The sequence below is a fragment of the Hyaena hyaena genome, unplaced genomic scaffold (genome assembly GCF_003009895.1).
Source record: "Hyaena hyaena isolate Hyena2069 unplaced genomic scaffold, ASM300989v1 scaffold_67, whole genome shotgun sequence".
Lineage (NCBI taxonomy): Eukaryota > Metazoa > Chordata > Mammalia > Carnivora > Hyaenidae > Hyaena > Hyaena hyaena.
Genome location: NW_024080699.1, coordinates 148,577 through 209,524, shown reverse-complemented (window position 1 = coordinate 209,524; position 60,948 = coordinate 148,577). Strand labels below are relative to the sequence as shown.

At 44.2% G+C, this 60,948-nt stretch overlaps 1 long non-coding RNA gene across 1 annotated transcript; it reads left to right on the top strand.

The window, feature by feature from the left end:
• Positions 1-13,418: 13,418 nt before the first annotated feature.
• Positions 13,419-52,567, top strand: LOC120232090. The gene is made up of 3 exons (XR_005528493.1): positions 13,419-13,465; positions 42,581-42,747; positions 52,381-52,567. It is a non-coding gene; the product is annotated as an uncharacterized LOC120232090 (long non-coding RNA).
• The last annotated feature ends 8,381 nt before the right edge of the window (positions 52,568-60,948 follow it).

Here is a 60,948-nt window from a genome sequence, read left to right as displayed (position 1 = left end):
GTGCCCAGAAGCGATATGCAAACCAACCCACATGCCAGCCTCCAGCCTCTCCCGTCCCAGACTCACAGGCAGGGGACCCAGTGATGATGTAAAACCCTTGTGTGGAGGTGTTTTACCTATTTTTCTCTCTGTAGGATTTCATGGTGCTTTAAAAAAAAAAAAGGCATTTTACAGAAAACAATGCGGGGTGGGGGTGGGGGAGGAGGGAATTTCGTAATGTTCTTAGGAAAAGTACAAAAGCAAATTTGCTTGTAACATTTCAATAAGCTGTGCTGCTACTGTCTTTATTTGATGATGATGTAATTTTTTTCCAATGATGCAGAAAATTGCAACAAAGACCTTCTGGAAGATCCAATCCAATGTCTCTCCTGTTTTCTTTTCTTTTGTGGGGCCACGCACGGTTCACAGTGGCTGGGTTGGGAGCTACACTCAGGTCTTCTGGGGAGCGGCTTCTTGCCTGGCTGAGTACCCATTTGCATGCATGCATCAGGCCTGTGGAATCTGCTGTCTCACAGGTGAAGGGGCCCACAGTTTGTTTGGCACAGATGATAAGCTCCTCAGGGCAGTAATTAGGTCTTTCATTTCTGTTTCCAGTGTTCAGCACTGTGCCTGATACAACAGAGACACTCAAATTATTGGTGAAATGACTTTAATACCTTTGTTGATAGCACATTTGCATCCTTCATGGCAGATTTAATGTTTTCCTAACTTGGAAGTCATTTGGAGCCAAGACTTGTGAAATAAGCAATGTATACCACTTCTAAAGTCACCTCTTGATCAAAAGCCAGTTTCCCTACAAAGGAATGAGTTTGATCTGTATTTTACAAAGAACTCTAAAATTTACAGTGATAGTTGTTGAAAGAACTAGACTCTAAAGGCAACTACTCTGAAGGATAGCTCTCCTTTAGATGTACGCTGATGGAATATTTGTTTTAAAAACAGTCTTATTACTAAAGGTACAGTTTGAATGTCTATGAATTTAGGAAATAAGGGATTACGCTTTGTGGGGATGTCAAACATATGGCAAATGTATCACCACTCCTGACTCCTGTACGGGAGGCAGCTCTCTTTATCACAGAGTTACTTCCCTATTAACCCAGATACATTCTTACTTTACACTATACATTTCCACTTTATACATTCCCATTTTAAGACTATAGCCAAGGTTAGTAGTTTTCAAAATATGATCTAGCGAACCTCGTAGGTCCTCAAGATTCTTTCATGGGATCATGAGGTAGGAACTGTTTCCAGAACGATATTAGGACATTACTCTCCATTTTAATTCATTCCTTCATGAGGGCACGGCATTTAGAACTGAATAGCATTAGTCACTCAGAGGACAGAGGCAAGGTCATACGATGCCTTTTATTGACTATTAAAGAGTTTTCCAAAATTCTTGTAAATGGACGTATGTTTCTTAGAGAACCCCAACGTACCTAGATATAATTGGAAAGGTCTTCCTGCTGTGCCTCATAGGAATGGATCTTAGAAATATCCATAAAGCAATATTTCTCATGTTTCTCTGGTTCTGCCCAGTTGCTTTGTGGGGATCCAGCCCCTTAAATTCCTCTTCAGTTAGCCCTAAGAACTCCAGAGGCATCTCATGGTTGCTCAATTTCTTGGCCACCATGCTGTAGGAATCATTTTTCTAGAAGCCTCTCTGCTCCTCTGGGACTGGAATTGATGGCCTTCCAATGATCCTGTGGTGCAACGGTCACTTCATTGTTGCAATTGTCCATCATCTCTGTATCCAGAGCCCATGGAAGGACATCTCTTTTGCTCATTGTTTTCATGGGCCTGGCATAGTGCACAGAATGTGGTTGGATTCATTCAAAAAAAGACATTTTTTTTGATCGGATAGCAAATCCAAAGCCATGGGTGTTGAGTAAAGGGCCTCTGTGGAGAGTACAGAGGAAGAGAGCCCAAATCTGGAGTGAACTTAAGAGGCGGCTGGATGGATTCAGTGTGTGAAGGGGAGCCAAGTGCACAGGGTAGCCATCCAGACAAATGGGAAGTATCTTTGAAGATTTCTGGATACAGAACACTGACTCCAATGACAAGTTTTACCTGGTCATGTCTATGACCTTACATCAATCACGGGAACCAGAGTGGTGTAAACAACCTTAACACAAAACTGCTGAAGTTTTAAAATGCTAAGGTATACCTGGCTGTATGAACTTGAGGTGGTGCACAGGTCAGCATCCATCCTGCCTTTGTGGGAAATATTTCAAATTTGTAATGACTTGTTCTTAGAAATAAGTTTAAAAATATGTTAGAAGAATCAAAAACTAAATATATATATATATATATATATATATATACACACACACACACAAAATGTCACACAATCTATTTGAGTCGTGTTTATGAAATGAATTTTAAAGGTCATTAATTATTACTTGGAATCATTTAAGGTAAACAAGGATGTTTTCCTCACTTGGAACATGACAACATTAGAATATTTTCCAAGATAGTAAGCTGTGCTATCTATAAACTGCCTACAACAATGGATCTTTTGAGTGATTTGCAAATACCTGAGGCAAAGAACAACTTTAAGACGTTGTAAGATATAAACTTGTTTTGAAATAAAGAGCCTTGGAGAGCTCCACCATTCTGGAATCAACAGTGTTAGTTGCAAATGTAAAAAATAGAAATACACGTAATGCTAACATAATTTTTGGGTGTACATTTTAATATTTTGTGTAGAACATTAACCTAAGCCTTAAAGGAACATTGGTCTGATTCCATAGAAAGAAGGGAAGTATAGGCTGTTCTATTATTTCCAAAAATGAATATAAACCTGAAACAATTTCTCCACTGAATATTGTGGAGGGGGATAAAAAGGAAGAAATAAGTAATGGTGATCGTATGTGGTTAAGACTGCACCATCCATCCATCCATCCATCCAACCATTTAACCAACATTTATGAAGCCCTACTCTGGATGAGGTCCTGGGCCAGTGGCAAGGGATGGCAAAGTCCTTGCCCACAAGAATCTCACATTGTACAGTGAGGCAGCCCTGGGCAATGTGCTTTGGGGTGCTAAAATCCAGCCATCTGGTTGGAGGAAGAATAATAAAAGGGCGGTATGTGATTGTGTTCAAAAGCACAAGGGCTTCTCATAAGGGAGCTAAGAATTCAGAAAGCGTGAGGATCAGTGTGCACCCTGGCAATCAAAGCAGCCTTTCTGTAAGAGGCAGCATCTTAAACGTGTAGTAAGACCAACCGGTTAGGGAGCAGGAGTGTGTGAGTGGCTCCAAAGTATACTTCTGGGTAATAATATTTAAGATTGACCCGTCTGGCTGAGGATACCACAGATAAATCTTCGCTTGGGATTACTTTGTTGTAAGACATTTTCTGTTAAAGGGGGGTGGGGGGAGGGTGCTTTAAAATGACTCAAAGCAATCACAACTTGAAGCCAAACTTAAAAGATGAACCAAAGATAAGCTCTATCAGTCACTGACTACAACAGGAATTGTAACTCCTTCTGATAGCCACATGCGACTCAATCCCATGCAGTATATGAGCTGCTCTTCCTTCTCTGTGTTTTCCCTCCCTATTGTCTCTTATCAAGTAGATCCTAGGTTCTGGGTTCATTTCCTCAAGGGAGGAATATAATGGCCAGAATATTCCTGCCCCCTTGGTTCAAAAGCTAGGCCCACAGGAGGATTTCAGGCAACAGGAAGCAGAGGGAGATGGAGCACACGGATGGGAAAGCATCTTCCCTGAGTAAGAGGAGATTACCTTAGGTTGGGGACAGACTTTGGGGTCACCCCAGAGGGGGCCTGTGTGCAGCCCCTTGGAGAGAAAGGACAGACAGCATGATGAACCTCAGCAGAAGAGCCCTCAGGCAGGGGCCAGGGGCCCCAGGATCCCAGCCCAAACCAGCAGCCACAGTAGGACTTCCCACATTCCCAGTAGGGTGGGTCTTGAAGCGGAAATAGGTTGATTTACAGAAAATAAAGAGCTTCATTGTTTCTTGCATACCTGAACTTTTTTTCTGTCCTAAATGATTCTTCTTGGTTTGAACCTACATCATCTTATTTCTTAGGTAGGAACGGACCCTTTTTCTCCCTGATTTGTGGACGATCTCTGTTCTAGAAACACTTTGTGTCTGTGAATGGTCCTGGACTGAACAATCTCTTTTTGAGGAAGGGGTGGGGAGGTAGTTTCTTGTAACTAGAGACCAGGAATGCCTTCAGCTGAGCTCCTACTTTGTATTTTCTTCCAGCCTCAGCAGTAGGGGAGGGGGGGGAAGCAGAATCTACCTCCTCCCTCAGGCAAAGAGGAAGGGGGTTGGGGGCAGATGTGTGGGACTCTTGTAGGGAGAGAGATCTAATGAGCTGCAGAACTGGACTCCAGACCCACCCAGGGCTGCCTACCCTCTGGGCGCCCAGAAACACATTCTATGCCCGCTCTTGGGCTCTCTCCCTTCACTAGCTCAGCACTGTAGGATCTGGGGTCCAGGATCAATTTCCGGCCAATGTGAGGAAGGACTTATCCCAGAAAATAGGCATATGTGTGTGTCTCTCTCTTGCCCTACCCAGTCCTCTTAGGAGCTCCTAGAAGAAAGAAGAGTTGACTCCTAGAAGCTGAATTCATATTAGGAATGGGGCTGGATGGTTATCCTTTAGTACAAAAATGTTTTTTCTCTCTTGATTTGTTCTTTTCCCTTCCCTCAGTCGGCCCTCTGTGCATCCCCACCCTCCACCCCAATTCAAGCAAGGAAAGGATATGACTGGGAAGGAAGCAAAAATAGCCTAGCATTTCCCTGGCCTTTAATTTTCTTGCAAGTCTGAATCCTTGAGGGATGGCGACAGAACAATGGTAAAAGGTAGAGAATTCAGGCAAAAGTGTCTTTCAGAAGCTAAAAAGCAAAATAATCTCTCCAGAGAAGATGCCTGCTGAGTTTCTGGTGGTAGGTAGGGCCACAGGCTCTGCTTCCCTGCTTGGGGTTATCATCCCCCGAGAGCAATATTTCATGTGTTCTGGTGTGGGGTACGGGCTGAGGAGCCAAAGCCATTGAGCAATGAGTATAGGAGATAAGGGGAGGGTCCCCGCATAGATTACCCCACCTTGTCTGACGCACAGAGGCCCGTCCAGAAGCTAAAGGGAGCCTCAGATTTGGGGAGGGCTGGCCCCGAGCAGGTTAGAGGTTTCAGAAAGATGATCTAGCAGCCAACTAAAACAAGAAGACGGAGGCCGAGGTCATAGAAAGGACTGGAAGGGACCTGAATTGAAGGGAGTAAGGAGAGCCTTCTGGGAGGAAGTAGGTGCCTTGCATGGAGATGCAGGCAGGCTCCAGGAGACTGTTGTCTCCCCGGGGAGACCTCCCTGAGGTTGCCCCTGTGCTGTGCTCCACAAGAGGAAGAAAAGGTTGATGGGACAGAGGAAGAGGTTTCCCGAGACGGGGCTCTTCCCCAGGGCTCAACCAAGTGCTCAAGACAGCACAGTGTATCCACCGACGACTAAAAACGAGTGTGGCGGGTCACTTGATGCACTTTGGGGGGGAGGGGAATCTTTGGGACTCCAGGCCACACCCTGAAAGGGCCGGGTGTCAACTAGGTGCATCTCAAGGCAGCGTGAGAGTGGAGGGGACTGTTATGGCCAGATCGCGATCTCCCCAAAATCCCAAGACCACCAAGGAGTCTGCAAAAGCAACGTATGCAAAAGCAAAAGGCTTTATTACGGGCTTAAGCTCGGACTCCCAGACTTCACCAGCGTATGGATCTGTGCTGAGAGCTTCGAACAAGGGCAGAGTAGGGTTTTTATGGGGTTTGAGATGGGGGAGTTACAGAAGTTGTGACATGGGAACAGTGATCCAATCATAATAATTCAACATCATTGACAGCGGGTTTGACCATACACATTGTCTAGAGTATTCGTTACTTTTGGCGGGATCCAATTACAACATTTAGAGTACCTTTAAATTCAACCAATCACAGAGCGAGCCTAGGGTCTTGTTCGGCGACTAACAGGTTAACTTTAACATTAGGTAACAGGGTCCTATCTATAGTTTCTTTTTCTTTTTTTTTTCTATAGTTTCTATCTCCAGGCCTCTCCCTTAGTAATGTGGAGAGTGGTCGCTGGACTTTCCTGATTGGGTGTTGCAAGGGTGGTTTCTCCTGCCTTGGGCAATGTGTAACTGCCTGATAGTTTCGGGGAAGCTGAAACTTAGGCCTTCTAGTTTAGAGGGGAAACTTAAAGCCTGTCATGGAGTCAGTTTGGTTTAGACGTTTAGGCTTGTGGCCTTACAGGGACCAACGACAGTAAACTATTTGCCAAGCCCGGGCCATAGGCCAGGTTCTGCACCTCTGCACAAACAGCTCCCATCCTGCAAGAGGAGGCGACCATCTAGAAACGCTGAAAGCTGGTCTTCTGTCTCATATTCCTTCCTGGGGGGAAGTTTATTTTAGAGAGTCAGCACATAAAGGGAACAGGAAAGTGTACAATGTGAACCCCTGTTAAACAAAAACAGTGTTCGGTGCTTAACAGTGGGGAGAGTCTCCCCCATTTCTGCATCTTTAAGCTAAGGCTTCTGGGCCTTTTTGACAAGACCCAGAGGTCCCAAGGGCCGTTAGAACAAAGTAAGAGCTGGCCTTTTACAAAAGGAGATTTAAAAAAAAAGGTTAGAATTTTTTGGGTTAGAATACATCAGGGCTACCATATATGAAGCCCTTAACTATGTGCTCGGCACATGCACATATAATTAATGATTTTATTATTAAATAATTATGTACTCAATATTTAATATTAAGTATTTCTGCTCCTCTTACCCTATGCTGTTATCTGTACAGAAGAACATAATTGACTCAGTGGGAAAAGTCTACAACTCAGTGTTTGGCAAGCTGTTTTCTTCAGAGAGTATGTTCCCCTCTTTCAAATTTATCTCCCTCCTATTTATCTTTTAACTCTAAAAGAAACTGAAGAGCCTTTCAACAGTAAGTGGCTTGTCAGACCCATTGAGGAGAAAGTTAAGCTTGACAGTGGCCCTTGTTTACCATAACAAAGGTGCAAATTCTGTTTGCTAGGGTGGATACCTGGGTGCCCTGGTGCCAGACAGCTTCCGGGATGTGCTCAAGGTCACATCCACAGCCAGCGGGTCAAAGGGCTGTGTGATAGAACATAAACGTGTGCTCAGCTCCAGATCCCACCTTCTTCTCATTGGTGCTTCCCTGCCATGAAGCTTCTAATCCAAACATGAGAACCACACCATAGTAGAGGGGACAGGGGCCCCAGCAGATGCCACTGCTTTGTCATCACTGGCACCAGGTGGGCTCCGGTAACTCATCTGTTCTCTAGAGTCACTCAGATGAGTTTCTTGAGACCACAATACCAACTACCAGAGATAGGAGACTCATAGCCCCCATCTGTTCAAAGATAAGCAACCATCTGCCTTGGAGGCCGCCTCCAAAGCTCCCCTGACCTTGTAGTCTCAGCTCAAGGTCTGTTTTCGACCAAACTCAAGCAATAACGATGTCTTGGAATGACAGTACCTGAATATCAACAGGACTCCCCAGCCCCCAGCCCCATCCAACTCCGGTGAGAAGGTAAGTCAGAGCTCTGGTTACAGGCTGTCCGTGGTATCAGTAGGAAAAGTCAATAAGTTCTTTGCTTATCAGAAAACATGTTAGGCTGTCCAGGTTAGAGACAAGTGTGTAATGGAAAAGACAAGGTAGTGTCTTCACCTTCCTCTTTTTCTGTCTCCCTCTCTTGTTCCCGGAGTCCCATTCTGTTTGAAGCAGCCAAGGACAGTGGTCTGTTGGAGGGACATGGATTAATCATTGAAGGGACATTTGGAATAGTTCCCCTAGGCCACCCCTGCCCTCCTCATCCTGGATGGCATTTCTTCACTAGATGTGGCCCCTGGAGGGAGGAAATGGAGGTGACTGGCCATGCCTCCATCTCTCCCTCCATTCTCCTGACTTGCATAGTCAGTTAAAGGTGCATGATCAGCCTCCAGTGTGCCAGGTAACTGGCCTTCAGCAAGAATTTCCTCATGCTATTTGGGAGGGTTTGGCTTTAGGCTTTTGTATCTCCCCATGTCCCATGTTTCACATGGACCCTTTGAAGTCATGTATGATTCTGTTCAAAAATACATGGGGCACCTGGGTGGCTGTCGGTTAAGCCTTCGACTTCGGCTCAGGTCATGATTTCACGGTTCATGGGTTCGAGCCCCGTGTCGGGCTCTGTGCTGACAGCTCAGAGCCTGGAGCCTGTCTTCAGATTCTGTGTCTCCCTCTCTCTCTCTGACCCTCCCCTGTTCACACTGTCTCTCTCTCTCTCTCAGAAATAATTAAAAATATTTTTAAAAACTATGTCTTGGCATTTAGACATCATTTCACATAGGAAGAGCCCACTTCCTCTGGCTTTAGGAGGCCAAGAAAGTTGGTATTGGGGAACGTTCTGGAGTGGGGGATATTATTAATTTTGTGTGTTTTGGAGTTCAATTTCTGTGCTCTGCAAAAGTATACAGTTCTGTTTCTTGGTTTAAAAGCTCCATCCCATTAGCTTCCTGGAGGCTGGGAGGGTGGGTGGTGGTGGTGGTATAATGCAGAGAAATGGGCAAGATAGGGGTCAGGACTCCAGACTCAAGTTGAGCCTGCGCCCTTCTTCAGGCAGGGCTGTGACAAGCAGGGATGCGGCATCCAGTTGCCCTGCGGGACACAGAGCCTGCACCCTCGCGCCCCCCGGGGCTGCATTGCATGCTCAGAGGCCCTGTATCCTGGGTCCATGTGGGCCAGCAAAACCCTCCCGGCTAGTCATAGATAGTTATGAAAAAAAGTGGCTCGCCACTTCTTGTCCTCTGCCTTCTCTGCTGCTGAGCAGCAGGCTTCCATCTCTGCTTCACTCACCCGCCAGGAGGCTCTGCGCCAAGGCAGGCATTGCCAGGGTGGTTACTGCTGCCAGTCCCACCTATTAGGATGTCTTCCTGCATCCGGATTATCATTCACCTTTACTCCCAGACTCTTAGGAGTCATCTTGGTCCAGTTGTTTTGAATGCAACACAACTCCTGGCGGGTGGGGGTGGGGGGGTCCTCCATCACACGGGGCGGGGGGGGTGAGTGCGGTGTAACAGAGGGTGAGAATTGCAGCAAGAGCCACAGGCAGTATTTCTCAGGCTCTGCCTGCAGCGGACCTTCCCTGAGTTCCTCTCAGATCATCCTGAGAGCGACTCTCTCATGCAGTGCTCCTCATTTCCCTCTTCAGCTGCTGGGCTGTGCCAGTGCTCTGGGCTGCTGCCAACAATCAGACTGGCAGACAGGCCATGGAAGATGCCAGAAGGTCCTGGGCTACTGATGCTTCACTGATCCAAGGGAAGGTCCTGGGTGGGTTTGTGCCAAAGGCACTGAAAATATCGCCATCAAGCCTGCTGCTGTCCACACTGCCTCAAGTAACTAGGGGAGAGTCATATACGCCGTGTGTGTATATCAGCAGGGGCTGGGGGGTGGATATGTTCATTCTTTTACGTTATGGTCATTCTCTGGAACTCCGATTTTCACTTCCTTTTCAGAGGCTGGACCTTGCAAGATCCTGGGGGAGGAAGATGCCCATGCTTCTCTGGGATTGGAGAAGGGGTGTGTAGAACCAGTGTCTTCCCAGTGCGCCTACTGGGAAGGAAGGGGAGGGGATGAAACAGTGGGTCTTAAGCACAGCCCTAGACAGAGATTCCTGCAGTTTCTCCAAGCCACACTCAAAGATGGAGAGCAGCCAGTGGAGGGGTAGAGAATGTGGAAGTCACTGATTCCAATCTTCCTCACAGGGCCCAGGTCCTCTCCATAGTAATCCTGAGAGACGGGCCTCCGGCTCTCACCCGCACATCTGCAGCTTGAGTGGGGAGGGTTCCAGAATGCAACCCAATATTCCTGTTGTGGCACCCACACTTGGACGTCAGGCTCGCCTTGGGTTACTTGAAACGGACATCGCTGTCTACCGACAAACTCTGAGTTCCTAGGAATAGATCGCAGGGACGGCCCCCTGCCTCTCACCGTCCCCAGCTAACTCGGGCCATCTCTGGGAGTTGATACTTTCTTTTTGGAGTGCTATTGCCAGGCTTCCAGCACACAGGAGCTGGCATGCCATTAAAGTGACAAAGGGGAATAAGAAACAGACAAGGGTCTTAGGAGAAAAAGGCACAAAATAGGCACCTACTAAGAGGCCGGAGAGAGGGATTAACAAACAAGAGTGGCTTCAAACTTTGTTGTCCATCTTCTTTTCCATCTGGGTTTCAAGTGTGGAGAGAAGATGATCATTACTTGTCCCTTCCACCCAACATTTATTGAATGCCTACTGTGTGCGGGGCATGGTGCTCAAAAGTGGGGATCCAATGATGGACCTGCTCAGGGGACCACACTATCATGTCAAGGGTGAAATCCATGAAGCCGATAAGTGTCATAGAATGTTATCAGTGCAATGACAGAGGTGTGCCCCAGGAAGGGGGTTCCAGCTGCCACGTAGCGGGGGTTGGGGGGATGAACAGGTAGCGGTCCTAGCAGGCTTCAGGAACAAGCCTGAGTAGCAGTTGGCCTGGAGAGGGGCCCAAGTGAGGGCTCCAAATAGAGCAAAACTGTTAGTAAAAGCACACAGATGCACAGGTGGGGATGAGCCATGTGGGTGCTGTTGTAACGGAGAGACCAGGGCACGTGGGTAGCTCAGTCCATTAAGCATTGACTTTGTCTCAGGTCATGATCTCACAGTTCCTGGGCTTGAGTCCTACGTCAGGCTCTATCCTGACAGTTCAGAGCCTGGAGCCTGCTTTGGATTCCGTGTCTCCCTCTCTGCCTGTCTCTGCTTGTGCTCTAGCTCTCTCTCAAAAATAAACATTTTAATTTTTTTTTTTAAAGAATGGAGAGACCAAGATGGCAACGTGGAAGAGCGAGGCTCGTGATGGCCTCAAATACCATGTCAAGGACCTTGGACTTTATCCTCCAGGCTGTTGGGGGAGTACTGAGGGTCCGTGAGGAAGGGGTATGCCTCAGAGGAGGTTTTAATCACAACTTTGTCAGGGAACGTGAACCCACGTGAGGGAATAGTGCAATGGATTTATAAAATGCATCCAACCCTTTCAGGTAGAAAAAGCAAGAGTTCACACAGCTGACCATCTGGTTAAAGGGGCTTCTTCACTTTGGTAGGGAATAGAAGCAGCGAGATCCAAACCAAGTTATTTGGAACTTTGATTCAGTGTCCTCTTCTTTCTCAGAAACGAATTCAACAACATTTTCTGTTTTTTTGTTTTGTTTTGTTTTATTTTTGTTTTTTTTTTTTTAAGATGTGGACTTGAGACAGGGGCTGCTGTCCCTTTCAATTCTTATTTCATCTGTATCTGCATAAATTCCCTTCCTCCCTCTCTCCCTCCCTCCCTTCCTCTACTTCTTCCCTCCCTCCCCTCCTCCCTCCCTCCTGATGAGGTTTTTTGGGGTGATAGTGGGGTTCATGGAGTCCAGAGCCTACGGCCAAGAAAGAATTCTTGAAGACGTCTTTGGTGCAAAAAGGTGGTTTTATTAAAGCATGGGGACAGGACCCATGGGCAGGAAGAGCTGCCCCCCCTTCCCCCCCCAACCCGATATCATGAGGAGAGACTGGGGGAGGGGGAGGTAAAGTCCAGGGGAAGTTTCCAGTGAGATTTTCATATACGCTAAAGAAGACTTTCAGGATACTGGAGGCTTAGCTATTGTCAGACTAAGGTTGTTTTCCCCCTCTAGCAAAACACTAACATTCAGACAGTAGGAAGTGCCTGGAGAAAGGTTTTACTCTGCCCGCCTCTAGTAATTGTCAATGGGCTGCAGTTTATAAGGAAATTTAGTTCTATCTGCCATTTCCTTCTGCCTTTGTTTCCCACACCACTGTGTAGAGGTGATGGACACTTAGTTCCTGTAGGGCTATGATCACTATCCGTTAATCATTTGTTTTTCCCCTTTCCTTTGTTCTTGGGCAGCCTGGAGTGCCCGAGGAATACCACACAGGTCCCACCTGGTTGGGTTGGGGGGAGGGATTGTTTGCAGCCTGTCAGCTTGCCTTATGCTCCCTCATCACTTTCCTTCCTCCCTTCCTTCACTTTCTCCCTTCCTCCCTCCCTCTCTCCCTTCACTTCTACTTTGCCTGCCCACTTTTTCTTCCTGCCTCCCTCTCTCCATTCTTCTCTGTTGCCCTCCCCATTTCCCCCCTTCCCTCCCTCTCCCCCCCCCACCTCCCTCCCTTCCTCATTGCCCATTAATAAATACGGGCAAAAACGCATTGGTGATTCTTCCTACTACTGCCTGTGTGCCGTCTAGTAAAGGTGCAGAGAAGTTTCCTGAAATCATTCATCCTTAGATGAGGCCAGCTAGGCCAAAATCCTTTGTCGATAAAAACAGAAGAGAATAAAGAATGGAAATACGGCTCAAGCTGGGAATTAGCCCTCCTCTTCACAGAATTAGGTTATGGAGGGCTCCAGTATGGGGGAAATGTGGGTCAGAGTTTTGTTGTACAGGCCATCAAACAAATAGGTCATCAAGAGGCAGACTCTCCATCTTGGCTCTTCTCTGAGACAACATTGGTTTGGTTAGCAATACAGGGACACCCCCACTGCATGCTGGAACAATGTGGCTGCTTCTTGAGGTCCAACTTCCCTTCTACTTCTCTCTATCTTCCTACTTGCAATTTTACCCTTCTCTGTTTTGCCAGGACCAAGAAGGGGGGGGTGGTGGAGGGAGTCATAGTGATTTGCCAGCCACAACAGATCTTAAAAAGCAGAGTCCCATAATGTCAGAGCTAGAAAGGGCCTTAGAGATGAGCTTCACATCCATTCAGGACATTTTTAGGGAACCCATGTGCCAGGCTTTGTGCTAACTTTTGGCCCTGACACTCATGGGAATAAAGAATAGGGGACACGCCGTTTTCTGGATTTCTCTTTTGGTCTTGGCCCCTAGGGACATTTGCAACCTCTTCTCTGTTGAACTGAGCCCACTGAATTTTTCATAAATTCCACCAAATTTTCTGGGTCTTTCAGTTATCTCCTTGAGAAAGTTCTTCTGCTCTTTTAAACGTGTTTCATTTGTGTCTATATGTAGGTTTTCCAATTGCCTTATTCTCTTTCCCTCCCTCCACCTCTCCATCCCTCCCTTCCTTCATCCCTTCCCTCCCTCCCTCTTTCCTTCCTTCCCCTACTATTCACTGACTGCCCACTATGTGCCAGGGGCACTGAGATAAATTCAGTGGCTTATAATCAAGTGGGAGATGAATAAAAAAAGAGGAGTGACTATGGAAAAAGAGTCATGTGTTCACTGGAATGTGAAAGCAAAGCCTGAAGCCCTGCCCCCCAAGGCTCCTCCCTCCAGATTTGAGAATTGCAGTGGCACCTCGACTTCATGAAAGTTCCATTCAGTTAAACTGTCCTTTAGCCTGTCAAAGCCTCTCAACACTCAACCCTTCAGACACACAGCACTGGCTGCTCTCCGTGTGTGTCTGAAGACCCATTAAATCTTGAGGTTAAGATCTAATTTCTCCAATGTTCATCAAACCCCCACCCCTACATGTGGTTTTTATGGGGTTTGCTCCACTCTTCAGTATGAATTTCACTTTGACGTGGGGTCATAAGTTTTCCAGGGCAGGAAGGAGCCTTTTCTGTGATACAAGCTTGAGGAGAAAGCTACTTTCTCTTGGCACAAATGTGGATTTCCCAGCCAATTTGTGGCTGAACAGGGCCTGGAGGGATACAGAGATAAATCTTGAGGTCTAGTTACATACATCTATTAGGCAAAAAGAAAAACAGTAGAACATCAACCTAGTGTTCTTTAGGTAAATTTTTATCTACTCCTGTACTACAGAGGTATTTATTGAACAGCTAATTGAAGCTAAATTTAGAAGTCAGAAGTTGTTGGACTAACATTGTACTTTTGATGTGATTGGTCAGAATCATTTTCCCTTCTCATTCTAGTATTTAAAGAGGGTACCTCAATTCTTAGGTTTCAACATCCCCGAAAGAAGGTCACCTTGCAAGAGAAGTGGTTTTCAATGGTCATTCCCTCAGAGACCATGCCCTCAGCCCACCCTCAATTCATGCACTTATCGCATATACCCACAAGGTGTCTCTGACCTGTCCAATGTAGTTCTTGCTGGTTTTCATACTCCATTTCCAAAGCTAAGCAAAACAGAAAGAGATCACTGTCTTGGCTGATAGGAAATAATAGTAGTAAGCTTAGAGAAAAAGCCAAGGAAATAAATTTATGATTTCTTACTTCATCGTCCTCTACTTCTCCCATAAGAACTCAATCAAATTATAGAAATGGTTAAAATTTTCAAAAGTCAACAGTGAAGGTGAAAGGGAGTGACTAAGACTAAGCCTTAGGAAAATATATCCAAAAGCCCAGAAAGTGTCTGTTTTCAGTGCTGAATGCCCAGAGTGCCAAGACCTAAAGCAAGAATGGAGTGTATAAAATGGCCTTATCACTGTAAGTGAGGGGGAGAGAAGGTGAGGGAAGAGGAAAGACAGTCAAAAGTCACAAAACAGGGGCACAAAGAATCTCCATTTCTTGTTTAGATTTCCCTCAAAATTTAATAAAATAAAAGGTCACAAATGAGATTTAACATGTACATTAACCCCCCCCCCCCCCCCAAATAGCAGTGAGAAGGGAAACACTATGAATCCAGGTGACTACTGGGTTTTATGGAGAAAAAGAAGACTGGGTGATGGGAAGGCACTGGGCAATATTCTACCAAGCTTTTGGGTCAGATTGTGTGACATTTTTTTCTACTCATATTCATAATCAGAAGTTCGTCAGACCTCTCATTTTCCCTTCTCTCTACCTTGCCATTTCTCTTTTCTCCTTGCTTTTACTTCTCTCATGACTTAGGGACAATGACTTTGGAGTGAGCTGGCATGGGCTTGAATCTTGACTTTGGCACTTTCTAGCTTTGTGACCTTGGGCAAATTAACCTTGTTTGGCATGTATTTCCTCTTCTGTAAAACAGGCATGATAATCCCTGTCTCACAAGATTATTGTGGGCTTAAATCGAACCATTATATGCAAGTCCTTCATCCTTGTTGGCATCTATAGGCACTCAATAAATACAGGCTTTCTTCCTCAGAAGAACAGCTTATTTCCAAAGCTAAGCCTTGTCCTTGTGCCCTCAGTAATCCCGCTCTTTCTTGATTTTCCCATTCTTTCCTCCTCTGTCTTGCATCTTGAACCTTTCTAACTTCTTGAGACTTAGTGGTTCCCTTGTGGCGACTTGGAAGTTGTGGGAAAGGATCAGTCAGGCAATAAAGTACCTGTGCATTAGGAAACTTGGACCCAGAGATGGTTAGAAAAAGACTTGGTTGCTCTGGGTCCATTTGTCCATCCATGAGATAAGGCCATGGGAATTGGTAAGGACCTTCTACCCAAGCATGAGGAGCAAGAAGACTAGAACCTTAAGTCATAGCAAAGGAAGAAGCAAAGCCAGCAGGAGTTAGTAAGCAGGGATAGTGGGAGAGACACAGAAACCAGAGCGAGGGCTAGAACAGGGTGAGGGAATTTTGAGAAAGAAGTAGTAAGGCATTCACGTGAGGTAAGGTCTGGAAAGTGTCCACTGAGCCTGGGCTTGTCATTTAGTAGGTGACCTGTAACCTTTGCCAGAACATTTTCAATGGTTAGAGGAGTGAGAGGCTTGGTTGCAGTGAGCTAAAAGAGGCAGTTAAAGGGGTAAGCAGAGGTGGTTTCTTTGACAAATTTGGTGGAGAAGATGAAGCAGTTGCATGAAAAGATGGAAGATCAGTGAAAACTTTGCTTTTTCCACAAGTGTGGCAGCACTGGGGCACATTCTAAAGCTGTACAAAGGGTACCTGTTGAAAGAGTTTGAGAATACCAGGAGAGAGGAAGCTCTGGGGAGAGACAGGGTCTTGGGTCATAAAGAGGGGTGAGAGGCTGGATGTGGATCGCTTTGGTGGTGGGATAGCCTCAAACATGAGGATAGATTACATTCCCTAGAGGAAATGGAGGGAGGGTGGATACAAATTTGGATCCATTCATCGGCACAGGGAATCTTGCCTGACCCTTTTGAGGGCTTTATTTTCCTTTGTGAAGTAGGAGGCCAGAATGTGTGCTGAGGGCAGGAAGTTGGGGATGTGATGGGGATTTGGTAAGGGTGATGAAGGTTTGGAATAGCTGTGGCGGAAGATGAAAAGGTTGCATGAGACCCTGGATCCCAGGAGAAGCTGCAGACCCTGCATGGTGACTTTCTGAGTCAGTGCTCAACAGCACCGGGGTAGAAAGCATAAAGGGGAAGAATGTTTGGAGTGATCCAAGGTTGGCAATAGGGCAGGTGGGGCTGGAAGAGACAGACCTAGGACATTGGGGCTCTCAGGAAGGGTTGGGAAGGATTCACTATGAATCTCAGTATGAGTCTTTCCAGAATAGATAGAGAAGCCACCAAGGGGGGGTTGGCTGGGAGGGAAGAAGAGGAGTACAGGATCAATGAGACTGAAGAGCTGGTATAGGCCACGGAAGAATTAAGAGTTGGATGGATAGTGGGAGATGGTGGCCAAGACTTAGGATTTAACATTTCAAAGATGGTGCTATTTTAGGGGTGGGCAAAGTCCACACAGAGGGCCTGGCCGTTGGAGGGTTAGAGTTCAGGCTTTTCCAGTGTACCTTTATTGAGCTTGCTTATTGTTCAAGCCAGTACCATAATCACACTTGTCTGCATCTTAATGGAGAAATCCACTTGCCCAAGAAATCTTTGGTAGTGGGCGGGGGGGGGGGGAGTAAGAGGTCCAAAACATTTTCCTTTTCCTCTTGCACTTAGGGATTTTGAGTATGAGTCCCTTTGTCTTGCTCTCTTGTCTTCATTGAGTAACTTTTTAAACAGGTCACCCTGTTACAGACCTTTCATTTGTGAGGATATTTTCCTTTATCTTAATTCTTAGGTTCTTGTCCAGCTGGGCAGGTCTAAGTTTTTGCTTCTGGCTATGGTTGTCTGGAACAATACAAAGAATATCCTTCAAGTGCAAGCACAATCTTTCATATAGGTGCCAGAAGTTGGCTTCTTACCTGTCATACAGTTGTGTGGTTTGACCCCCATTCTGTCGCTGGGACTGTGATTTGTTGCTGGATTCTCAGGTTCTGTACTTTTTCCAGAGAATCTACTGTTTCCTGTAAGCAGTCACTGCAGAGGAAGTATGTGTTTTTGCTAAAATTTCCCCTTTTGGTCATTTGCTCTTTCCCCGAAGCTTGCAAATTGAGAAGACAGAGGAATTGTAAATGAGTTGTTCTGATTTTGGGCCAAGCAGAATCCAAATCCAGACACCATGGAACTTCTGTGATTCTTCTGTAAATAACTTTCCCTTTCTGGCATGGTAGAATGTTCCCTCAACTGGAAGTTGGACAAATCATGTTGGCCTCAGAGTCCTCTGTGGTCTGAGAGTGTGGGTGTATGATCCCTTGTAACCTTGATGGGCTATGGTGCAAGGGTATCTGAGCACACCTGTATCCTCTTTTCCATTTTATTTAAGTGGATATTACATAGGAATGGGCCTCCTTGATAGAGTCAAGAGCAGGTGCAAATGCTTCATTAGAAAGAAAGTAAATGTATCCTTCCCAGGCATCCTTAATTCATATATGTCCTGTAATTATATAAGTCTGGAAATTAGGAACAAAGGAGTCTTGTTACTGTGACCTATTGAGTGAATCTGCCCTGTGGTTTATAGTTGGATTTCTAGTGTTGAATGCAGAGAGAGCCTAGTTACTGGTTTCCTAATGCCTTCAGCAGGCATTAACTACAGGGGCGCTGACAATATGATTTTTCTCCTCCCGAAAACCCTTCCTCCTTTCTCCAACATTTTGGATTCCAAGAGATGTTTGAAAAAAATCAATGGCTCTGTTTTAGTTTTGTTCTAGTTCTGTTTCTGGAGTTGTTTTGGTGCCTGGTTTTCTTTTGGGTTCAATATGGTAAGAATATGGGACTCCAAACTTTTTTTTTTTAGACCTTTAAGCTTCTGTAAGGACAGAGAATTCCTGTCTCTCTTGTGCTTTCCTCCCTTTTCCTTTTCCTTCCACATTTTGCTGAATATTCAGGGCATGAAAGTACTGGAATTCCTTTGTAATATGCCCTGGTCAGGGGTGAGCTCTTTACCACCACATTAAATTTTGCTTACGTTGGACCACCATCAGGCAAAATTGATTTTAGTGAGTTTTTTCAACCAATAGGAGCCAGAAGATACCAAGGCCAGAAAGGTCAAGGTTCTTGCTGTCCAAACTATAGACCATGGCCCAGTCACATCGTGAACATTGTGTAGGAGCCCTTTAGAAATCTCAAATCCTAAGCCCCGGCCCAGACCCAAGAATATGCATTTTACGAATATACCCACATGATTCATAGACATGTTAAAGTCCAGACTGAGATGGCATGTTAGAAACCCATTGGCTCAGATAGCATTTTTTCCTTCACCCTATCTGATTCATGACTGCCAGAGTTAGACTGCCTCAAAGGCTGGTTGGTTTTTGGTTTTTGGTTTTGTTTTTTAGTTCAGAGAGGGAGAGAAATGGGGACCATTGGAAACCTGTTGAAGGACAACAGAAAGCCCTCTCAGAGGTAATGGAATTATAGGAATTTGTCCCAATCTGCTTCATGTCCCAGTCTGCCATCTTGCTGCCAATCCCTTGTGAAGTGCTTGGATGGCATTCCATTCTGAGAAAAGAAAATCATGTAGGTAGAAAATGTATATGACACATCTAGTTTCCATCCTAAGATTTATAGATGCCAAACACAGCCTAATAATGGTAATTACCAATGGGTTTTCAGGGTATGAAGAAGAAACCTGTTTTGATAACTCCTATTAATTACATATTAGCACATTCATTTTGGACAGCAGTATAGAGAAGCTATTAAGAGAAATAACAGTGTGTTTTGTGGCATTCTGGCTGTAGGCAGGACATTATCTGTCTGTGGTCTCCTCCTGAGGGCTTGGGTAAGTGATGACCTGGGATGGAACTAGAACAGTCTTTCAGCAAGAAGCCCTCCTCTTCTGTACCACACTGTAATGTGGTGAGATGCATTTATTGTGACTGCTTATGATTCAGAAGGTGAGGACACAGTGATCCATCTCTTTAATGAAACCCGTATCACTTTGGAGGCCATAAACTCAGATAGTCCTTGTCAGTGACTTAAGTGTTTGGGGGTATGTGAAAGCATGCAAACACCTTGGATTGAATATTTTGAATTATCATTTGTCATCCTTTTGAAACATCCATGTTCATTTCATGGGTATCTATCACTCCAATCTCTATTCCAGGTTGATGAGCTGAATTACTTGCAGATATAACTGGATTCGTTGTCTCTCAGAGAGATGTTCTCCCAAATGCCCACCCTGGCAGCAGTGGAGGACTGATAACGGGTTTAAATCAATGAGGAACTTCTTTTATCACTCTCTATTGTCAAATTGCTTACAAAGAGAAGGGCAAAAGACTCAGGAATTTCCACAAATCAAAACTATAATCCTCAGGTCTTAGCTTATCCCACATACTTACACAGTTTCAAAAAATAACAGTTCTTTATTAATTGAAAAACACATGCTCAATATTAAGTTTGAGTAGTATTAGTGGGAAGAAAAGCAACAAAACACCTGCAGTCATGTCTGTGCAAAAATAACTTAATATATTTTGGTTTATATTTAGCTTCTCCCTCTCCCGGATTTATCTCCAAATATATATAATGGATATAGTATATATATTTAAATTTTTTGTTTGTTTATTTCTGAGACAGCATAAGTGGGGGGGGGGAGGGGAAGAGAGAGAGGGACACACAGAATCTGAAGGAGGCTCTGAGATGTCAGCACAGAGCCTGATGTGGGGCTCAAACCCAGGAACTGTGAAATTATGACCTGAGCCAAAGTTGGATGCTTAACCGACTGAGCTGCTCAAGTGCCCCTATACTGTTTTAATAAAAATGTTACCGTGGTAACATACTTTGCCTGCCTTTGCATTTAGCAATGCATTACATTTTCTCACATTAACAAATAACCTTTACTCTATGATGTTTAATGGCTGTACCCTATGCAGTGTAGGTTCTCCAAGAAATGGGGATAACAATAGGTATGGGTCTAATTAAAATGAGGAACAAGAAGAGAAAAGAAAAAAATAGCCTTAGTCCCAGGAGTATTGAATTTCACTAAATTCATTTCTACTGGGAAATCACATGACTGAATGGCAATTTGGTTCTTGTTTTTGTATCCTGTTATGACTACACATGTAAAGTTGTATACACTTGACTCCATCTATCATTTTTAGAAATGATTTGGGACTCCAGACGTGTCTTGTTCCCAAGATTCTCAGATGTCTCAACCCCCATCTGTTCTCCATCTGTTTCTTGAAGTACCTGATGGACGCATATGCAAAGCCTAAATTATGTAAGTTGATACGGAGTAGGGAGACAAACTAGCCAAGGGAAAAAGAATGAGTTCTTCCCTATCTTGGTGAGTAAAAATGAGCCTCATTTTTTTTGTTGCCTGCATTTATTTTGGGCAATGCTCTATGTAGCTGATCCTGAAAGTTTGGGACTTTATGACTATCAGGATATGCCAGATAACCTTCCAGAAGCACAGTTGATATCATGAGTCTCCCCAGCTGAACACGTGAATGTAGCTGCTTATTTCTCATTGGAGGAACTTCAAAGTACGTGGCCCTGAACGTCATGACCCCACCCCTGTCCACTCTTATTTCATGGTGCTTTCCTACAATAACCTTGCAATCTATGGGTCTGTTCACGCAGGCGGACTAGCTCCTCTGGGTCTGCAGAAATTCTTGGCAGCTTCCTCCTCCTTTTTTCTTCCCCCTGTAAATTCCACCCATTCTTACTCAAGATTCAGTCCTGCGTGCAGCCATGCAGGCTTCCAGACTTCCCAGCTCATGAAACTTACTGCCACAAGTGGGTGTCCCTTGGCTGGTATTCCTCACAGGCTTGATTATGTGTTTATCTGTGCATACTTGGTTATATGTCTATGTGTATGGACACATCTCCAAAAAAAGCAATAACCTTTTTCCATGTACAAACTGGATTTCCCATAAGTTGACAAAAAACAAAAAAAGCTTTAGGATATATATTTCTTTTGCTTTTCAAAGAAGTCAACTTAAAAGCCTTACAAATCACATTGACATCATAAAGATGGGAATGGATTCTACCTTTTGAATCAGCCATGCCTGGCCACAAAATGAATTAGGATCTCTGTGTTTTCTTAAGTCCTCAGAAAGACTTATACCCTTTGCTTCAACTCTAGTCTCCAATCACAGTGAAAATGCAATAATAGGATGCATGTGGGCAGGTGGAGACGGCATAAAACACAAAACATGACAATAATGTGAGCTGATGAAGAAAGAAACCAGATTCAGAAACATGGGGCTGAAAGCAAAAGTCTCCCCCTCTCCTATCTCTTCCCCCCTTTCATATATGCTCAACACTACTTTGTAGCTACTTAAGCCATACATAATTTTACATGCCTCTTAAATTTTTGTTGGTGCCTATGGAAACAATTTGTGTAGGGGCAAATTTGCCCATGAGTATTTCATAACCCAATGTAAATCTGTAAGGCCCTAATAAATAGGGCCATGCTATTTATTTCCTAGTGTTCCCAGTAGTGCTGGTACTGAGTCCTTAGGCAAAGTAGCTGTCCACTGTAATGGACTAAAGAGTCTGGAGCAATAAAATATGAAAGTCTCTCTTTCTATGAAGCTGACAGTGGTATAACTGTATATGCCTACATGTTCTGCCAGATGACAAACTTACAAAGGATCACACATTTCCATAAAGAATTTCTGCCTTCTTTGGGGAGGCTGGGCATGGGGGCAATTCATTGGCAAATGCTTGCTAGCAGAGGCTCCATTAAAAGAGCAGGAACATAGGGCAACCCCCTCCCCCCCCACCTCTGGCAACCTTGTCAAGTTGAGTCTTGTGGTCATGCTTGCTATGGGTAGGATGGAGAATAGCCCTTGACAAAATGAATGGATTGTCCTATATGGATGGATGGCTAGGGCCTCCACACTCCAAGGGAGTGAGGGAGGAAGGATTTAATGTTGAGAGCACAGACAATCACTATAGATGGAGGAAGAGAAGAATCCAGAGGCCCAGTCAAGAAAACTGGAGGCCCTTTGGGTTTAGGGAGAAGGAAATTCTTTTCTGTCTTCCACATCTTGACAACCTCAAGCTCTCCCCTTCTTGTGAGCACCGGTATTCAGTGGGTGCAAGAAATTGGTATCTGCATTTAAGATGCTCCCTACCTCCTGTATCCAGGCCTCTGCTGGTGGTCTTCACCTTTAGCATAGCACTTGGGGTCCTCTCCTTACTGCTTCCTCCTCATCCCTTTTCTTAGTGGACAGTACTTTTCAATAACTTTTTGAGTTTGAATCTCTCTAGCTCTACTTTCCCCCATGCAAATGCAGACAGATAATAAACGATGGGAATAGAAGAGAGCTTCCTCTTTCTCTGGTGCACTCTTCTGATCTTAGAGATGTGCAGAGACTCCCCAATGTTATATCTGATAGCGACACTTCGGGTGGATCAGGCCAGACCTCCTTCCCTGCTGCTTGAACCCATTGGAGCAAGAGCTGTTCCATTGGGGTTTTCTGGACTCAGCATTGGACCAAAGTACAGGCAGATGGTTAACCAGCTAACTCTGACAACATGGGCATCATCTGAATTGTTCAGACGTCAGTTGACTCAAATTCTTTGGAACACTCTCCACTCAAAGCGTTAGATGGGGCGCATCCACCCTTCTACTCCCTCCAGAGACTCTTCCTGGTTAAGAGCAATCAGAAAAAATGCCTCTCCCTTATTTTCTGAAGGTCACGGGATTGGTGTTACAGAGCAAAGCAACTACAGACATGTGTTCTCCACTTTCCTAAAGTGTGAACCTCACGGCAAGTACCGGGGTTTCTGATCTTCACACGGCTGCTAAAGCAGCAAGCGGTGCTTCTGGCTGCTCCTTTCCCCTGTGGGTCTCCATCATCTTTGGGGTCAGCTCTTTGCTCCCAGGCATAGTTGCCAGCCTACCCTGTGGCCTTGGCCCTGCCCAGAGCTCCAGCCTCCCAGCTTCCTGCCACCCCCTGGGTTTCCCGGGCTGAAGCCTTAGGAAAGAAATCTCTTATACTTTCCAAATGCATGCTGCTGTTTTTCATCTGGTGGCACTTCACAGTTGTTTCCCTTTGGTCCAACTTTTTGAGCACCCAACTTTTTGCCTCTAGAAAATTCCTTTTTCATTTTAAAGATGAACATAGATGTTTTCTCTGCTGCAAGCCTTTCCTAACTCTGTTTTCTGCTACTTGATGTATACAGTTTTATTGTTATCATTATGTTTACGTATTTGTCTCCTCTAAGAGCCTAGGAACTTGACAAGGACGGGGACTTGTTTCCTTTTCATACCCACCTGGGCTCAAGAAAAAGCCAGGGCTCAATTAATACTTGCAGAATTGAGTTGGCTCTCTGCACAGAGTGTTTCCTTTCTGATACTAATTTGTGACATGTTCGCCTAAGACAACCCAATCCAGGATTCCTCCGTTGTGCGATTGGTTGATTACACAATTTCACTCTCCAGTTTTCACGACCTCTTAAATTTCCCCAAGGTTGCAAAAAGGTCTAAAGCTTACTCTCACTCTGCCCATGAGAAGGCCTACTGCCTGATGATTAAGGAAAGGATTTGGTATTTTGGTTGACCCATTCTCCTTCCAGGAGACAGTATGGATCCTGCTCGGCTGAGACAAAGCCTCATGGTAGCTTGAAGCCAGGGAACTCAGTCAACATTAGAGCTCACGAGGCCCCAAGTGGTATAGACCATGTTGCTATGGAAAGGGCTGACACCCACATCTTCCATTTGCTTGAAGATAGCAAGGAGGCCTGGGGTCATCTGCTTACATTGGTATCCAAGGATGGAGTTGAATGTGACATTTTGGACACAAAAAGAGAAAAAGCAAAGCTGATTAGGCTGATTCCTACTCACTCTCTCCCCCAAATTAAGAAATGATCCTCATGTCAAAGGATAAATGGAAGCAGTCTAGACAGCTGAAAGGAAGGAGAAAGGTGGAGGACAGTCACCTTCACTGAGGACCCATTCTCAGCTTGACACTCAGCGCTGCTCCTTGACACACATTATATGATTTAACTCTTACAAGAACTTTGCCAGGTAGAAAAATTATTTCCATTTTACAGATGCAGAAACTGACGGTCAGAGAAAATCAATAGGCTTGTCCTAGGTAGACACGGCTAGAAAGTGGCAAAGTCCCAGTCTTCCGGGCACCGGAAAGTACGTGTATGTTGCACATTCTCATGTTGATTCTACGTTCTGGCTAAGGAAGTAGAAATCGTGTGCTGCACTGTGGGGTTGGGAGATGCAAATGGACATTCTGGAGACAAAATCAGATTTTATGAACAGCAAAGCTGGGCTTTCAGTCTTTTCTGACACATCATTTTTTCTGCCCTGAATCCGTGAGGTCTACTCTGCCTAAATGGATCAGAATATTTAGAAATGACAACAATGGGAACTAATTCAGAATATAGCAGTGGTAGGCTAGTAAAAAAACAGGGTATCAAGACTTTAGAAGTAAAAGTAGTATATATTTCCTGTGAAAAAGTAATAAAAGTTGCCTTGAATTGGTGACTTTCAGCCTCAGTCGGTCCTATGAGGTCACTAGGTGGCCTGACCGCCAAATATTTCAGATGGAGCTTTAGAAAGACTGAAACAGATGATGGTTTCTGTAACGCTTCCCCACAAACTCTGAAAGTTGTCAGACATTTTATGCTTGCATTTCTTTTGTGTTTTCACCATTTACTAAGTCTAGGGGAAGATACAATGTTCGTGTCAATATCTTTATGATCGAATTCCACAGAACAGGCAAGTTGGGGAGAGGGGGCCCTCAGGGCTTTCTGTCCGGTTCTGATTGGTTATGGGGCGGTTGTGGAGTGACTGAGGAAGAGGGAAGAGGGAATATTCACCCATGTGACTGGAGAGTCCAGCACAAGATCCTGGTGGATGCTACCCAGAGAAGCAGGATGTGAGGGAAGGAGGGAGGTCAAGTGCCTGTGCCCGCCAGGGAAGCAAACTTGGGTTTGGAGAAATGGAGCAACCACAGCAGGCCTCTGGCTAAGCTTGAGCATAATTGGCTGCCCTGAGGCAGACGAGGTGATGTGGTGAGAGAAGGTCCCAAGACGGGTGGGGACAGAGCAGACTCTGAGGCTGCTTGTTTGTAACTCAGGCCCTGGGCCACCTTGCTTCCTAGGCCGGGGACTCTCTCCTTCCGTGATCACACAGCCGCCATCCCAGGATCTAGTGCCTTCCCAAGCCCACCAAAGGGTTTTCTGTAAGCCTGGAGTTCCTCTAGTTCTTTTCTCCATTTTCCTAACCCAGCCAAATTCCTTCTTTCACTTTCTTTAGTCTCTTTTAACTGTTCTTCTTTACCCCTTTCACCCCAGAATGAAACAGTGCTACTTTTCTGTGTGCCTGACAGCTTGGGGTTAGTGGGAGAGATTTTAGCACTGCATGGACTAGGATGCGACACGATTCATTAGCCATCCCTGGCTGTAGGGACATTTTTATAGGCCACCTCTCTCCCTAGGTACCCACTCATCGCTGCTAACTAAACTTACTACCTCCTCCTTTCTTCTAAGATCCCAGGCCCTTCAACTGTGGCGTCTGCAGACAGCTCCAAGATTCTGGTTTCTTTATTGAACAAAGTAATTTAGCTTTGTTTGGCTTAATCCTCACCCATCCAGAGCAGCTCAGTCACTGACCTCATGTCTCACATCCCAAGGGCCCATCAAACTGTTATCTCATAGAAAAACCATCTATGGGGAGATGGATCATGCTACTTCCCCAGAAGGCAGAAGCAATAGAAACTTCTGGTTGTTTTTTTAGATAGAAATTGTTTTCTTGCCCTGGTGTTGAGAGTGGGTGTGACAGAGAGAAGAAGAGGTGTATAGGGGCTGGAGGAATGTGCACCCAGCTCCTGGCTCTGCCTGTGTCCAAGGAGCCTGCAAATCTCGTGTTGGTTTTTCTGTTGGATTTACTGCCTTTGCCCCAGGAGAGGCCAGTGGCTTGGTGGTGAGTATGCTACTTATTGAACAGGTGACTTGGGAAATTTCATGGAATTGATGACTCAAGACTGCAGTTCAACATGACCTTGGGCGAGTCCGTGACAAATAGGAAAATGGACTTTCAAACAGGACAGTCTTTCCCTTTATAATTATGACCCTTTCTACAAGAGGTTTCCTTCCTCCTTTGGGCCTCAGATTGCATGACCTTGACACTGCCTCTTGTGTCACTCACTACACGCCATGGCTAGGAGCTGAAATGTCTTCGGACATAGTGTGTGCGCACCTTGCGGGGAGGGCCTCAGCACTGGTCACTCTCCCTATATAAAGGAGACTAAAGTGAAGGGCCATGGAGTTTGGCTTTGTTTTTCTTTTTCGTGGCTTGTCTACCTTCTCACCTAGGGCCAGACTTCCTCTGCAATAGCATTGCTCTTCATACTATTTCATAACCTACCAGTCAAAACTCAAGTCCTCCTACCTTTCTCTCCATTCCCCCCAGGGTAACTGGCTGCTTAATTTGCCACCCAAATAGGATTCAGTTTAGTTTAGTAAGATGTCCAGTTCTTGGAGACAATGGTAACTCCCACCTGAAAACTACCCTTTATTGACCAGGAAGGGTCAACATTAAGAGCAACCCCAATTGTCCTTTTGTGATGCAGGATTGACAAACAGGGTCTTGGGGTGGGGACAGAATTTTTGTCCGTCTAACTCTTCCAACAGAACAAATGGCTGAAAATCAAATCTAAGGCTAAGTTAAGAGATTCCGCTCCTCGGTCTGTCTTTGTGGCAAATATCTCACATGTATGCTATTTGTTCATTGTCATTTCATTGACCTGAGAAACAAGGAACTATCTGGTGAACTATCAAGGGCTTTACACAGAGAGTGCAGATATAGCTGTAAAAGGGCCCAAGGTAGGGGCTCCTGGGTGGCTCAGTCAGTTAAGCATCTGACTTCAGCTCAGGTCATGAACTCATGATCTCACAGTCTGTGAGTTCGAGCCTCATGTCGGGCTCTGTGCTGACAGCTCAGAGCCTGGAGCCTGTTTGGGATTCTGTGTCTCCTCTTCTCTCGGCCCCTCCCCCACTCATTCTCTGTCTCTCCCTCTCTAAAAAACAAACATTCAAAAAATTTAAAAAAAAAAGGCCCAAGTTCGAGGATATCTCTACTGGGAACTATCAGTGGGTACCATTTTTTCCTTGACCCTCAAATGAGGACACAGGGACTCCTGTATGTGAAAGATGATCCTGGAGATGCAGATTGGATGAGAAAGTATTGACATATTGTTTGGTTGTACAATAGGACTGAATATTTGAAATCAGGACTGTTTTGGCAAGTCTAACATTTGGGGCTCTCATCCCCAGGCTCTGGTGCCCTTCTAAATCTCCTCCTAGTGAAATGGGTTCTTCTGATCTCGGTTCCCTGATTATTTATCTGTTACTCTCATGAAGCTCTGGGACAAACTACACACAATACTCCAAAGCCTGTCTACACTGATAGTTAAATGGAAGTTCTCTATATGTTGTTGGTGTTCAATGACTAAGAATTTTAAAAGGTTTTTGGCACTTGCTATTTGGATAAATTATAAAATACCCCTCCTTGCTCTTCCTCTCTTCTCTTCCATACCCTGTGAATTTTGTTGTTTGTGAAAGAAGAGTCGTTACTATTGGAATATTATTTAAGGAGACACATGCCAATGCCATTCCAAAATTGGTACCTGTTTATACCATCACTTAAAAGGGTGCTGTGTTACATGTCAGAATTAGTTAGTGCCACCAGACAACTGGCTTTCTGTGAGACATGATCAAAGCAGGGAGTGATCAGAAGGGCTGGGGTTGTGCTGGACATCTTAATCACCAACATCACCAATAGGGTGGGGTAGATTCTGGGGCACTTAGCCCAGAAACAGATCCCCGTAACTGAGCTTCAGCTAGGTGGGTAGAGCTTTCCTGGGAAGCCCAGCAACCTCTCATCATGAAGGTGAGGCTAGGTCATGAAAATTCAGGGTCCAGACAGGCTGGCTATTATTACCGATAAGAAAGCTCCTTCATTTTTCTCATTCATCCATCCAAAGGTCTTCCAATTGACATGTATTTTGTTCCTTTTCTGTGCTAAGCACTAGATTTGCACTAAGACTATATAAAAACGGTTAACATTTTATCCTGACCTACAAGGAGATCTACTGGACATGACACTCAAGTTGAAGCAAAATGACAATGGAATACAAAAACACCATCCTAGAGACAAACTACATGGAGGCTGTGTAACCTTGGGGCACCTTGCTGAGGTGGGGAGAATAAAGCCATTCATCCAAAGGAGAAGGTTTCTGCTCTAGATCTTGATTTGGCCCAACAGAGTGCTGGGGATCCACTTTCCAGCAGAGGGCACCTACTTCTGGGCTGTGCTGCCCTGACTTGGTTGTGGCTAGGTCCCTGGCTTCTGTTGGTTGGGGGATTGGAAAATCAGAGCAGCCAATCTAGAGGATTAGACTGGAGAATCAGAACGAGACCTCAGAACACAGGGTACAAGGCAGAAACCCAGTTTTATGATATGGGGCACACGGAGATCTGGGTTTGGGAAGCCCTGGATTCAAGAACCGTGATTGCCCTGTTATTGGAATCACAAGATACAGTGAACTGCCCTGAGGGGATGTGTGGGAACTCATGGATTAGTTCTGGGGTTTAGAGGTCAAGGTGATCCCAGGTATTGGGCTCTATGCTTACCATCATGGATGGGCACCAAATCCCTGTCAGTCTACAGGCAAGAAATCTAAAGCTAAGCCTTGTGAGATGGGTGGTGGAGTCAGAAGGGGCAAGAGAGGAGGACTGAAACAACTCAACCATTTCTTTCCTTAGGACAGCCTTGGTTTGGAGCTAGACTCGGTGAGGTACTGGCCTTGGATAGACCCAGCTGTGTCAGGGAAAATGGACTACTGGGGTGGGAGTCCTGATGAACTGAGAGATTATTTATGCTAATGTTCTGGGAAATGGTGAGCTTTTCTGGCTGAGAGTTAGGCCATCTATGAACAGCCAGTCATTCACAAACGCATGCTTAATGTTGTTACAGATTGATAACAAAGTTGAGCAGTGACAAAAGGAAGCCTTGTCAGGGTTTACCCAATCAAACTTGGACAAGGGGGCAAACCCTCTCTCCATCTGACACCAAGATGTTCCTGACTCTTGCTGCACATCTCTGTTCAGGATTCTTCCTGGAGACAATGGACATCAGGAGGCGATCTTTGGATCCAAAATTGTGTACTTTCTTTACCTAGATTCCCACAGACCCACCTCATCCAGGGAGTCCTTTTCTACCTGTACCTTATGCATGTGACAGTCTGGCAGTGGCCTGAGGCCTGGATCCAGAGCCTTGACTTAAGAGAAGTAAGCCTTTGAATCCCAGTTTCCAGTTCTGAATGCTCTTTGATTTGCCTCTCTATATGCCTGCCCCTCTCAGGGCCATGTGGTCCTGGACCCAAGCTTCCTCAAATCTGTCTCTGATCCACATTGTGCTCCTGATTGTAGCTTCATCAATGGTATGTCTCAAAGCCAAAGTTAAATCACTTCCAGAGGCAGATGTCAATATTCAGAGCATAATACTGTATACCTGGCCTACATGAGTAACTTCTGGGGATAAGAGTTTTAAGAATAATAACTGTCTTTTGGGTGAGATTTGAAACTCAGAGCCAGAGCATTTCTTTTAAAACTGTGGGTATGTTTTGTAAGCATAGCAGTATGAAGAGCTTGTTGGGAGCAGTGTCAGGTTCATAAAGTCCAAAAAAATTTGGTCCATTGATTCAAACAAAACTCTGATCTGAAATCTCATTTCTCTTCATATTCTGAGACTCCAGAGACGGTTGGCTCCATTTTTGTTTCTTCCCGGTGTGGTCCTTTCCTTACTGGCCTCAGGTGATGCACTTGGGTGTTTTTTTTTTTGTTTTTTGTTTTTTTTTTTTTTTTTTTTTGGGAGAGAGAGAGACAGCGTGAGCAGGGGAGGGTCAGAGAGAGAGGGAGACACAGACTCTGAAACAGGCTGCAGGCTCTGAGCTGGCAGTCAGCACAGAGCCCGACACAGGGCTCGAACCCACGAACCGTGAGATCATGACCTAAGCGAAAGTTGGACGCTTAACCGACTAAGCCACCCAGGCGCCCCGCACTTGGGTGTTTTTAAAGAAATCAAAGCCATGTCCAATCCTCCTGTTAATGTGATTGTTCTTTCACTCTCATTTTTTAATTGACCCAAAAGCTTTCCTTTCAGACCATTATTGGTCTCACATGGCAGAGATGCCCACAAGATGCTAAATTAAATGAGAAAGGCCCTTGACCTCTGATAAGGGCCATTTTTACCTTGTAGCTGTCAGTATAAATTTCTCTCCATTGGCAGACCTTGGTCTTTCAGGTTATTTGACTACTTTGACTAAACATGTATATGTATATATATTTCAGTCCAAAGCTTTCAAAAGTGGTAAAAATATTATGGTGAAAACAGGATTATAGCTGCAGTTTTGCCACTAATATTAATGTGCGGATTTAACACATATTTTGCTATGCCAATTCAATAGTAAAAGAATACTCAAGAAATTGATGATTTTTTTTTTTGAGGGAAGAGAAATTAGTGTTTTTTAAATAAGCAGAGTCCAGACCAGTTCAGCAGATGTGGGCTGCTGATGAGTTAGTATAGTCCATGTGCTCTCTCGTTGGATACTCTGGGATGCCAAGTGCTACTGGGTTGATCCCTGTTTTATGCTGGCAGCCCCAGGGAATGTGAGGAATAGATAGTACATCTATATTTAAGTTACATTTAGGGTATATTTAGCCTGTAACAGAGACACTTGAAGAAGAGCTTTCCCTGGAGATTAATTGCCAGCTGGTGTTGATGATACTTTGGGCTCCCAAACACCCCCGGGTGGGCTTTTATTTCCAGGAAATGGCTGGTGTCTTAATCATGACTTCTTACTTTGCCTGCTAAAATAGAATTTATATTTGGGAATCTTTATTTAATGTGGTTTCTCTTTCGGATGCAGTCGGTCTGTCTTATTTGGAGAAGAATAAAACAGCTGGCACGGTCTCATTAGGGTGGTAAAGGACCCTTTGTGAGGTCCCCTGAATGTAGAAGAAGCCCTAGTTCAGAGTAATGGGGTCCCTTAGACCTGCCCAGCCGTTCATGAAAAGGCTTGTCCTTTGAAAAGGAAGTTGTTTCAGAAAAGTACACTTGTTGAAATTTTTAGGTATGGAGACGTTTATTTGTCGGGAGATGTTATCTAATTATCAAAATATGACAACCCTAAAACCCAGAAAACAAAGAATACAGGCATGACTCTTCTGGTTTCCCTATAGATAAGGCTATTACCGCTATAAACGAGGTGATGGGTCTAGGTAGCTCTAACTACAGACAGTTGCGGGGCTCTTGAAGAACACCAAGGCTAACCACAGAAGAAAAGCCATGAGCTCTCCAAATAGTTTTTTTGAGTTTTTTTGTCCTTACTTCAGGGTCTATAGTGAGCATGTGCCACCAGCACCTCTGTGCTGATTGTTTACCGTTGGAATCCGTTCTGATTGGTTGGTGCCCGTACCATATACCAGTTGTTAAATATTTTGAACACCAGCTCTACTTAGGAATTAATTGGGAAAGGAATAGCATTTTAAAGGACATGGATGGGTCAGAGGTGACACTCTCAGATGGGAACGGTCCCAGTTCTGACAGAACTCGATGAGGATGAAGATAGGATGGTGAGGGGGAATTGACTGGACACCCAAATTTGGTACCATAAGTTGAGTCTTTACAAGCCTTTCTTAAAAGTTCCGTGTGTGTAAAATATATTGGCATATGGAACACAGGGAACAAGAGTGGCCTGGAAAGAGAGACCGGGTCAAGGTCCCAGAGCTCATGGGGACAGCAAGGCCAGGGGAGTCCTTGAGTGAGCTGAAGAACAGATCTAGGGTCTGAATGGCTTGCATCGAGTGGTCACTAGTCAGACGAGCGTAGAGCTGGCCTCCCTGGCTCTGGGTGATGGCGGGCACAGCCTGAGTGTCCTGCTATGTCAATTGCTTCTCTTCCTCCTTTCTGGCACCAATACCAGGAAGCTGGCCCAGGATGGAATGTGTCTCATGTAAGGGCGTGCCCCGATTGAGGCCCCGCTACCCTCCAGGCTCCTGCTCACCACATCCTTCTCATGACCCCCAGTACTTGTCTGAGAGTTCAGAATAGTCCCCAGGTTGTAATTCATATGTGCCCTTGTTTTGACCATGCTGGGAACTTGGAGAGGTCAGACTTGCCTTACATTGTCACTAATGGTATGCCACCATTGCTGTACTTTCAATAGTTTTGATGTGTGGAAAAATTCAAGCACTGCATATTTGTGTTTTTCCTATCAGATTCGCTATGGTACCCATGGGGATTGTACCAGATTTTCTTGAAACAATCTGTGTTAGGCTTTAGGATGCTCTATGTGGCTTTTTCCTGGAGCAGATTAACCATCTACTTCTCTTTTGGGGAGGGATATTTAGTTAGATTTTATTCCTGGATGCCATACCAACACAAGGGGTAGCGAATGCTTTCCTCTCAATAAATCACAAGGGTGTTAAATGAAAGTAGATGCTATTCGTTAAGTTCTATTTTATCTCTTTTGGTACGCCTTAGGTTGACTACTTCTGATTATTTTCTTTGGGGTTAGAGGAAAATTTCACATTTAATGAGCTAGCACATGCTGCTGGTTAAGGATTTTCATTTTTTTGCACGTATGTTGCCAGTTTTCATTAATATGATGCTTCAGTGCTTTTTGAAAGTAAAGGCTTGAAGACTCATCCTGTTGTCTGAAAGCCCCTTGAAAATTTGGTTGGTGTTCCTTTGGGAAAAAGATAGTCAACCTCCTGTAGAGGGGTTAAAGTACATAGGGCTGGCGCTAGACACAGGACTCTGACCAGAGGGTCAGTGCTAAGGACTCCTTGGCATTAGCCAAAGAGAAGTCCACTAGAGATGGTAGAGGGTGGTGGTAACTGTTTGAAGCAGACACCTCACCTTGTCATCTTGTAACTTTTTTTTTAATCCTGGTAAAGGAATACCTCTTTCACCAAAAGGCAGAATCTTTGTGAATGGGCTCTGAAAAGAGACTTTTTTTTTTCTCTGCACTGGAATTTCAGCTAAAGCCTTAAAGCTGAGGGCAATGGGTGAAATAAATAACTCCACATTTATTCAGAACTTACCAAAGAGAAACCAGAGATGTTTTTGGACACATGCACCTATCATCCAAATTCTTTCTTTTAAATTGGAAGGTTGGTATTTTTTGGGTGAACTATTTTGAAGGGAATTTGCAGGAGTAAAGCTATGGGTCTTTTCCTCAGGGAAGGGACTACAGGAGAGGAGAAAGTGTTGTTCTCATTCATTAGCCAAATGAAGAGGGCCCAGTAAAACCATCAGAACTTCTCACAAACTTCGGTGCTGTCTGCTAGAAGGGGTGGCCATGTCACATTCCCTGGCTGAATGACAGCTGGGGTTCAAAGCACACTAGCTTTCCATAGAAGCACCGAGTTCTCTAGAAAGGCTGATAGGTGTCCCCTGAAGAGGTCTAAAGATGAGAAGTTGGTTGGGGAAACTCACAGCACTGGGGCGAGAAAGGCAAGTTCAGGGGCTGAGCAGACTGTACTTGCAGTTTTGAGGGACAAGAATGGATCCCCAAGGCTTCGGGTAAATGTGTAAAAGGATCAAGGCTCAAGTAGTCTTGAAAGGATGCTGTCTAAGAAGGCTATCTGTGAGGGTAAGGGGACTCAGAGGCATACCACCAGGGCAGGACCTGATGGGGCAGAGGTCATGGGGGCTCAGGGGAAGAATTGTTTGGGTTAGGGGATGGTGTCACAGCTGGTCCTCCAGGTAGTCTCCAACATGTCCATATGCTACCCATAAAATAGAGCCAGTATTTGTATGATAGAGACACTTCAAGTGCCAAGAGAGCATTGAAAACACCAATTAAGTAAAAATTCCTTTGATCTTTTGCCTTTCTTCCCTCTTGTACTTGGAGAACCCAGAAGTGGCATTGGGCGGAGTGAGGTGGAATAGGAGGTACTACAAAGAGAGAGAGCCAGACAATTGACTCCCTCACAAGATGCTGATTCCCAAACCTCAATCAAGCCCAAGCTTTTTTAATTGGATGCAAGGTTAAAGTTTTGATTTAGAATGGTCTGGATTGCATTTATTAATTCCTGAAGATAGGGCTGGTTTTCTTCTTCTTTTTTTTTTTTTAACAAATAGTTTATTGTCAAGTTGGTTTCCATGAAACACCCAGTGCTCATCCCCACAAGTGCCCTCCTCCATACCCATCTCCCCCCTCCCCCCACACACCCATCAGTCCTCAGTTTGTTCTCAGCATTCAAGAGTCTCTCATGGTTTGCCTCTCTCCCTTTCCCCCACTATTTCCCCCCTTCTTCTCCCCCATGGTCCTCTGTTAAGTTCCTCCTAATCCTCCTATACATGCAAACATATGATATTTGTCCTTCTCTGCCTGACTTATTTTGCTAAGCATAACACCCTCAAGGTCCATTCATGGTGTTACACATGGCCAGATTTCATTCTTTCTCATTGCCATGTAGTATTCCATCGTATAGATAAACCACATCTTCTTGATCCATTTGTCTGTTAATGGACACTTAGGCTCTTTCCATGTTTTAGCTATTGTTGAGAGTGCTGCTATGAACATTGGAGTACATGTGCTCCTATGCCTCAGCATTTCTGTATCCCTTGGGTAAATTCCTGGCAGTGCTATTGCTGGGTCATAGGGGAGTTCTATTGTTAGTTTCCTGAGGAACCTCCACACTGTTTTCCAGAGAGGCTGCACAAGTTTACATTCCCACCAACAGTGTAGGAGGGTACCTGTTTCTCCACATCCTCGCCAGNGTTTTCCAGAGAGGCTGCACAAGTTTACATTCCCACCAACAGTGTAGGAGGGTACCTGTTTCTCCACATCCTCGCCAGCATCTAGAGTTCTCTGATTTGCTCATTTTAGCCACTCTGACTGGCGTGAGGTGGTATCTCTGTGTGGTTTTGATTTGTATTTCCCTGATGAGGAGGGATGCTGAGCATCGTTTCATGTGTTGGCCATCTGGATGTCCTCTTTGGAGAAGTGTCTGTTCATATCTTCTGCCCATTTCTTCACTGGGTTGTTTGTTTTTCGGGCGTGTAGTTGGGTGAGTTCCTTATAGATTTTGGATATTAACCCTTTATCTGATATGTCACTTGCAACTATCTTTTCCCGTTCTGTTGGTTGCCTATTGATAGGGCTGTTTTTTAATGGTTGCCATTGACTTGAAAATGATGAATCTGCCCCAAACATTGGCGTGAAAAAACAAAATAATTTCCTGATTATATCATACCCAGTCAAAACGTATACAAGCCTGATTAAAAAACAAAACTCTGCATTTCAGAAAATTGAATGCAGCTTACTTACTTTCCTTAGCTACAATGGCTTTACTCTAAAGATCTACCAAGATCGTGGTCGTTTATCTCCACACTGGGTATTTAAGGGTAAGCAAGAATTCACCCAAGGGGAAAAAAAGCATAATGCTTTCCAAGGAAAGGGTATCATGGGGAAAAGTGATCCCAGACCATCCTGTCCTCTCCAAAGCAAGGAGAAGAATCTTTGGCTCTGCCTGGATTTTTTTCCAAGGTAGTTTTTAGCCCTTCTCCATGGACCTACTTGGTTTCCTTCTTCTCCACTGGGATGAATAATCTAATTCTTGCTGAGCTTGTTTTCTCCATGAGAAGACTCAGTTTGAAGGGTCAAAAAGATCACATTGAACTTCTATGGACAACCAAAAGCCAATGATGCCTTTGGGAACTTTTCTGACCCCTTCCATTTAAACCTCCCAAGAAGAATCCAGAATGCTTTGATTACTTGTATTCATATTAAGAATAAAAAACAAGCAAGGTTTTCTTTCATTTGATCCAGTAGTATTTTCTTTCTTATTTAGAGGTCACTTTAGGAGTCTTAAAATTAAGCACAGACAAGGAAGAAATAGGGACGCTTCAACAGCTTCCTTCATGAATGACAGATCTAAAATCATTTATGCTAATGGTCTTGGATGGGTCTCTTCCTTTCCCACAATTTGTTCTAGTTGGCTGTATCTCAACCTGAAGACCATTTTCTTTGGTGTATGCTGGCAGCTCCATGTTAAACTTAAAGTCTCAAGAGAGTACTTTCCAAAGAATAGTAAGGCATTGCTAAGGTCTCCAAGGACTTATTGGCACTGTTCTTCGACAGTCCTTTCTTACACAGAAGACGAAGCATTGCTCGAGTCATACTTCCTCTTTGCAAAAGCAGATGCAGGAGAAACAGATGAGCAGGGTTTCAGATTTGAGGAATCCTGGGTTGTCTTTCCAGCACAGCCATAGACTTTCCACCAAACCTGAGACTCAAAGCCAAATGTATCGTTAAAGCCAGAGGGCGCTATTACACAGAGGACGTTGGAGCCTTTCTGGAGGCTATGCTTAAGTTGCCTTTTTTTTTTTTTTTTTTTTGAAAGAAGCCAGCTCCTAATACCCAACTTCTATTTTAAAAGTGTTTTTTTTAAATATCAAATCCAACCCCTAAAATCTGGTTTTGTTCATTTCGTATTTTTTTCTTATGGAGCTAGTCAGATTTCTCATTACCAACACAATATTTTAAATTGTTCTTAGGTTGAGTTACTTTTTTGATGGTATGGGGAAAGCATAGGAAATATGTTGCTGGCTCCCCAAAGCAGAAAAAGTTAGCATTTGGAGGAACCATAGCAATGTGTGCCTGGTCAAGATAGTGGATGAAGGTCATTGGGCATCTTGATGAGAAGTCCCTGGTTTTGTAGGAACCATAGGATGAAACTTTCACTTTTTTGTAATTGGAATTTCTTGATTGAGTATTCAGTTGTTTTTTTCTTATTCTGCAGAAAAGTCAACCTTTGTTCTAAGAGACTGGGTTGGCCAACTCATCCCTTGATTTGATTTCAACTGATGATGGAAATTTCTACCATAAATGTTTCTTGTTTGGCCCAAATTAACACACCTCCTTTACTTTTAAAGGTGGGGATTTAGGGCTGTTACTCATGTTTTAAGCAATTGAGAAGGAGGGGGAAGTCAAAACACATGGCCTTTAGTGAGGTCTTTTGAACAGAGATCTCTTAAATGGCCAACAAACCAGGGCAAAGGTCACTGAAGACAGACACCAACCTGGATTCATGATGAGCTCTCCCCACATCTCCTTGCTGGGATCAAAATCTTGCCCTGATCCTGAAGCTTGCTTGGCCAGCTGACAATTTTCTTAGCTATTTTAATTCTTCTGGGAGGGTAGATACTGATTGCATATCCTCAGACACTCCCTGGGGTAGTCCACTTCAAACAGTAGACCCTTGGATTCACTGTACTGCTGGCTTTCAGAATGACAATTGTCATGCTCTCTGGGAGCTTTTTCCCAACAGGGTTTAACACTGGTTGAAGTCCCCCCTGGTTTCATTATGTCCCTCTGGGGGCTGTGTCTCAGCTGCTGGCTGTGGCTTGTCTTCACTTGTTAGAGGTCTCTTGATCCCTACAACCAAATCAGTTCCTTTCATTTTCACAATGCTTGCTTCCTCTCTGTTCCCACTAGTCCATAGCTGAGGTACACAGTATGCCTTGATGTCGCTTCGATCAGAGTAGCAATAAGTAGGGACATATGCAAAGGTATATGTTTGGAGAACTTCAGAAATTTTTCTATTGGGTGGTCCTTACCACCAGGAATCATAAGTTCATACAGAAGCAGAATTTCAGCTCTTTTGATTATGTGCTTCAGAGACTATCTCATACAATTCTGAAATCATCAAATCAGTACAATTAACCACTCCTTTGGCAGGAAACATGAAAATATAATCATGCTTTTAGTAGTCTGGTTACAGTGTCACCTTGTTTTCTATCAGCAAAGGGGAGGCATTCAGTGACATCTCAAAAATAACATCCCTTGGCATAGATTTTTAAGAGCTTACAATTCAGTGCAGTGCAGTTGTGAACAAATATTCATTAAGTTTCTACTCTGAGCAAGGAATTCTGCTAAACACTGTATGGGGCCCAAGGATTAATGAAGCAGGATGATAAGATAGAGTGAAAATAAATGAGAAGACCTCAGAAACTTCATAAGAAATTGAATTGACCTGAGGGGGAAAATATGTATAAGAGAAAGGGCTGTAGAAGAATTCTTGTACAAAAGCACACAGGAATAAGTATTCCTTATGAATCTCCTTCTTTGGTGAGAAGCATTGATGCTGAGAAAGACAAAAAAAGAAAGATCAAAAAAGGAAGGAGGAGCTATTGCCTGTGTGGGAGCATCAGGCCTCAAGGGAAACGGCTTGAGCCCTTGAGGGAAACGGCTCAAGAAGGGAGGGAAGCAGGGAAGCACTTTTTGTTCAAGATGGCGGATTGGACACATGTGTCTAATGTTGCTCCTTCCTGAAACACCTCTAAAAACTTAGAGTACCTTTTAAGGGGCACACATCTATCAAGATGGGGGGCATGCCATCCCTAATACTTGCAGAGGCCCACGAGTACGAATCTGAGTAAAAGGCCATGCCATATGTTTATATATTTAATAGTTATATGTCAAGCTAACAATCTCTTAGAGTTTAGCCTCTTACCTTGACAAATGTACCCTCGTAATGACAACATTGAACATATATATGTATATTTATACCACACAACTGCAGAGTGCAATTTCAAAATTCATTTTACTTTTGTCCAAGCCATGACTGGTTTTGGGAAGAGGCAGTGGGGCGCACACATGAGTGTGGCGGTACGTGTCCAGCTCCATTCTCAGCCGTTGAATAGAGCCCTTTCTTGACCATCCCTCAGGTCTAGGATGCGCACATTGGAGATTCAGCCTACGGGATTGATGGAGAAAGAAACTCTTGCAGGTTCATGGACTAGTAGGAAAGGGAATTTGGGGGCCCTGCATACAAAAAGTATTATCTCAAAGGGAAGTGGTAAAGACCTTGGGTGGCCATACGTCTTGCTTCAAAGAATCTTTGCCTCCTTGGTATGAAAGCAGCTCACCCAGAGTAATGAAATTTCTGAAACTGGAAAATAAAATGGATAGGCAGGAGCTGGCTTATCAGATACCAGTGGGGAAAGGGAAGAATCATCCTGGTCTAACCATAAAAACCTCAAAAAGCTCTGAAATTTGGAGGAGGGTGGCAGTTCAGGGGCTTCTGGAAGTATGTATTTCCTATAAGAGGGTTGAGTGCTGTTTATGAAGTGATGAGATCCCTAGATTCTTTCTCTTTCTCCGTACTTATGGGGCAACAACTCTTCCTTCACCTAGGAAAGATGCTAAGCTTATTATGCATTAAGGGGAAAAAAGGGTCTACGGACCAGGAGCATCCAGGCATACTTGAGGGCAGGGTGCCAAACTGAAAATCTGGAGGTCTAGCTGAAATATGTCTGTGGAAAACAGAGACCCAACTTCTAGTTCCATCTTTTTTTTTTTTTTTTTTTTTTTTTTCTGAGTTCTGTTTAGGACCACTGGCATCCAGGCAGAAAATTGGAAGATCTTCTCTGGAAAATATATTTGGATCTTCATAATCAACATGACCCCCTCATCTGCTCAGAGCCTCTAGTCCACAAGAACAGACAACCAAAAATTAGCAGAAGTTTGAAGTAGACTTGCAATGATAAAAGCAATAAGAAAAAAAGCATTCTGGAAGAAATCAGTTGTGAGTGATAAAAACTTCAACCAAATAATATGCTCAAAGAAAGTTTTTAGAAAGGATCCAGCACCCAGGCATGAAGAACAAACTTCCATAAAATAGTATTCTGAGAGTATAAAAGACTTCTGAAAAGAAAAAATTTAATGTTGAAGAAAAAAAATCCAATAAAGGGCCAGAAGAGAACATTGAAAAAAACCTCTTCAGAAAATGGAACAAAATGGCAAAAATATAAAAAATAGGAAATAAAATAAAATAATAAAATCATCCCAGATGGTTTAATATCTGAATATCAGGCGTTCAGAAAGTACAGTAACAAGGAGAGTATTAGAATATAATCCACTAAATAATGTCAAGAAAAGTTCACCAAATGGAAAGACCTGAGTTGCCAGATTGAAAAGCTCACAGTATCCAAAAATATAAATGATGATAGAGCCATAATGATGCAACCCATGTATAATTTATCTGAAGTCACTGAAGTATTGGAGAAAAATTCTATAAACTTCTAGGGAGAGAAAGAAGGACCCACCCCCCCCCCCAACACACACACACACACACAGAGAGAGAGAGAGAGAGAGAGAAGCAATAATAATAACAAAACCCCCCAAATGAAAAGCACATCCCATGCACAAGAATCACAATGACCAGACCCTTCTTAAAAGGAACAGCTGTACTGGACACTAGAACATATTGGAGTAATAGCTATAAAATTCTGAAGGAAATAAAATTTCGAATAAAAAATGTTGTACCCAGACATGCTATTAATGAATGTGAAGCTAGAATAGATGAATTTTCAGACATGCGAGGTGCTCAAAATTTTACCTCTCTCTATAGCCCTTCTTGAGAGGAAAAAAAGCATCAAGAAATCAGAGGACATGTTGTGTTAGAGGCAATGCTATGGATTCCCTTTTCCCAGCACACAGGAAGACTACATATCCCAGCATGCCTTGCAGTTAGCTCTGTTGGAGCTGTATGACTGAATTCTGCCCAGTGGAATGTGGGAGGAAGTAATGTGGTTACCCGCCCCCCACCCCCCCTTCAAATCAGGTCTGGCCCATCAGGTCTGGATATAAAAATATCAGAATGATCTTCTGTCTTCTCCTTCTCTTCCATGGTCACCCTGAGGCCTTGTGTTCCACATGGCTCTCTAAGAGGCGGAAAGCCAACTGATTTGCATTGGACTGTGACATGAGCAAGAAATAAAGACTTGTTGAATCATTGAGATTTAGGGTTTGTCTTTGTAGCAACCAGTGTTGCATTTTCACTCATAGAAAGTGGGTGTTGATTTAACAGTGGCATTTGCTTAGTGTTCACTGGTGAGTACCAAAGGAACTAATATAAGAAATTAAGAAATGGGGACCCAAGGGGCGCCTAGGTGGCTTAGTCGGTTAAGCGTCCAACTTTCGCTTAGGTCATGATCTCGCGGTTCGTGGGTTCGAACCCCGCGTCAGGCTCTGTGCTGACTGCCAGCTCAGAGCCTGGAGCCTATTTCAGAGTCTGTGTCTCCCTCTCTCTCTGACCCTCCCCTGTTCATGCTGTCTCTGTCTCTCCTAGAAATAAATAAAAATATTAAAAAAAAAAAAAAAGAAATGGGGACCCAAGTTTGACAGTGACAAACATTTGATAAAAGAATTACTTGCTGTGATGTGGGAGCTAGTGGCCCAAGAAGAACAGATTACAAAGAATCAAAGTGCTGGTGGGATCGGCCACTCTGGGATTCATTTGGTAAGGAGTTGCAAGTGATAGGTAGCCTTTGGAAGTAATTGACTGGTGTGTAGGGAGAAATCACAAGGAATAAAAAGGGTACAGAAATTTGGGCCCAGAAAGCTTTACAGTGAAACTTCTCAGATAAAATGACTTGGGCATGATGGTCTCACTGGAACCTGATGGCCTCAGTATGGTTGTCATTGAACTTGGAGAGGAATAGGGAGGGAGAGAGGAGGAGGCAATGAGAAGGACCTCTATTTGGCGGCACCACTATGTTTAGAAAAGACTTTTGGGTACACTTGTTGCCTATCAATCTGATTGAAGGTGAAAACCTCAGAAACTCAGGCTTCTGAGGAAACTGTATTGCCAAAGGAACCAGGGATTTGATTACCCACCCCCGCTGTCACCCCTGCCCCCCCACCCCGGCACCCCTCCAGCCAAAAAAAAAAAAAAAATCTTGAACTGTTTGAAAACGATCCCTGCAGCCCAACCTCCACAATCAGAAAAGAGACCACAAAGACTGTATATACTTTCCTCCTGGAGGGACATGCTCGCCTGCACTCTGGTCAGACGGGACCAAGGAAAATAAAAATCGGAGTCTTTGAAAGAGCAGAGGAAAGGGTCACAGAGAGTAGCCACAGTTCCTTCCAGAGGCAGCAGCAGGACCCAATCCAGAAATTTGCCCTCCCGAGCTGGGGGCCTTCGAGCGCCCAGAGGGATTTTAGAATTGCTCCAGGACAGCGATGGCCTGAAGTCCGCTGTTCTTCAACTTTTTTGGGAGAAGTACCTTTTGTCTCCAAGCTACCCTTTGATTTTGGTGTTTCTACAACCAGTGATTTGTGTTTTGACTTCGTAGTTGCGAGACCATGAACCAGGGCCAGAAGCAGTGGAGGGTATTGCTTCCAATACTGCCTGTTGGAAGAACACCAAAATGGTCTGGTGCTCAGATGGGCACACTTGGCAGACATAAGGCTAGGCATTTCCCTTACCATCACTTCTTCCTGGTGCACAAGAAGTCTACCTGCCATGACCCCCTCCCTACCTTCCCCCGTAGTCCCAGGTCAGGGGTCCTGTGACTGAGTTCTGGCCATTGGGAGGCAGGTAGAGGGAATGTGAATCATTTCCAGGCCTGGCCCTGAGTAATCCCATATACATTCCTCCAGCTCTCTATTCCCCTTCGTGGACAACTCTGGAGGCATGTGCGAGAGACAGTGTAGCTGAAGAGTACAGGCCCATGCACCAGACGTGTGGCCACAACTGAGCGACTATGCGACCTGACTGTTAAACCATGAAGATACAACTGTATTGCATAAAAGCTTGAAAGGTCAAGGTTTGTGTTTGCCGGAACTTTTTACTCTGATACACACGCAGCATTGAACCTGGGAGTGGCCACATGGCAGTAAAGCCATGTGAGGTCCTCAGGATGAACAGTGAGGGTCACGGCTAGAACTGTGACCACTGGTCTTGCTCGGGCAGGTCTGAGGGCTCGAAGAGGCTTCCGCCGTGAGCTGAAACTGGTAGCGTATCTGATATGAATGCTATTCAGGGGACTTAAGGCTCAGCCAGAAAATTCAAGTTTGAATTACTGATGAGAATACAGAAATTAAGAGGTGTGAACAATAATTCACTCCAGAAAAGGCAAGATACATGTTTCCCAAGAGGAAAGAGTTATAGTTTGTTATATGCCTTGCTTATAAAGAGCGTATAGAGTCATGATTTTATAGGCACCGACACGACCATGTTGGACAAAAGGAGATGAGGACGGAAATGTGCGCAGTATTGGTGAGAGAAGGGGAGGAAAGGAGGAGACTTATTTTTCATGTCCAGGAAGTCGGAAGATAATGCCTAAAACTCCCAAATCCAGATAGAGCAACGATGGCACATTATTCAGAGATATGTGGGTTTTCCTACCGAAGGAATCAATGCAAAACAATCCCTTCTGCAGTACTGTCATGTCAGAGAAGAACGAATTTTAAACCATTTTCAAGGATTAATTTTGTGCCATAGTTGCCTTAATGGTAGCCATTCTTCACTCAGGCTATTAAAAGAAAGGAGTCTGGTTTCTGCATAGGTATTAACCCTCCCTCCCCAACTCCCCCACAATCCATTGCCTGATTACCTTGTTTAGCTACATTGTCCCATTTTCTTGTACAATGTGTGATCTGCACAGGTGGCTCAAGAACGCTGCTCCTATCCACAACTTCTTCTCTGATAAACCCCAAATCATAACTTATTCTTTCCTTTCTCTTCAGACAATGTTGCCAAACTAGTCATGGTAGATCAGTACAAATAATTTTTGCTGTGGAAAATGTGTTCCCAGGATTTCTTTCTCTTTCTACTTTTTTAAAGTCAGGGGTCAACAAATTATGGCCCAAGGGCCAAATCCGGCCCATCGCCTCTTTTGGGGTGGCCTGTGAACCCGCGTGGTTTCACATTTATGTCTCTTCCATTTATAGATATAAAGCATAAAAGTGGTAGTGAGAGGGGTGCCTGGGTGGCTCAGTCGGTTAAGTGTCTGACTCTTAATTTCAGCTCAGGTCACGATCTCCCTGTTTTGTGAGTTCAAGCCCCGCTTGGGCTCTGCACAGGCAGCCCAGAGCCTGCTTGGGATTCTCTTTCTCCCCCTCTCTCTGTCCCTTCTCCAGTTGTGCTGTCTCTGTTTCTCTCAAAATAAATAAATAAAGGGGCGCCTGGGTGGCTCAATTGGTTAAGCGTCCGACTTTCACTTAGGTCATGATCTCGTGGTTCGTGGGTTCGAGCCCTGCGTCGGGTTCTGTGCTGACTGCCAGCTCAGAGCCTGGAGCCTGTTTCAGAGTCTGTGACTCCCTCTCTCTCTGACCCTCCCCCGCTCACGCTGTCTCTCTCTCTCTCCTAGAAATAAATAAAACATAAAAAAAATTAAAAATAAGATTGCTAAAAATAAATAAATAAAACTAAAAAAACAAAACTAAACCAAAAAACGTGGTAGTGAAACTGGAATCAGAGATTTTTAAATAACGAGGACCAGGAATTTTGTCTAGAAATACATAAAGAAGTGCTCATCAATTAACTTATCAAGAACACAGTTTTGTTTATTATCTCCTGTGTCTAGTACAGTGCCTGTCACAGAGTGATAGTGAACGCTCATTGGCTTGCCATTCTAGCATCTGACACATAATTGGCTGTTGGCAAACGTGTGCATGCATGTCTGAAAAACTGAGTGAACAGTGAGCAGGTATCACTGAGCCCCTATTATATGGGAAGCAGGATGGGGGATGGCATATAGAAAGTGATTCTTAGAATTCTTAAAGTTTCATCAGATTAAAATATTTTACGATAATGGTATTAATACACAACTATCAGTTGAATTTTGTGGTACAGACCAGTGCCTTCAAATTGGGACACTCAGATCCCTGGGTATCTCTTTCCTGGCATGAGAAAGCTGTTCTTTCCCATTTTCCCCTTTCCCTAACCCATCTTCCGCTGCATCTAAGAAAGATAAACCCTTTACCTTTTCCAGTTCTTACTGTGACCCATTGCTTTCAGTTATACATCTCGCTCCTCTCCAGCCGTGGGCCAGGGCACAGTCAGTTTGAACTGGGGACTTGAAGGAAGAGTCTTTCAGTTGAAATTAATGACCCCCCAAATCTTCCTCTCTTCTTATGTCTTATGTATATTTCTATTAAAGATGAGACATAGCATTGGAAATGGGGGATATTTGGGCCCCTCCTGTTGTATTCTGAAATCAGAAGTACATTAACTGTAGGCCATGGGCCTGACTTTCATTTAATTATGTGCTCTTTTATCCCTGTTATTGAGAAATGCATAGCTCTTGAGAAGAGATTAGTGATGGTTAATTAAAAAAAAAAGTAACTGAAATATTTTCAGGAGCTATCAGATTTTCATGTTACCTTGGATAAAGCCTGTGGATAAAACTTGTGTGTGTCTCCTTTTAGTTTACATCTGCATTGTAATCCTGACATGCTTGTCTTATTTCACCTTATAAAATGTTTAATTTTGTCCACCTCCTGATAAAAAGTAGAAACATGATGGCGGAAGCATTGGTGAAAAGTTGAAGAACTCCATGGTCTTTTGTGGAACTGAACTTTTTCTTTACTTAAATCATGTCCACACAATGTCTGATGATATTAATGGTGCTATCTCTTAATCTCATACATTATTCTTATTTCATTTTTCCTGACGTGTGTTCTCTATATTATTTGAGAATATTCAGTTTTTCTATGAAAGGTGAGACAACAAAAGGGATGGATGAAACCCACAAAGAGTGTATAAAGCAAAGAAAGAAAGCTGGTAGTAGCTTACGAGATACTGGCCAAATTGATAGGACACATTTGGGATAGATAATGGGCAAAGAGCTTGTGAGGCACAGGCAGAATTGATAAGTGTGTTAAATACAGATAGTAAGTAATGTGTAAGGCATGTTGAAGCTGGAATAAATGGAATGTTGGACAGAACAAATATTACTTGTGGATACAAAGACCTGGGAAGACCAAATTATAAATACGAGGATGCCACTTCTGGGCATCTTGAAATTGGCCATCCACTGGAGGATCCCAGTATGGTCCTGTTCTGGTCCCACATGTGCTCTGCCCAAGGAACTCACTCACAACCCAGAGTCATTGAACAGGCTAATTGCCAGGCTGTTGCCGCGGCCAGGCATCCGTGTTCTGAGTTTCTTGGTGGAGCTGGTGTTTGTATTCGCTCCAGGCACTTTCTGTCTGCTAAGATTTAGGCTGTGTTGTGTTCCCATCCTGGGCTACAGGACACTTGAGCCATTCTTCCTGGGCCCCTTCCTGTGTCAAGAAATATTAGACTTCTGTTTTACCACTGCACTGAAAGAAAGATTAATATAATCCAGGTTGGAATATACTCTTTTCTTCTTCCTCTTCCTCTTCTTCTTCTTCTTCTTCTTCTTCTTCTTCTTCTTCTTCTTCTTCTTCTGATTTTAAAAGAAATTACAACAGTTTTGTGGGCCCCAAAAGCCCTTAAGCACCATGTCTAAGGTGCCTGCTGGAAAAGTTGCTTTGGTTCTATCTGTTTGTACCCCATGCTAAGTGTTAGCCTACCCCATGTCTTTTTCTTGCTTCTCTTTGTGTATTAAGCTGATGCAATGACAGCTTTGTGTGATTCAAGTATTTTAATTTGGTTGGCCAAACTTTGTGTTCTGTGATCTTTGAAATAGTTTGCCTGAGAGCACTTTGGAAACTACCATACGTCAAGGTAATTCCCTCCATGACATTCCCCAAAGCCAAATATCTGCATTTAGTATACACAGGCACACCCACCTGCTTTTTCTCCTAGGCTCCCTTCACAAAGGGCTGCTTATTTTTAACTATACATTAAATTTTGAACTATTACGAGTTAATGAAAAACAGCAAATTGACTTACGCTTGGCTTTATAACTTATAAAAATCCATAAATTAATGACATTAGAATCTGCATAATTTTAATCTTGACAACTGTTAGTAGTTTATTGTATAGTAGTATAAGTTTACCATTGTGATCTGTCTTTTTCAGCAGATTGTGTACATTAATGCTTTAATTTGGGTAAAAAAATTGAGTCAGAGTTGTTGTTTTCTCCTGACAGTCTGATTTGATTGATTAACTTGATAAGGAGGACTAGCTAGGTTATTGTTATATGATAGTTATTTTTCATAAATTGAGTGAGGTAAATACGCAATTCCTACGTCTTGACTATATGTGTATTCTATGAATATCACATAGTTATATATATAATCAGAAAAGTATATTGAAATGAACATGTATTTTCATAGCGTTTTCCAAGTACTTTAAGCAAGATAACAAAACAAAGCAAAACAAAAACAACATGAAAATGGCATCTGTCTTGGTCTAAACTTCCTCTCTGCACTTGGCCATGACATAGCTTCAGTGTCTTCTGCACAGTAGGGAGAATGACTCCTAGGGATGTCCACACGCTAATCCTTAGAAGCTGTGAATATGTTACACTACATGGCAAAAGGGATTTTACAGACATAATTTAGGTTACAGACTTTACAATAGAGAGATTATTCTGGATTATTTAGGTGGGGATGCTCTAATCACACAAGCCTATAAAAGCAGTGAACTTTCTCCAGCTGGAGACAAAAGAATATGACCAAGGAAGACAGAGGGATTTGAAGCACAAAAGCATGTTACTCACTGTTGCTCGCATTAACGATGAAGAGAACTGTGATCAAGTCTCTAGAAGCTGAGAGCAGCCTCCTGCTGACAGTCATCAGTGATACAGGGACCTCAGTCCTACAACCAAAAGTAACTGAATTCTGAGGACAACCTGAACGGGGCTGGAAGCACATTCTTTCCTGAGCCTTCACAGAATCGCTGAAGCTGGCCAACACTTTGATTTGGGCCTTGAGACCCAAGAGCAGAGGTGCTAAGCGAGCCCATTTTACCTACGGAACTAAGACATAACAGATTTGTGTTGCTTTAAGACACTAAATTGGTGATCATTTGTCACAGCAGCAAGAGCAAAGGAATATATATCCTCCTAGCTTTCAAGAGAGTGCCATGCCTACTGCTGGCCTGTTTATTGTTAATTTATTTATTCCCTCTAGGGCAGTGGTCTTTACAGAGAAAAATGCAATTCTGTCTCAATTTCACTGTCTTACTGTTATGTTCTACTAGCATTTATGTGAAATGAAACCTAATTCAAAAAGATTTGGTTTTAAAAGCCCCCCTTCTCTCTCTCTTATTTATTCATTTATCTATCTGTCTATTTTAGTGACCCAGATGACTAGGCAGCATAATCGTGGAAGACTGCCTGTCTAGAAGACCAGCAGCTATGGCTCTGGGAAATGACTCCCTTGACCCCTGGACTCAACATAATGAGGACTAGTTCCTTCATAAGGGAAGGGAAGACTGAGACACTACATTATTAAACAATCTTAGGTCCCAGCAGATTATACATACTTCAGATTCCAGAAGAATATTCGGGAGTTCTTTACTTCAGATTTGAGTGCCATTCTTGAGTCCATTGCTGGTCCACGGTGGGAGGGAGGATTTGTGAGTGGTTCCTGTTTTATCCAATTCCTTCCAGGCTCCTTTGTGGTCCCAAGTCCTATGTTCTGGGTCTCGTGGGCAGTCTCTTATGCTCAGTCCTCTTGCAGTATACTGGGAAACTATCCCTTGTCTTAGATCCCTGCTTCTACTCTAGCCAATACTCCTCTATTGATTTCCTTGGTCCCAGGATCGTACCTCAGGATCCCAGGAGTCTCCTGAGCCACTGGCTAGTCAGTCAGTTCTTCCATGTTCTCCTCAAAGAGAATAAAGTGGTGATGGTGAGTGAGGAGCAAACAGTAAAATCTTCATATCCTTTGGTAGAGAAGTGAGGCAAGCAGCCCTTTTGTATCGACAACATGAAACTCCCATTGCCTAATCCCAATGAATTATTCTCAAAGAGGGTCCTACTGTCTTGAGCTGAATGCCCAAAGGCTACTTCTAGTATTCTAGATTTGTTACATGTCCTGACCCAAGACAAGGATTGGGAGGTAGAGAACACAACTGAGAGAGTTTAAGGGAACTTGGAGAGAGAGAGGCTATGTGGACAGAGAAGAACCGTGAGCTTCACTGAGGCAGTCAGCCTGTGGCAACCCCACAGGGAGGAAACCGGGAAGATAAAGCCTCTGACTTTACTCTCCCTCTATCTTGTCTTTCCTGCAGGGACTCCCTAGCAGCTATACTAAACTAGAAGCTAGAGGGAAAGTCAACCCTTTCATGTGATCTACCCACGTCAGCTTTGCAAGGCACAGAGCAGCTTGGAGAGTAGACCTGGAGATAAACGGAACATACCTAGCAACTCTGAATAGTATGGGGCTAGAGACCATACCCCAGTTTGGCTCACTCGATAAGACCTCAAGTCCTGTAGCAATAGGAGTTCAGAGACCAAGAGAACAGGAGTGCAGTAGTGGTTATTAGGAATCTAAAAGCCTTACTCCAGAGTGCTAGGTCTGAAGAAACTGACACATGGCATCACAAGTCACAGTCCTGGGGCATTGAGGGACATTCTGATACTATCCCAATTCCAGAGGACATGTCTGTGGTTACTTTGGTGAGAACTCTGTCCTCATTTTTGACTATGGCACTCAGGTCCCCTGAAAACTATGTGTGTGTGCGTGCGCACGCGTGTGCGTGCATGTGTGCATGCACATGCATGCAGACACGCACACATACTCACAGCAATTAACATTGGGAAGTCAAGGTGTGAAGAGTACAAGACACCTTGTAGGATTATTGTCTTATTCCTAAATATTTCTTTTCCTCTGTGATCAGTCCTGGAGATACAGGAGCTGGTTTCCCAGCAGCCACATATGCACTAAATAACACTACCCTTAGCCACAGCTGAGTGACTCAGGACTGGGTACCTGGCCTATGTCAAGGCAGTTTGAATCCTTCCCTAGTATCTTTATAACTAGAGTATAAAAAACAAGCTTTCTAGTCCAGGGGAAGAAGGCATTACTAGATGGGACATTCAGCAACTGGTGGATGCCCTTTCCTGCCACCCGGGAGAAGTCACTCAGTTTGCGAAGAAACAGTCTACCCGAGAGAAGCAGAGGCAAGACAGCGAGTCCTTCAAGTGCTCAGCTTCAATTGCTTTTGACTTTAAGCTGCACCTCTGCCTTTGCCATTTGATTGTTCAATCCTTTAATAATGTAGTTGTCCCACTATTCTTTTAATAAATATCTTTTTTTTTGGTGGGGGGAAGGCGAGTTGACATTTCATACTGATTCTACCACGTGGGGGAATAGATGGCAGCAAGGATCAACTGTAAGGAAGTTGGAAGCTAGAGAGATCCTTATGGGGGGGAAGGGGAACAGCATGAAAAGCCTGATTGAAGCTTGGACTTAGAAAGACAGGGAGGATTCTTTGTTGCAGAATGTTCCAGGCAAGGGGAACAGCATGTGCAACAGGGTGGTTGTCCCAAGTGCAAAGATATTATTTCCACGGCAACAAACAGTTGGATGCAAAATGTGTGCAGGGGAAGACAAGGTGGAAAAGGAACTTAAGGTTGAGGACCTTGAACACCAAGTGGAGGAGTTGGTGGTTTTTGAACATGAAAGTGATATTCCAGAAGCTGTATTTTAGGGGTATTGACCTAGTACTGTGCCGGGTGAGCTGCAGGGTGTAAGAAGAGGTGTTAAATACAGTCATCCTGATACAGCCAAGGGCAGGAAGGGAGATGGAGGAAGGAGTGTCTCATTCATTTCTGTACCCTTCACATTACTTTGCGGAGTGCCTGGCATCTTGTAATGAGTTCTAGTCAAGTAACATTATATCCACATGATCATCATAGGCTCTAGTATCTGTTTATGTTAGACTAAAACTTTAAAAATAAACTTGATTGTTGAGAACCAATCATTCTCTTTATTTTTATTTAAAAAAATTTTATGTTCATATGAGAGAGAGAGAGAAAGAGAAAGAGAGCAAGTGGCGGAGAGGCACAGAGAGAGGGAGACATAGAATCTGAAGCAGGCACCAGGCTCCAAGCTGTCAGCATGGAGCCCAACTCAGGGCTTGAACCCACAAACCAGGAGATCATGACTTGAGCCAAAGTCAGAAGTTTGACTGAGCCACCCAGGCGCCCCTCAATCGTTCCCTTTAGATAGCAGCAAAGAATCAGGTGCTGGGGGGAAGGCTTGTTCACGTGACTGTTAGAAACTTGCTTTCCTTGCATGTTTGAGATCTACTGAGGCCATTCTATTCAAGAATTGTCATTTCATAAGAAAATACAAGAGCTTAAGCCACTTAAAAAGTTAATTGTATTCTATAACCAAAGCATTTATTAGTCTGATGTAGAAATATGAAATTTTCCTTTGCTTTATAATTTCTCTTTAGAGAAAATGGCCAGAACAAAGAACATTAGTAATCATGCAGGAAGACAGTGCATTAAAATGCCTCATATATTCTACAGATCTCTATTTTAAGTACTATGCTTTCAATACTTCATGAATCTCTCTCCTTTTATTAAGAGAGTACTGTGCCACTCTCCCACTGTGCGTGTCTTCCTAACTTCGCATTCACTGATGGTATATCAGTAGCTTGAAATTCTGGTGGGATTAGCAAATAGTATAAAGCAGGTCTTCTGGGGCATCTGAGTGGCTCAGTCACTTGAGCATCCGACTCTTGATTTTTGGCTCAGGTCATGATCCCCGGATCATGGGATTGAGCTCCACATCCTGTACTGTGCTGAGGGTGGAGCCTGCTTAAGATTTTGTGTCTTTCCCTCTGTCCCTGCCTCCCCCCCCATAAAAATATTTTAAATCAGGTCTTTTATTGATATTCTTGGTTGTCTAGACCCAGAGGCTGGCAAACTATGGACTGTGGGCCTGCAATCTGTTTTTGTAAATTAAGTCTTTGTGGAATAGACCTGATCATTTAGTTTTCATTAATGTTTATTCATTTTTTGAGAAAGAGACAGAGACACAGTGTGAGCAGGGGAGGGGCAGAAAGAGAGGGAGACACAGAATCTGAAGCAGGCTCCAGGCTCTGAGCTGTCAGCCCAGAGCCCAATGTAGGGCTTGAACCCATGAACCATGGGATCATGAGCCAAAGTCAGACGCTTAACCGACTGAGCCATCCAGGCGCCCCCAGGCCCACCCATTTAATATACACATTATCTATATGGTCACTTCCAGGTGACAATGGTAGCGTTGAGTAGTTGCAAGAGAAAGCACACAGCTCACAAGCTTAAAATATTTACTGCATGTCCCTTTAACAAAAGTTTGCTCATCTCTGGTCTGGACTTAAAAAGTGATGAGGAAAATGCTAATAAGATGAAACTTAAAAGAGGGCCGGCTCATGGCTGTTGCATTTTGAAAGGCATAAAGTACTGAGAAAACATCCCTTCAGTATTCAAAACCTGTCCTGCCGTTCAGCACAGAAGTTGCCCGTGTCATTGACGAATGAAGTTCTGACGTACGTCCTTGTTTCTCTCTTTACTCTTGAATAGAAATGACAATATCATTTCCACGTTGGAACTACAGCCAGATCATCGACTGCAACCGCTGGCTGTGTCTGGGCATAAAAGTTCAGCAAAATCAAGGAAAGCGTTGTGTGAGAATCAGTTGCTCCATGTGAATTTCACAAGAAAAAGTATTGTTAGTTACAAAAGCTCACATATTGTTAGATGTCATTTGTGCCAAATGTCCAGAAGGGGCCAGTCCACGGAGACACTAAGCAGACTGCCTAAATAAAGCTCTTGAGCTCAGGGGTGCTTTTAGGACAGAGCTGTGCCACCATCACCACAATGTAATATGAGAACATTTATAATGGCTCCAAAAGCCACCCCATACACATTAACGCTATTCTCCACTCCTTCTACCTCAGACTCAGGCAACTGGTAAGAGTTTTTAGTATTTACACAGAGTACATTACGCAGAGCTTGTGTAATGCTGTTAAAAAATATATACATATCATTATTTGTAAAATGTGGTATACTCTTTTTCACTTTTTTTTGGTTTGTTTTATTTATTTTTGAGACAGAGAGAGAGCACCAGTGGGGGTGGGGCAGAGAGAGAGGGAGACACAGAATCTGAAACAGGCTCCAGGCTCTGAGCTGTCAGCACAGAACCTGATGCGGGGCTTGAACCCACTAACCGTGAGAATATGACCTGAACTGAAGTCCGACGCTTAACTGACTGAGCCATCCAGGTGCCCCATCACTTATTTAAAAATTTTTTCTTTTATTTTTTTACTTTTACTTAAAAAATTTTTTTTAATGTTTATTTTTGAGAGAGAGACAGTGTGAGTGGGGGAGGGGCAGAAAGACAGGGAGATGCAGAATCTGAAACAAGCTTCAGGGTCTGAGCAGTCAGCATAGAGACTGACGTGGGGCTCAAACCCACAGAAGGACGGTGAGATCATGACCTGAGCGGAAGCCAGATGCCCAACTTACTGAGCCACCCAGGTGCCCCCCTTTTAAGTGTATTTTGAGAGAGAGTGCAAGTGGGGGAGGGGCAGAGAGAGAGGGGGGAGAGAGGATCCCAAGCCTGCTTCGCACTGTAAGTGCAGAGCCTGATGTGGGGGCTCAAACTCACAAACCTGAACTCAAATCAAGAGTTGGAACTCTCAACTGAGTCACCCAGGCGTCCTGTCTCTTTATAATTTATGATAAAAGTACAATGTATAATACACATACTTCTTTTTCTTTTTTCAGACGGCCAGTTGTTAAACACTTACTAGCACGCCCCTGGACAGACCTGGGTAAGGTTAAGTAGGTCCTTTAGCCTCTCTGAGCCTCGGTGTCCACGCTTGTAGTGTGTTACAGTAAGAAGCTACTAGTATTATCCACTAGATAGGGGATCAGCACATCTTTTTTTTTTTTTTTTTCCTAGAAAGAGCCAGCTAGTAAACATCTTCGGCATGGGGTCTAGCACGTGGTTTCTCTCACGAGGACTCAGCTCTTGTCACGAGGTAGCACGAAGGCAGCCTTAGAAAATGTATAAATGGTTGGGTGTGATTGTGTCCAATACAATTTTATTGAACAAACGGGCAGCAGGCTGGGTTTGCCGAGGGGCTATGGCTTGTGGGATCCGGCGCGAGACTATACACCCCTCGAGAGCGGGAACTATATTTGCCACGATAAAACCTGTGTCCTTAGAACCTGGCGCGGTTCCTGGCACGCATGGCAAGAAATCAATAAATAGGTGTAAATACAAAACAGCCACGGCAATGATGGAGCGAGCGCCGCCTGCACCACTACGGCCGGCGCTGCAGACAGAGTGCAAAGGGGCCGGAGAGGAGAGGAGGCCTGCTGTCTGGATCCATTTCTGCCAAGTGCAAGTGCAAGCAGACAGAACTCCCCTCCCAGTCAGGGTGGGATGACGGATTGAACTGATCCCTCCCGCCACAAGCAACGGAGAAAAAGCAGGTAGAATGTATGACTTAATGATGGATGACCCTGGGCCCCGCGGACAGCGCTGGTCTGTGGTCTCTGTGCCAGATACAAGGACAGGAATTTTTTTTTTTTAATGTTTATTTATATTTGGGAGAGAGAGAACAAAGGAGCAGGGAAGGGGCAGAGAGAGAGGGAGACACAGAATCTGAAGCAGGCTCCAGGCTCCCAGCTGTCAGCACGGAGCCCGACAGGGGGGCTCGAACTCACGAACTGTGAGATCACGCCCGGAGATCATGACTTTAGCTGAAGCCTGGCACTTAACCAACTGAGCGACCCAAGCGCCCCCAGCGACAGGGATTTGGAAGTGCCGATGTGGCTGTAAGTTGGAGACGAGGGAAGTAAATAAGCAGAGCCCCAGAGAGCTTCAGAGATCTTGGTGTTTTCGGCTGGGCGCTAACCTGCCCCTGAGGGAGTGGAGACGACACTGGGCTGTGGAAAGAGCCATACCATCTGGCTTAGCAATTCCTGTCTTGGGTTGCTAGTGATATTTGTGCACAAGTGCTCTGTGCACACAGGTTTTCACTTCTCTGGGATGCATACCTAGGGCTGGCATTGCCGAGTTAAATGGTAACTTTATGACCTCTTGAGGTGCTACCGAACTAGTTTCCAAAGTGGCTCCCTGTCCTTGTCACCACTTGCTATTGCCTGTCTTTTTGACTGTAGCCATCCTAGGGGGTGTGAAGTGATTACCTCACTGTGGCTTTGATGTGTATTTGATTTTTTATTTCCCCGATGGGTAGTGAAGTTGGGCCATTTCCCCTCTGTGTATTGGCCACATGTAGATTTTCTTGTGTCGCCATCTCTTTTTAAAATAAAGTTTTATCAAAACCTAGCCATGTCTTTTTGTTTACACGTTGGCTAGGGCTGTTTTTGTGCTACAAACACCAAATTGAATAGCTGCATGGGGGGCCATCTGGACGGCAGAGCCTCACATCCTTCTGTGTGGCCTTTTATGGAAGAAGTTTCCTGACCCTCGCCTTAGACCACAGGCCTGAGCAACTGTAGGGTTTACAACCATTTCAGTTTTCCAGGGACTGGTTATTTTCTGGAATGAAGCATGGGCAGTGCAAGAAATCTGAACATCCTAGGGAAAGTAGGACAGTTGGTCATCCTGGCCACTGCACAAGCATGTTTGCCGAATGAATAAACCAGCTGCTTGCCACTCTGAAAAGCAGGCATCATGGAAAGAGATTCCTAAACCACGAAAAAAATTCTTGCCTCAGGTTTTCTCTTCCTGGATTGGAGTGGAGGGTCTGCTGAAGCACAAAGGAAAAAGAAAGATCTAAAGAAGAAACCACAAAATAGGGAAATCGGAGGCCAGCCCAGAGAGTCACAATAACTCTTGCCGTATTAGAAACCGACCCTAGCTCTGTGGTCCGGGTGTGTCCTTAGCCTTGACTCAGGGATTAGTTTCTATTGCTACATAAATTAGCACAAACTTAGTTGTTTAAATTAAGACCCGGGGTGAGGGATGGGGGGAAGTTCTTTGGAAACAGCCAAATAAGGGTCTCTGAGAAACTTCTCCTTTATAAAAGCAATGGGGACATTGGCCAAAATTGGCCAAAAATTGTCCAAATTAACTTTCCCAGAACTCTGTAAAATTAACCAAAGACTTGCAATGATCTAAGGAGAATTAATTCAAGAGGACCAGCTAATCCCGGCACGCACAGTGAATGCTGGGCATTTTAAAGTGCCCTATTCCCCGCCTGGGTGGCTTAGTCGGTTAGGCATCCGACTTTCCCTTAGGTCTTGATCTCACAGTTCGTGGGTTCGAGCCCTGTGTTGGGCTCTGTGCTGACTGCCAGCTCAGAGCCTGGAGCCTGTTTCAGTCTGTGTCTCCCTCTCTCTCTGACCCTCCCCTGCTCACGCTGTCTCTCTCTCTCTCTCTCTCCTAGAAATAATAAAAAAAATATTAAAGTGCCCTATTCCCATCTTCTATGCCCCAGCTTCAGGGAAGCTTTGAAAACCAACAGCCTTGCAAATGTTGTCACTAGGAATACCAGCAGCCTCACTTCCATTAGGAAGGGCTGAAAAAGTTTGAAGGTTTCCAAAAGAGTCTCTCCCCAGAGAACTGTCACTATTTGACCTGTTTGGCAGTTTTCTGAAAATAAAAAAAAATTCAAAGTATTTGAATAGAACATTCCTCGAAAGAAGATACAGAAATGGTCAAAGGCCCATGAAGAAATATTCAGCATAGGGGAGCCTGGGTGGCTCAGTCGGTTAAATGTCTGACTTTTGATTTTAGCTCAGTTATGATCTCTGCACTGATAGCACAGAGCCTGCTTGGAATTCTCTCTCCCTCTCTCTCTGTGCCTCCTCTGCTCTCTCTCTCTCTCTTTCTCAAAATAAGTAAATAAAGAAAAAAAAGATGCTCCACATCATTAGTCATTAGAGAAATGCAAATCAAAACCACAACGAGGGGTGTCTGGGTGGCTCAGTCAAGCTTCTGACTCTTGATTTCAGCTCAGGTCGTGATCTCAGGGCCCCTGTGGGGTTTCATGCTAAGCTCGAGCCTGCTTGGCATTCTCTCCCTCCCTCTCCCTCTGCCCCTCCTCTGTGTGGCCCTTTACAGAAAAAGTTTTATTTTTCAGAGCAGCACACAAGTGCTCTCTCAAAAACAAAAAACAAAAAAACTTCCAATCCCCCAAGGAGATACTACTTTACCCCCACTAAGGCGGCTATAATAAAAAACACAGACAATTAACAAGTGCTAGCAACCCCCCCCCAAAAAAAAAACCCACAAAAACAAATGTTGGCAAGGATGCAGTCAAATTGGAAAGCTCACACAATGCTGACAGGATTGTAAAATGCTGCAGCCACCTCAGATAACAGTTTGGTAGTACCTCACAAGGTTACACATAGAAGTAACTCTTTGGCCCAGCAATTCCAGTCTAGGTATACACGCCATGTCCACGGAAATGAAATGAAATGAAAAGCCATGTCCACGGAAAACTTGTCCACAAATACTAAAAGCGGCATTATTCATCATAACTAAAAAGTGGGAAACATCCAAATGCCCATTAGCTGATGAATGGATAAAATGTGATAAACTCATGCAATGGAATATTATTCGGCCATAAAAGGGGTAAAATCCTGATACGTGCTGCATCGTAGGTAGGTCCTTGAAAACAGCATGCTATGTGCAAGCAACCAAATACAAAAGGTCACATTCTGTAGGATTCCACTTATAAGAAATATCCAGAAAAGGCAAATTCATGGAAACAATGTACATGAGGAGTTTCCAGGGACCAGAAGAATGGAGACTGCTAATAGGCACAGATTCTCTTTTAGGTGATGCAAATAGTTTGAAATCAGATGGGATATGATTGCCCGTCTCTGTTATACTGCAAACTCTTGAGTTGTACACTTCAAAATGGTGAATTTTATAGTGAGACATGTCAGTAAAGCTGATAAAGCAAGCACCCACGTATCTGCTCTCAGTGGTGTAGGTTAGAATTCTGCACCGATGGCTGGGTGCCAGTCCAGATGAAGGTGGGGTTTGGCTGTGTTCTCACCTGGAGCCCGGAGTGTTCTCTGAAGCTCGTTCCTGTCATTAGCAGAATCCAGTGTCTTCCACCTGCAGACCGACATCCCTGTTCGCCTGCTGGCTGCCAGCAAGGGGCTCCTGGCCACTTCTGCAAGCTCCCGTTTCCCTTGTTGTGTGGCCCTCTCCATTTTCAGACCAGCAGTGATGCTTGATGGATACTTCCTGTGCTTCAGATCCCCGACTTCGGCTCCCAGCTGGAGAAAAATTCTGCTTGTAAAGGGCTTCACATGAGCCCTGTCTTAAAGGTCCACCAACTTGGTGCTTGATGTTTTGATTACACCTGCAAAATCCCTTCAAGGAAGTACCTATATCAGCGTTTGAATGAGTAATCAAGAGATGCTAATATGTGTGTGTGATCTTTAGAATTCAGCCTACCCCAGCTCAAATCTATGGTTAACCTGCTTGGGGTGGGGGGCGGGGTTGGGGGTAACCGGGACCCTTCACTTAGCTCAAGGTTCCATATTGTGAGATTCTGTCCCGTATTTTGATCTCTCCAAATGGCCCATCTGTCAGGAAGAGCTCACACGAACATCTGGTGTTCTGTTCTTCCAACCTTGGCCTCAATGGGCCAGCGTGATGCCTTATGTGAGTTGAAATACCTCTGTGAGCAGGTCCAGTTGGGGACTACTGGTGGTGGATCTTCAGGCCGCATGGCCTGCACGGATTCCAGCTTGGTTGGGGTTTCTCCTCTGGTGAAGGGCGAGCTGGGGGGGGAGTAGCGTCCAGCCCTGGCACTGCAGCCTTGACCTGGTGTCTTGAAGGTGGCTCTGAAATCACCTTTCCCTATTTTCCTCTTTGGGATTACTGCCATTTCAGGCTGGTGAAAACCCCAGGCCGAAAAACCCTTAGGGTACCAAGCATTCACTGTGGTGTGGTGGAGGCTGTCTGGAGGCACTGGTGGGGGTATAATAACTTATGATAAGAAACACCACGCGGAAACAGAAAAGAGAAGTTTCATTTTTCCAGTACAGGACCAAATGAGAGTAAACCAAATGTACTCTGGGTACTCTGTTTTCTTTTGTTTTTAAATCACTCCCTAAAAGGATACCAGCAATATGTGATAAATACTAGCAGAATAAGGAATTGAGTGAAGGCTATTTCCAGCGCCTGAATGTGCCTGGTCTATAAAAGCGTCAGAGGCTTATTTTCTTTTAAATTGCTTTTTTGGAGTCAAGATGCAGATGATCTCCTCCAGTTTATGACTAATGGTGGATTCCATTATTCATGGACTAGCCCCGTCCCTAATTCTGCAGGTTAAAAGACCAGGTACACATCAATTTTGTTCCATTCGGAGCCTGAGAAAGATGACTGACAGGCAGGCCGGCTGCCGTCTAGGTCCTTACTCCCAAAGCCCAGTCTTTCCACATGGATGCTGAACAGGCCTTGTGCAACCTGAGTGAGGCTCTCAATGAATGTTTCCTTCCTCAGAATAATCAAATTTCGAGAATGTGCTATAGGAAAGAGCTGTCACGTTGCATTAGGTTAGCTCTGTGACTTGCACGGAAATTGTCAGGTAACTCAATTGCTGTAGTCCAATCATTTACAGGCATAATTTAGTTCGCTCGGAGTTAACGATTAATAGTATGTCCTATTTGGGACCGTGGGAGGCAAGCAAGGGACTGTGATGTCCCTGATGGTTCAAAGGAGCTGCAGAAGCAGACTGCTAGGGTTAGAACAGGTGTTCAAGCACTGTAATATCAGAGGAATGCTTATGATTAATTTAACTTATACAAGGCTCTAAAGTTCACAAAGTTCACTTATAGTCTGTCTTGATTCTCAAGGCAATGTATGAGGTCAGTACCATTATCACCTCCATTTATAAGTGCAGATACTAAGGATCAGAGACAGTGCCTCATTCAAGGTCACGTGGCAGGTTTGTAACAGAGTAGAAGGAGAAGCTGAAATTAAGCTCCCGTTATGGACGGAATTGTGCATCCCCTCAAAAAATATGTCGAAGTCCTAACCCATGGTACCTCAGAATGTGACCTTATTTGGAAATAGGGTCATTGCAGATTTAATTAGTTGAGATGAGACCATACTGGAGTAGGGTGGGCCCTCAATACGATTTGACTGGTGTCCTTATAAGAAGAGGAGAGAGACACAGAGGGCACATGGCCATGTGGAGACACAGAGATACAGGGAGAAGGTCATGTGAAGATGGAGGCAGAGCCCGGAGTGATGCATCTACAAGCCAAGGGGTGCCAAGGATCGCCAGACATCACTGGAAGCTAGGACACACATGGAACAGATTCTCTGTCACAGCCCTTGGAAGGAATCAACCCTGCTTGGACTTGGAAGCCTCCAGAACCGTGAGAAATAAATGATTGTTGTTTTAAGCTACCCAGTTTTTAGTATCTTGTTATGGCTGCCCTGGGAAACCAATATAGATCATAAGAATAATAAAAGTTTCCACTTACCTGGACCCTGAGTGGTGGTCCAGATACATAGTAGTGTGGAATCTTCTAGAAACTATTCAAGGTGTATTATTATCAAGGGCTTTTTTGTGACTTAACCGAGTCAAGTAACCACAGATGGTGGAGCTGGAATTCCAGCCCCAGGCCTGAATTTCAGATGATGTCGTGTCCACGGTACCCCTTAGGCATGAGAGCATCCAAAATGTTCGCGGCAGTATTGGGTCAGCGCTCCTCAACCCTTCCGGCTGCTCCTTTATTTGGATTTTCCCAGGGGACCACTGATTCAGTTTGAACCCCACCATGCTAACTTGCATCGTTTTGTTATGAATAACCACAGAACAGTGCCTGACCCATAGAAAAAGTTCAGTATTTGTTCTTTGGGGAACAGTAATCTGTTACAGTGTACTGAAATTTACAAAGGATTACCACATCAATTCTTTAACTAGATTGTTTTAAAAACTAACTTGAAGGCTGCTTTAAGTGTGTTCCTGTCTTTTTCCTTTCTAACTTTTTAAAAAAGATCTTGTCATGACATCTCAACCAGACAGTACGCTTCTAGGACGGAATGGATATTTCCTTTCTCCTCAAATGATACTAGTTCTTGAACAGGTTTCACTGGATGTAGACTTAGTCTTGAAACCATCTCCTAGACGGTTTTGA